Genomic DNA, 72,089 nt, shown 5'->3' with positions numbered 1-72,089 from the left:
TTGTTATGTGATGCCATGCGATGTAATGCATAGAATGTACAAATGCAACACCTTTTTGAACAAAATAGCAGTCTCATTCCCATCACATGCTTTGCAAAAATATGTAGTTTTGAGAAAAAGTAAAACCTGCTTGAGGCAGTGCAATGTGCTTAGACTACTAGTAAAAAGGAAAGTAAAGCAAAAAGAGAGTGGGGCAGCAAAGTATCAGAGTTGATACCGGTAACCCATCCCTTGAGGTCAATACATCTCTCGCGCCTTTGTTGGGATCCATTGTTCGGTGTGGCACCTCAAGTTTCTCAAGGCAGTGCAAGGAAGTACACCTTTTGAAACGTCCGTAGACCTCCGAGTTGACCTCAAATTGTGTCTGCTATGAGCAATAATTTGTGCGTGCGAGGAGCATCCTCTCCCATATCCTTTGTGTATCTTGTGAAATCCACAAATCACTTCAATTATAATATATTGCAGTACTTTATATTTCGACATCTTGGATACCTTTACCATATTTCAAGTTTCTATACACATTGCGTGCATACGTGCATTGCTTTACTTACATGTGTTCAAGTTCCTTTTTATACTCCTTGCGTGAATACGTGCATTGCTTTACTTACATGTGTTCAAGTTCATTTTTATACACATTGCTTGCGTAGACCGCATGCTTTACTTACATGTGTTCAAGTTGCTTTCTATACACATTGCGTGCATACGTGCATTGCTTTACTTACATGTGTTCAATTTCAAGTTTCTATACACATTGCGTGCATGCGTGCATTGCTTTACTTACATGTGTTCAATTTCAAGTTCCTTTTTATACACATTGCGTGCATACGTGCATTGCTTTAATTACATGTGTTCAAGTTCCTTTTTGTACACATTGCGTGCATACGTGCATTGCTTTACTTACATGTGTTCAAGTTCCTTTTTATACACATTGCTTGCGTAGACCGCATGCTTTACTTACATGTGTTCAAGTTCCTTTTTATACACATTGCTTACGTAGACCGCATGCTTTACTTACATGTGTTCAAGTCCCTTTTTATACACATTCCTTGCGTAGACCGCATGCTTTACTTACATGTGTTCAATTTCAAGTTCCTTTTTATACACATTGCTTGTGTAGACTGCATGCTTTACTTACATGTGTTCAAGTCCCCTTTTATAGACATTGCTTGCGTAGACCACAAGCTTTACTTACATGTGTTCAATTTCAAGTTCCTTTTTATACACATTGCTTGCGTAGACCGCATGCTTTACTTACATGTGTTCAAGTTTCTTCATACACATTGTGCACATTGTCACGTGTTCTTTACTTACATGTGTTTGTGCCTTCACAGCATTGTTATACGCCCCACTCGACTTGCGTTGTCACGCACTTTCGATTGCATTATTAGGCATGTTGCTAACAATATTGTACCTGTTAAGTTTGCTTTCTTTGCAGGCACGATATTGTATGTACGGTTCATTTGAGGCTGGTGCAACCAGACGAACCAGACAGGTACTGTATTCTCCGAGTGAGACGTATCAAGAATTGCATAATTCTCTTACATCCTTTCTGCATTGTAGTGTAGTTTGGTGTATGCTTGCTTAAAACTGTCGTATGTCATGCTTCGTTACAGCTTTCTTTGCATGATCATAAGTTATGTTCGGCTTCTTGCGTTGTCAGTTGCATTTTGCCCCTGCCTTCGGGCGCATATCTTATCTGTAGCTTGTATGCTTGTCTAAGTCTTCGGCCTTGTCAAAAATGGGGTTTTGACATTCACTCCCGTCATTGTTATGACTTTCGAGTTCTGTCAAAGAGGGGCAACTATAGACACCCCATTTTTTACCGTCCTCAAGACTTGGATGTCACCGCTCGAACACTCGGTGATTACTCATGTTTGTGTTTCAATTTGAGTTCCCGGAGGTCTCGGCTACGCGCCTTGCCTCAGGATCTCTCAACTCGACTGTTATGTGTTTGGTTTTTCACCAAACACTTGTGTTTTGGCTTCTGAGGGTAGAAAGTAGCTTGTTAGCTGCCCCTGACACCCACCGGCCTTGGTTTGAGGCCACCGGCCATGGTTTGAGATTACCGGCCATTGGTGAATTATACCATTGGCCGGTCGGCACTCAGTATGGCCGGCCGGCCATCGTTTTGGCCGGTGACCTCCTTTTCTGGCCGGTAGCACTTTTTTACCTTTTTCAGGCATGGTGCATGCCAGCTGTGCCAGCTGGAATGCGCCAAACCTGCCCCGGGGCATACATGTGGCTGTTTTGCCCCTTTTGTACCCTTTTGGTCAAAGCTTCTTGAGGAAGCTTGACCCTTTGTCAAAGCTTGCTCAAGAAGCTTGCCAGCTATTCTAGCTTCCTCAGGAAGCCTTGCACCCTTAGCTTGGCTTCCCTTGTAAGCCTTGACCCTTTTGAGTAGCTTCCCTTAGAAGCTTTGGCCAATTACCTTGACTATATAAGAGCCCCTCCTCCTCCTTTGTTTGGTTCAGCAAAAAAACAGAGCTATACACATATATATCTGATATATATCACCCTCTCTGTCTATATCTCCCTCTCTCTCTTCATTTTGTGTGTGTTTGAGGGCCTAAAGTATGTGTTTGTTCTTAGTTTTGCACACAAACACACACTACTACACCATACTTCGAATTTGAGAGGCTTTGAGGGTTTGTTCTTGAGGTTTTGGACTGGTTTTGATCAAAAGAAGAAAGCTGCACGTGCTGTTCATCAAGGGTTCTTCAAGGGTAACTCTTTTACTTTAGATTCCCTAATCTTGGACTAGACTTTTGCCTATCTTGCTCATTGTTTTAGACTTTGTGTATAACTGAAAAACGTCTTGTATTGGCATGCTTAAGATATCTCATTAAGGTTGTTTTGGTATTGGGGGTCGTCCTCCCCCTCTTAGGCCATGTTTAGCCCCTTTTTGTGCTTCCTTTATTAAGTCTTGATTTCTTTGGTGTATTAGCCTTCTCACCACTGAAATCTAGTGGATTTTCAGTGGTGAAGAAGGAGGTTTGAGGTCTTGCATAGGGGAGGGACACCCCTCTCCTTTGGTCTCTCATTTTGTTCATGTTTTGGCTCATAAGGGGTAACATGCATGTTTGGTTTGTTTTGGTTCCATATCAGATGTTTTGGGTGTTGTTTATGTCATATATTGCCTCTATTTTTGGTCGGATTTGTGGTCCCTTACATGCATATTATACTTGCTTTACATTCCTTCATGTTGTCTAAAAGTGCATCATACCATTAGACCACCATGCTCTCATATTTTGGCCTTGCTTTGTGAAGTCCTTGGTCATATTTTGCCACGTTTAAGGCCTGTTGGGTGCTGTTTTGATCATATTTGCCATGCTTGGTATAGCCTCTTTACATTTTGGCTTGTAAGCCTTGAGGGTGTGAGTCATGAGCATGCTTGAGTTGGGTTATTTCAGTGATTTGGAGTCGTTTCCCATGCTATTTCAGTCCATAACCCATGCTCGTATGATTGCATTTATCATCCCTTTCATGCCTTGAAGAGTTGTTTTGTTGTGCCTTGAAATGAGCATTGTGCATGCTTAAGTGTTTAAATCTTTGGGGCTGCCATACTAGTGGATTTTGGGGGCTCATTTTACATATTGAAACTTTGATTTGTATTGAAAAGTGCATGCCATGAGTGGTTGGGGTGGTTGTAGTAGGATACTGTCTTTAGTGGCTTTGAATGCTTCCTCTTTTGTATCCATTTCCTAGCATGTTTTGGTGCCATCTTTTGCATGCATTTTAGAGTCTAACATGAGTGTTAGGTATCCATGTACCTCACCTTTGGGGTGCTCTTGAGAATAGCCCTCCATGCCTTAGCCTTAGGCCCCTTTGATTTACTTGTTTGGTATGCTTGTTGTCCATCATTTTGGCATCTTTGGCCACTATTTTGGGGTGTGGCTGGGGCCTCCCATTTCAGCCTAAGTCCACTCTTGTATATGGTTGTATGCTTGACTTGTTACCTTTAGTCACATGCTTGCATTGTGCCATGTTTACATTACATTTCAGGTTACATTGCATTGCATCTCACATGCTTAAATGCATTACATTTGCATGTTTAGGTTACCTTGCATTTGGCATACCTTGTAACTTAGCCTCATGTTGCATAGTTGAGCCACATTTGCATACATACATTGCATTGTTTGGTTTGGGGTGTCAAACCAAACATGAGAATTGAGATGCGTTCGTACTCAAAGTGACGTAATGCACCTCGATCCTTGGTCGCCGACCCCCTTGACCTTAACATGATAGGGTGTTGGCATTCATGTGTTTTGTTTACACGCATTTACATTAAGTTGCTAACTTGGTTTCTTAGGCCATCATGCATCAAAATGCATAATTGATGGCCTGGGGGTCGAGAGTCATGCTCCCTTGAGTCCCTTGCATGATAGGGAGTGTGTCCATGCTCACATTTGTTTGAAAATTCCATGCCAGACACTGTTTGCCCTCTGCTGCTGCCAGCTGCAGGTTTCAGCAGGAAGAATTGGCCGGCCGGCAGTGTTGGGTGCCGACCGACAAAACATGTTTGGCCGATAGCTTATTCAGTGGCCGGTGATCATCCCCTCTGGCCGGTGGCGTTTTTACTTGGTCGGTGGTATCCCCCAGCATCCAAAGAGCATACCCTTGGAGTTTGGTAGTCCTCGGAGGAGCAAGGCAGTGTTAACAGAGGCAACAGTGCTATGGTAGCGAGTTTCCGGGCGAGACGAGTCAAGCATGCATCATTCACGCATCCCGAGGCGGGACTGCGGCCACCTTTCTTCTGCATTTAATTTGTTAATTAATTAGAATTTTTTGTAATTAATTATTTAGCTTGAGAGTTAATTAATTAGGTGGTTTGTAATATTTATTCGGACCCTCCGAGTGAGGGCAATTGTGTAATAAGTGTGCGTGAGTGTGTGTATGTCTCCCAATCCCACGTCTTTCTTCTCTTTTATTTACTAGCTTTTGATGGTCAGTCTAGGGCATGTTTCAATTAGCATACAATATGATAGCATGCGTGCATCCATACATTTGTCTTACATGCACCGGGCTCGACGCATCATACTAACTGCATTTGTATTTCAATTCCGAAGTTGAATACATGTTAGTTGTAGCATCATCACATGCCATCTTAGAATAGCCGAGCCTATTGTAGTTGCATCTTGTATGTTTTACATTAGCCATCTTAACATGAGCTAGGATCATGCATTGATTACTAACTGGCTTTTGTTTTGGCTCGGAGTACTAGGTAAGCATTTACCCTTTAGCATACCGCATGCGTGTGAGTGTTGCCATAATAACATGATTACCATGAGGCTAGCTGCTTATGTGATATAAACTGCTTGAGTGCCTGTGGGTGGAGGTCGAATTACCTAAATTGGAATAATGCATTAAAATTGTGAGTTTTAAGCCCACTAGATAGTGGCAAAACCATCTTTTCTAAAGCCCACTTGAGGGTGGCAAAACCTGCATTTTAGCCTACTTACGAGTAGCAAACCATTTTCGAAACAAACATGAAATGTTTTGTTCCAATTTAGGCGATTTGGTCTATACTTGTTTGTTGTGCGCATAACATAGTAATTCTAGGCTAATAACTGGAATAAGAACACATAACGTTTTCAAAAACGGATATCACGGTTAGTTGAGGCCGATCTTCGGATTGGGCGAGAGGTGGTGCTCATAGCTGACCTTCCCCAATCGTACCCAAGCTCTCGAGCCGAGGCAACTTTGGTGATGACGGACATGTGGACTTTGGCACCGAGTCAGGGTTTCCTAAATTCCCCATAAAAAATATTTAGGTGGCGACTCTGTATCTGGCAAAGCAGTCCATGTTTGGCACTTCTTTCAAAAAAAAAATCTGTTTTCAAAAATGATTTGCCAGATCTGGACTCTTTGATGATTCATCGGTCTTGCATTGCACTCTGCGAGATTAGATACAGGACCGTGACACCAATTGAGTCTGAACTGTAGCGTAAGGCCCGAGGCCGCGTCTACAGCGTCTATTCGGTATGAGAATAATTTGCACCGTAGACCGTCGATCCAACGGTCAGATCTGATTGGATGCGATCAACGGACATGGCCATTCAATCAGGTGCATCAAGGTCTATAAATAGGCTGCGAAATCAGCCATTTCAATCCATCCAAAATTCAGGATTCATTCCTGCAATTCTCTCTCTCTCTCTCTCTCTCTCTCTCTCTCTCTCCCTCTTGATTTAGATTTTTCGATCAAAAGTTCTTAAGCAAATTTCTACTTTTCTTACTGGTAATCAAGTTCTGCAGATTTGATTATCAGTGTCTTGGTTTTCTTGATTATATCATGAGTATTCTGATCTATTGTCATCAGTGCAGATACCGGTAGATTTGATCTTTAAGATCAGGTTTCATTGTATCCTGGAGGCAAATTTGCTATAACCCCCTGCACACCTTTTAGTGGGTGCAAATATTGTCTTTAGGAAAACAACTTAGTAACGCAGCTTGAAGCACCAAATTTCTGTCCTACATAGACAAGATTATCGCCAAATTTTGAAGACTCGAAGACCACTAACTGAAGAATTCAAGACGATTTGTTTCAACAATCTAAAGACAATATTTTATATGGCGATGTCTATTCAGAAAATGACTCAAGATTTCATCAAGCTTGACCGGTTTGATGGCAGCAAGAGTTACATCAAATGGACGTTAAAACAACTTTTTTGAATGGTGACTTGCATGGAGTGGTCTACATGGACCAACCTAAAGGTTTTCAGGATGAAAACAAGGAAAATATGGTTTGTAGACTTAAGAGGTCCATATATGATCTAAAGCAAGCATCTCGACAATGGTATCTTAAATTTCATGAAGTTTTCACCAAATTTAATTTTAAGGATAATGTGGTTGATCAATGTGTCTACCTTAAAATCAGTGGGAGCAATATCTGCATTATAGTTTTGTATGTTGATGATATATTGCTTGCTAGCAATAATTTGGGAATGATTCATGAGACAAAGAAATTCCTTACGAGAAATTTTGAAATGAAAGATCTTGGTAAAGCCTCTTTTATCATTGGGATAGAAATTCACCGAGATAGGTCTCGTGGTATTTTAGAATTGTCCTAAAGAGCCTATATAAAAAAGGTTCTTAAAAGGTTTAACATGCAGAACTGTTCAAGTAGTGTTGCTCCTATAGTTAAGGGTGATAAATTTAGTGAATTTCAGTGCCCCAAAAATAATTTAGAAAGGGAACAAATGAAAGAAATTCCTTATGCCTCTACAATTGAGAGCATTATGTATGCTCAAGTTTGTACACGTCCTGATATAGCATTTGTAGTTGGTATGCTTAGTTGATACCAAAGCAATCCCGGACTTGATCATTGGAAAGCAGTTAATGAAGTATTGCGATATTTACAAGGCACTAAGGATTACATGCTCACTTATCAAAGAACAGATAGCCTTGAAGTAATTGGTTATTCAGATGTTGATTATGCTGGATGTAAAGACACTCGAAAGTCCAATTCTGGGTGCATTTTTATGCTTGCTAATGGACCCATTTCATGGAAGAGTCATAAGCAGTCTCTGACAGTCTCTTCTACTATGGAGGCAGAGTTCATAGCATGTTATGAAGCCACATGTCATGCAGTATGGCTAAAGAATTTCATATCTGGATTACAACTTGTCGATTTAATATCGAGGCCCTTACAGATTTACTGTGATAATGATACTACTATGCGGTTCTCCAATAATAACAAAACTTCAGGAGGATCAAAGCATATTGATATCAAGTATCTAGTTGTTAAAGAAATGGTTCTGAATCAGATTGTTTCCATCTCTCATATTGAACGATCATGCGGTCTACGCAAGCAAAACATGCGATCTACGCAAGTAATGAAATTTGAATAATCATGCGGTCTACGCAAGCAAAACATGCGGTCTACGCAAGTAATGAAATTGAACGATCATGCGGTCTACGCAAGCAAATCATGCGGTCTACGCAAGTAAAAACATGCGGTCTACGCAAGCAAAACATGCGGTCTACGCAAGTAATGAAATTGAACAAACATGCGGTCTACGCAATCAGAACATGCGGTCTACGCAAGTAAAACATGCGGTCTACGCAAGTAATGAAATTTGAACAATCATGCGGTGTACGCAAGCAAAACATGCGGTCTACGCAGGTAATGAAATTGAACAAACATGCGGTCTACGCAATCAGAACATGCGGTCTACGCAAGCAAAACATGCGGTCTACGCAAGTAATGAAATTTGAACAATCATGCGGTCTACGCAAGCAAAACATGCGGTCTACGCAGGTAATGAAATTGAACAAACATGCGGTCTACGCAAGTAAAACATGCGGTCTACGCAGGCAATGAAATTTGATTACAATTATGCAGTCTACGCAGGTAATGTATTTGAACAAGCATGCGGTCTATGCAAGCAAAACATGCGGTCTACGCAAGTAATGAAATTGAACAATCATGCGGTCTACGCAATCATCGTTCAATTTCATCACTTGCGTAGACCGCATGTTTTGATTGTGTAGACCGCATGATTATTCAAATTTCATTACTTGCATAGACCGCATGTTTTGCTTGCGTAGACCGCATGATTGTTCAAATTTCATTACTTGCGTAGACCGCATATTTCTCTTGCGTAGACCTCATATTTGTTCAAATTCATTACTTGTGTAGACCGCATGTTTTGCCTGCGTAGACCGCATATTTATTCAATTCATTACTTGCGTAGACCGCATGACTGTTCAATTCCATTACTTGCATAGGCCGCATGTTTTGCTTGCGTAGACCACATGTTTGTTCAATTCATTACTTGCGTAGACCGCATGTTTTGCCTACATAGACCGCATATTTGTTCAATTCATTACTTGCGTAGACCGCATATTTCGCTTGCGTAGACCGCATATTTGTAATTAATTTCACCACTTGCGTAGACCGCATGTTCTACTTGCGTAGACCGCATTCTTATGTTCAATTTCATTGCTTGCGTAGACCGCTTGCTTATGATCAATTTCGCTGCCTGCGTAGACCGCGTGCTCCACTTACATGTCTGTGCTTTCACAGCATTGTTATGCTTCCCACTTGCTTTGCGTTGTCACGCATTTTCAAATACATTAATATGCATTGTACCTGTTAAGTTTGTTTTCTTTTCAGGCTTGATATTGTATGTACGGTTCATTTAAGGCTGGTGCAACCAGACGAGCCGCACAGGTATTGTACGGTCTAGGAGACCCTAAATCCTCTGAAAGTGCAAGTCCTTCGATGTTTATCGTGCCCGAACGACTTATGATAAGTTGCATTATACATGCATATCTTAAGTCGCACGTTGTTGCTCACTTCAAGTTCACTTGCATTGTTATGCATTTCGTGTGCAATATATACGGTCTAGGAGACCTTAAATCCTTGAAAGGTGCAAGACCTTTGGCGCATTGATGTGCACAGTTCATTTGCATTGTCATGCATGTTTTAAGCCGCACATTGTTGTGCATTTCGAGTTCACTTGCATTGTTATGCATTTCTTGTACATTGTACGGTCTAGGAGACGCTAAATCCTTTGAAGGTGCAAGTCCTTCGGTGTTTGTCGTGCCCGAACGACTTTCGATGAGTTGCATTATACATGTATTTCAAGCGACTCATGTTGTCGCATATTCAAGTTCACGCGCATCTCAAAAGCCGCGCGTTGTCGCGCACTTCAAAATCATGCATCATCATGCATTTGCATTCCAAAAAAAAACAACAAACAAAAACATGCATTGTCATGCATACATTTTGCATCCCGGTCTAGGAGACCTTAAATCCTTTAAAGGTGCAATTTCTTTGGTGTTTGTCGTGCCCGAACGACTTTCGGTGGTCTGGTAAAGCCACCTGCCTATGTTTGCGGTGAGTTCCTAGAAGACCAACTGGGACGGTGGAAACTAGAGTTCGAACGGCTTATGCCTAGAACGTAAAGGTTCGGGAGTTCCGAGACTAAAGTCTGGTTTAAATACCCAGGGGTGTATCCTCGGCTTGAAATCTGCATGGAAGCCCCATAGATTGAGGCAGCATGTCTGCGCCTCAGTTATGGATACTGAACCAACCTAGTATATCGCCCTGTTGGTGAGATAGGGAAAGCTGCAATCATAGCCGTTGCATCATAGTGCATTGTCATGCATTTCCATTGTAGCTTGCATGCATCCATTGCATTTTTCCCAGTAGGTCGCATCATACAGCATTGTCATGCATTTTTGTGAATATCCATTCCATTGCATATTTGTAGATATTGCATTGTAGATTGCATGCATTCACTGCATCACCTCCTCCGCCTATGGCTTGCGCCTTTCCAGGTTGAGCTTGGTCTGGTATGTGCCCTTACTTTTCACGTTAAAGCACAGTTCTGCATGTGTACGCGCCTATTCCACGCTGGTATGTTGGTTTGAGGGTTGCGGCACCTTTTCTGTATTAGACATGGCTCGTATGCGTACATGCCTTTCCTAGGCAAGATTTGGTTTGGCCCGCGTGCCATTTCCATTGCATTATAGTTTGCATGCATTCATTGCATCACCTTCCATTTATGGCTGGCGCCTTTCCATGTTAAGCTTGGTCTGGTATGTGCCCATACTTCTCGTGTCGAAGCATAGTTCAGTAGACCGTTCTATGTTAAACATGGCTTGTATGCGTACATGCCTTGCCTAGGCAAGATTTGGTTTGGCCCGCGTGCCATATCCATTGCCATTTCCCCAGCATATCCATATATATTACATTGTAGTGTAATTGTTGCATCCAGCATTAGGATCGTAGTCCTATCTCCAGCGGGTCGTTTCCCCACTTGTGTCAATCCCCCCCAATACTCGTTCTTGTGTCCGTCTACATTACTCATAGTTCAGTTGACCGTTCTATGGTAGACGGACTCGTTACCTCCATCAATCTATTTGACATTTGTGTGGTTTCGAACCGCTTATGATTGGATCATGATTCAATTGCTTTGCATATAGTTTGCATTGTTTCAATTGCATTGCATTTTCGTTTGCATTGTTTATACATAGTTTTGTATATATTGCATATCATTTTTGCATTCATTTTTGCATTGTCATGCATGTTGCTAATCACATTGTACCTGTTAAGTTGTTTTCTTTGCAGGCACGATATTGTATGTACGGTTCATTTGAGGTTGGTGCAACCAGACGAGCCGAACAGGTATTGTATCCTCCGAGTGAGACGTATTGAGAATTGCATAATTCTCTTACATCCTTTCTGCATTGTAGTGTAGTTTGGTGTATGCTAGGTTAAAACTGTCGCACGTTATGCTTCGTTGCAGCTTTCTTTGCATGATCATAAGTTATGTCCGGCTCTGTGCATTGTTTTGCATTTTGCCCCTGCTTTCGGGCGCATACCTTGTTTGTCTTGCATGTTTGTCTAAGTCTTCGGCCTTGTCAAAAATGGGTCGTCTCTGGGCTTCGACATTCACTCCCGTAATTGTTATGACTTTCGAGTTCAGTCAAAGAGGGGCAACTGTAGACACCCCATTTTTGACCGTCCTCAAGACTTGGACGTCACCGTTTGAACACTCGGTGATCATCCATGTTTGTGTTCGTTTGGAGTTCCCGGAGGTCTCGGCTACGCACCTTGCCTCAGGATCTCTGAACTCGACTGTTTAGTGTCTGGTTTTGAACCAAACACTTGTGTTTTGCCTTAGAGGGGCAGGGAATGCCTTGTAAGGCATCCCCACACATCACCGGCCATGGCTAGAGGCCACCGACTGGTGTTTTGTTGCCATCGGCAATGTATATTACCGGTCAGCATTCTTTGTTGCCGGTCGGCACTCCATTTTGTCAAAATGGCAATTTTGAGCGGCCGACTACTGTGTATCTGCTTTTTGTAAATCTTTTGTGCCAGCTGTGATAGCTGGCACCCACTCTGTTCCCCTCCATACACGTGTATGGAGGGATTTCCCTCTAAGCAAGCTTGTTTAGTAAGCTTTGCAAGAGGGACTTCTATAAGAGGAGGGCTCTTCTCCTTGTTCTAGGGTTAGACATTTTAGAGAGAAAAGTTGTGTGAGAGCTCTGGTTTTAGGTTTAGGGTTCCATACATATTCTATCTCTATACCTCTCTCTCATTTGGCCTTTGTGTGTGTTTAAGTATGTTTGTGTCTTACTATTGCACACAAACACATAGTGTTACACCTTCCATTGGCTACTGAGGTTCTAAGAGGTTGTTCTTGGTGTTCTTGGGTGGTTTTGAGCTTGAAGAACCAGCTGGTCCACCATTTGTGAAGAAAGTCTTCAAGGGTAAGAAACTAGCCCTTTTATTTCCCCTTTTTGCATTGTATTTTAGCCTATCTTAGAACAGTTTTTGTGCTTAGTGTATAATACAAAAAAGTTCTGTTTTTGGGCCCTCTAAATAGTTTGTTTAGAGTGTTTTGTGGTTTGGAGGTGTTTGACCCCTCTTAGGCCTTGAGAGGCCCCATTTTGTGCCATTTTGAGTGAGCTCCGAGACCTTGGTGTTTGGGCCTCCTCACCACTGAAATCTTGAGGGATTTTAGAGGTGAGGATGGTGCCTTGAGGTCCTAGAGAGGAGAGGGCCACCCCCTCTCCTTGTTGTCCTTGAAAAGGACCATTTTTGGCCTCTTGAGGGAGCACCTAGCTAAGCTTCATGTTGACCATGCCTTAGTTGTTTTTTGTGCTTATTATGTCATAATATGCCTCTATTTTTTGTTGGTTTTGGTACACCATGCATGCTTAGCATACCTACCTTGTAATGCCATGTTTAGGCCTTAATATGCCTTAGGTTGTAAACCGTTGTTCGAGCATGTTTTAGGTCTAGCTTTGTGAAGCTTTTGTGCTTATTTTGCCATGCTTGAGGTTTTTCCATAGTTGTTTGGGTCGGCCATGGCATGCATTGTATAGCCCCTTTGCATTTTTGGCTTGTTGGCCTTAAGTGTGTGAATGTGTAGCATGCATCCTTGCCTTAATTTAGTAATTTGGGACCATTTGCCATGTTATTTCAGTCCCTTTAACATGCTTGTATGTTTGCCTTGGATGCCTCTTTGAAGCTTTGGAAGCTTGTCTTGCATGCTCTATGTTTTGGCCATGGTGTATGCTTTTGAATTCAGGTCATTTGGACGCCATCTAAGTGATCTTTAGGCCTTATCTTAACATGCTAAAATTCTGTTTTTAGTCATTTAATTCATGCCATGTTTGGTCTTGCTAAGTGTAGTTCAATACTTCATTAGTTTGCTTTGAATGCTTGGGCCATTTGTTGCATTTTTAGCCTATCTTGTTTGCTTGGTTTTGCACCATGTCCTCGCATGATTTTCAGAGCTTAATGCATGTTATTTGTCCATGTTTGTACCCTCTTGAGTGTGCTCGAGAATTGCTCTTTAATGCTTAAGTGTTGGTCCTTGTGTGCATGCATGTTTGCATGTCATTTAGCCTTCATTTCATAGCACTATGGCCACTGTTTTGGGCCTAATTAGAGCTGCCCAAATCATGTTTAAGTTCGTCTCTTTGCTTGTTGCATGTACTCGTTGTATGTTGTAGCATATTGGTGAGTCGTTGCATATTTGAACTTGCATGATTGAATGAAGTCACATGTTTGTTTACATGCTTAAACACCCACATTGTGCCTTGCATACTTGTTGGTTGCATTATCTCATGCCTTGCATGCTTGTTTGCTTGTTTGCATTACCATGTTGCATGCCTAGTCAACATGCTTAGGTTGCATTGCTTTCATGCTTTGCCTCTTGATCATCCATGATTGAGGTTGGGTTCCTCATTTGTTTGTTGGTTTGCATTGCACTTTGAAATCAACATGCATAAATTGGTCTCTTGGGCCATCACGCATTGAAATGCGCGATTGTTGGTCCGAGAACCAAGAAGCATGTCCCCTTGAGTCACTAACATGATAAGGGACATGATTGGTGCATAAATTGCTTGAATTGTATTGCCATGCTCTGCCTTGCCCTCTGTTGCTGTCAATTGCAGATTCTACAGGAGCTCTCTGCTGACCGGCAGTTCTAAGTGCCGACCAGCAATCCTCCCCCTGCCGATAGCTTCATCAATGGCCGATGACCACATACCACTGCCGGTGGCAATCCTATTCAGCCGGTGGTGTCTCCCAATGTCCAGAGAGGCAACTCTGAGACTTTGACAGTCTTCAGAGGAGCAGAGCAGGGAAAACAGAGGCAGCTTGCGCATGGCAGTGTACTTCCGAGCAAGACCGAGCACGCATTGCAACGAGCTCTCTTCCCGAGGCGGTTTACTGTTTTTCCTAGCTTAGTTAGTTTGTTAACTAATTAGGTAATTTGTAATAATTAATTAGCTAGGATAGTTAATTCATTATTCAATTTGTATTATTCTTTCGGTCCTCCGAGCGAGGGCGAATCTGTAATAAGTGTGGGTGCGTGTGTGTGCATGTCTTCCAATCCCCACTTCTTTCTTCCCTTTTACTTACCTGCTTTGATGGTTAGTAATAGGACATGTTTAATTTAGCATACCTTATGCTACGCATGTGTGCATCCATACATTTGTCTTGCATGCACCGGGCTCGGCGCATCATTCTAACGGAATCTGTATTTCAATTCCAAATTGAATACGTGTTAGTTGCAGCATCCCGCATGCCATGTGGCTAAATGCTTTCCATGTGGCTAAATGCTTATGTGATAAATTGTTTGAATGCCTGTGGGTGAAGGTTGGGTTGTCTGAGTTGGAAAAACTCGTTGAAATCCATATTTTAGCCTACTTGCGAGTAGCAAATTCCAAAGTGTTTTTCAAGACAAACGGATATGCAATGCTTATTTCCAAATTAAGCAATCTAGTCTATACTTGTTTGCTGTGCGCATAACGTAGTAATTCTAGGCTAATAATTGGGATAAGAACACATAACGTTTTCAAAACTGGATATCACGGTTAGTAGAGGCCGATCTTCGAATCGGGCGAGAGGGGGTGCTCATAGCTGACCTTCCCCAATCGTAACCAAGCTCCCGAGCCGAGGCAACTTTGGCAATGACGGACACGTGGCCTTTGGCACCGAGTCAGGGTTTCCTAAATTTCCAAAAATAAAATATTTAGGTGACGATTCTGTACCTGGCAAAGCAGTCCATGTTTGGCACTTCTTTTCAAAAAAAATCTATTTCTCAAAATGATTTGCCGGATTTGGACTCTTTGGTTAAGATTAAGAACCGTGACACAAATCAAGTCCGAACTGTTGCGAGGGCCCCACGCGGGCGCGTCTACAACGGGGCCAAAGGCCGTTTGGCACGAATGATTGGGCCAAAGGCCGTTGGACATCGTTTGATATGAATGATTGGGCCAAAGGCCGTTTGACATAGACAATTGGGCCAAAGGCTATTGGACATCAATGATTTAGGCTTGAGGCCATTTGATATGTTCGGGTTTGAATCGCCTAATGTACTAAATAATGCACGAAATAGAATACTAAATGGGCCCAAGGCCGCTTGATATATGTGAATCTCATTCGTGTACCTTCTTTATGTGATATTATTCACTGGGCTTTCGCTCACGTTCGTTCATGTGTATGGAGGTGAGCCAAGTGATGTCCAAACCCAGCCTTGGTGAAATATGTGAGAAGCAGTCAAGGTTTTGAAGAGTCAGCCCAAACGTCTCACGCACGAGACTTGTCTTCGCCTTTTTTGTTCTTTTGATATAGTTTTGTTACATCAGCCAAAACATTGGATCACTTTTGTATATAAACTTTGGGTTTGACTGACTTAGACTTGAATGATCCTGTATGTACAGAACTTTGTGTTATTATCCCTTTGATGTGAGTTATTAACAGATATATATATATATATATATATATGGACTGTTATGATGTGCCATGTAAGCACAGCACTATGGACAAAAGTTTTAAATTTGCTTCCATTTGGCCCCTTTACTCTGATGAGATATGTCTTGTTTGGTTTGAGGCCGTAGATAATCCCTTAATTACTGGCCAGTTATGTCCTTAAGTCATAGGGGCAGGTTCGGGTCATGACAAAAAATCATGTTATGAAATTGACCAGTTTTTCAGTATTACTGATATATAAATCATATATGCCACATTGTTCCAATGCAGGTTGGCCAAAGTGCTTTAACCCCAACTGAACAAGAAATACAATTATTGCATATTAATCATAGCACATCAAAAAACTCTTCAGCAAAGAAAGATAACCACAAAAAGGACAATAACAGGAAAAAACAAAAACAAAAGCAAAAACAAACAAGCAAACAAACAAATAAAAGCAACAAAAAAGAAACTTCTAGACAGTGATGAGAAAGACTTTGTTGATCAAAAATTAGGCATTGTAGAAGAAAAATACCAATCAAAATTAGAACAAAGACAAAGAAAGAAAAGAAAGTAAGAACAACAAAAGCAACAAATTGAAGAAAAAGAGAGTGGTGAAGAAAAAGATGAGACTAATGAAGAAGAAGAAGAAGAAGAAGAAGAAGAAGAAAGTGATAAAGAACAAGACTCTGATGAAGAAAAGGGCCAACAAAAAGAAGAAGAACAAATAGACCAACAAGAACAGTAACTCGAAGAAAAAGAACAAGTAGACCAACAAGAACAAGAAGGGACAAACCAACAAGAACAAGAAGTCCAAGAGAAATTTGACATATTTCATGAAGAATGTAAACTCTTGTCTAATTCTGAACCAAACTGCAAAATTTAATGAAACTAACCAAAACAAAATGCAACATTTTTATAGGTGATGAGCAAGCACAGACATTAACCCAAGAGGACAACAAGGACAAACTCATAGCATCTATGAGAGCACAAATGCAGGAAATGGAACAAAAATTCAAGGCTAAATTAAGTAGAAAAAAAGGGAGAGTTAAAGACAATGTCTGCCAAAAAAACTATTAGCACAGTTTCAAAGCAAAAAGAACATCCTCAAGAACAAGCAGAAAAAAGTCCAAAAAAAGATCAACAGTCAAGATAATCAAACAAAGGTCAAGAAAAGGAACACATAAGCTACAGTTCGAATACTAACTAATGACAAAAGCCAAAGAAAATCTACAGAAACAAAAAGACAAAGAAGATACAGGCAACAACAAAGAGCCTACTGATGTACCCAAGCCAAAAGAGGGTGCTGATAAAGAAAAATAGTAGAGGAACGAAAAGACAAGAGAAAAAATAGGCAACGAGGAAGAACCTCTTGGTCAAGCTACGCCAAAAAAGGATGCCAATGAAGGGAATGTACAAGTTGAAGTGGCTGCTGATTTGGAAAGTGATGATGACTCCAAAGAAGAGCCCATCGAAAATAAGCCACTTGGCCTTATATTCCGCAAAACAAACAAGGTTTGGCATAGCCTATCCCAAAAAGACCAAGACCAAATTCAACTCATCAACAACACACAATCAACTACTTGTGTTTGGTCAGGCAGTGAAGATAAAAATTGCATATACTTTTTAGATATATGTAGATTGTGCAATAGGGAAGCCCTATATGGAAATGTAGGTCTTAAACTGCACAATTTTGCAGTTCCTATTCATGTTTAATAAACTCTTCAACAAACCTAACACATTCTCATACATAAACATGTTTCAGGTCATTGATGCCTTTACAGAAATGAAATTCGCACTCCAACCATCAGTTGAAGACTTTAAGAAACATGATCTGGATTGTGCAAGAAATCCATACACAGGAAGACCTTATGTCTTCTCAACACTCATCAATGTAAGCAAAACTATTAACATACATTTCAATATTGTTCAAACTACAAAATTTTCTGCTTTCTTAATATGTCTTACTACATACTTTTATAACATATTTCAAACATATATAAATTAACAGACTCCACTACAAAACCAAGATCAGGCACTAAGAGTAAAAATGATAGACAACCATATTTCAGAAGCAATGAAAAACAGATATATCCATTTCCTAATCAACCACAACAACCATTGAACCATTGTGGTCTTTGACAATGATGATGGGATATGGAGGCACTATGACTCTTTGAGGCCAACAAAAGGATGTCACAATAAGCACTTTGAAATTGCAAAGGAAATTGTAAGTTAAACAAAATTTCCTACCTAGTTCCATTGCTTTCAAAATATCTAAGCATCTCACTACAACTAACATAAACATCCACTAACTCTTTTGTAGCAACAACATCAACTGAAATGAAATAGAGAATTATTTAGCAATCAAGGAAACATGTTATCATCTCAAGAGTGTGAGACAGTAATTGCATCATTTAAGGAATGCTCGTAACAAACCCCTCACTCGTAAGATACAAGTTCAATAACTAATGTTTCAATATGCTAAATTTTCCAGTTTCACGTAACTAATAAACTTTATCTAAAACTTTGCAGGAATGACTGTGCAATCGCCATCAGAATGTTATCAACCAATATGTCAACTGACAACCTATGCAAAAATCACTTCTACCAACTGAGTGGGTCAAAAATCATCAATCAATTCCTCAATGATAAGAACCGATCTTGGAACCTCGGGCATTATCAAATGTTGACAAAACATATCAAATTATATAAACAACTAACAAACTTTTTGACAATAGAAACACTCATCTGAACATATTTTTGTACAGTTTTTTACGTATGACAAGTACTTTTGTTCTTTTGGTGATTGATCTTGTTGTGCTTATCGTGGTAGTACTGATTGTTGTCATTGATCTTGTTGTTATTGTTCTTGTTGTTATCATTTTGGTTGTTATTGTTGTTGTTTTTCATGTGGTTATTCTTCTTGTTTGTGTTCTTGTGGTTATTATTGTCGTCACGTTTGTGATTGCCTATGAATTTATACAAGACATGTTGTTTCTAATAATTCTTAAAACTGCAAAATTATTTTTAAAATTCATCATGAATTGCCTTCCACCTATTATAATATATACCTTGATTATCTGTTAAAATAGTGATATCTAACCAATTATTTATTCCAATATTGCATTAATATTGCAATGTACACATACAATGAATGAGATACTAATATCATTTAATCATTGTAGAACAATGTTCTAGACATATACAATGAATGAGATATTGAGAGCATTTAACTATTGGAGACTTTTAAAATTGTCTATGCATCTATTGAGTTATAAATAAACATTTCCTCCAATTAAAAAATATACAGTTAGAACTCAACAACATTGATTCAAAAAATGACCGATTGGGAGAAATTAATTGATTTGATTTTCAAAAGGCTCGATCAATTCAATGAGTGTTTATCTAAGATCAAAACTCAAGTGAGTGTGATGAAAACCAATATCGATTCGTTAATCGATGCCAATTTGAAAAAGGACGATAATGACATGGAGGAAGGTACTCCATTATCTTCGAAGAGTGAGGGCGACAATCACTCTTCTGAAGATAATAGTGATAATGTTTTAGATATGTTAAAAAAAATTCAATTTACTATGTAATGAACCAAAAAAATAAGAATTTCTGGATGATTTCGTACCTTTTTGTGTTTTTACGTCTTGATTGTTTTGAAGTTATGGAAAAACCCTAATTTTGCAGTTTCATCACTCAAACAAATACATGAACTACATTTGAAAATTATAAACGAACTGCAAAATTATACAGTTTTGTCACTAATAACATTATATAAATATCTTTTTATGAAACTCTATAATTTTGCAGTTTACTGAATAATCCTTAAAATTGAAAACTTATGCAGTTTCATTACTCAAACAAATAGATGAACTACATTTCAAAATTATAAATGAAACTGAAAAATTATACAGTTTTGTCACTAAAAAACATTATATAGTTTTTTATGAAACTGTAAGCATTTATAGTTTTAAAAAAAGAATACATTATGTAGTAAAATTGCAAGATTATACAGTTTCAATAAGAAATTTTCGAAAACCTTCTCAGCATTCTAAAAAAAAAAACCAACCAACTATACCCAAATAAATAAATAAATAATTGTTACAAAAAATCTTCAATAACTAAAAACCACATTAAAAAAGAAAAAGAATGCAACTGACTTTATTCATTACTTCCATAATACCAAGTATTACATTTTATTATCATAATTCCTCAACTTCAAATACAAATCCAAACAATAGACTATGACCTCAAATAGCAGCCTTACACGTCTTCTCATTGTGATTTCCATCTTTCAAGCACCTCCCACACTTGATTTGCTTCACATTCTCACCCCTACAAGGTATCATTTTCTTCTTGTTCTACCCAGGTTGCTTCTTCTTTATAGGAGGCTTGATAATCTAACTATCGGCACCATCAAAGTCAAATCTCTTACTTGAAGGCACTAGATAAACAGATTCTTTGTACGACTCTTTAAAACAAACCATTCAGTTGTCATTCATGGCAAGAACAAGTCTATCTACCGACATCAACATAAAAAGAAATAGAAGAATGAACCTTAAGCACAATATCACTAGCAACAATCACATCTTAAGACTTAGCTAGCTTCAAAAAGTCCACCAACTTTTTTTCCATAACTGGACACAATTTGGTAGTCCATCTTTTAGATTTAGCTCTTCTATTGGACAATTAAGTCGTGATTTGAACCCTAATCATGTCAACTATACAAGTAATAGGCAACTCACGTGCCTCACCAATCCAATTATTATAAGACTCAGTAGCATTAGATCACATCTCATTATATCATTTCCCTCTAAAAAAAATGTATTCACCCACTTATCATTTTGCAAACCATCCAACATACTATCAACTCTACCATTCCCAGCAATACACCTCAATTTCTCAATATAATGTTGGAAATAAGCAGCAGTTGGCGCATAAGCACATTTAACCAATATTTTCATCAAAGTCAGCTTATAATTAGTACGAAGTCCCACCAATTTGTCAATCAAATTTCCTCTCAAATGGTTCAAGCAATATGGATGACGTGCATTGGGAAAAATCACCGCAAGAGCATCTAGCAATCTATGTTGATGGTTGGACACAAAGGTCAATCTCTGACCTAAACCAACAGCCTTCAACAACTAACTTAAAAACCACATCTAATTATCTTGATTTTCAGCATCAACAATCGCAAAAGCCAAAGGAAATAGGCCTGAAAATAATAAAAAAAAAAAACATGAAACTGCAAAAATTAGCAGTCTCACAATACAATAACAAAAACAAAAATCCACAAACTATCAAAGCACACTAAGAAACCAAAACTATACTAACTACAAATATGTACCTTGATTACCATTCTTTGATATTGTTGCAAGCAAATGCCCTTTGTAACGCCCCTTCAAGAATGTCCCTCCGCACATAACACAAAAAGATATGGAGAAAGAGGATCTCCTTGGCGTACACCCCGAGTAGCATGAAAAGGCCGCGATGGAGACACATTAATCAAAATAGAATATGACACCGATGAAAGGCAATGCTTAACAATAGATGCAAAACATGGATGAAACCCTATTGTGGACATCTTACCTTCCACAAAACCCCATTCAATGTGATCGTACACCTTGCTTATATCAATTTCAAAGCAAAAGTCCCCTCTTTCCTAATTCATTTAGGCTTCCTAAAGTTAAAAGCCTCAAAAGCAATAAGAATATTATCCTAATCATGTGGCCCACAATAAATGCACTTTGATTTGCAAACGCTACACTTGGCAAAACAAGCTTAAGGTGGTTGGAAAGCACCTTGCTAATGATCATATACGTGACGTTGCAAATACCAATGGGTCGAAAATCCGCCATTTTCTGAGGGTTTGAAACCTTAGGAACTAACACAATGAATGTATCCTTAATCATAGAGAATCCCAAGAACTATTGCAGTTATTTTAGCCCCTACTACCGGCCAAAACCGCTGGGGGAAAAACGCAAGTTTGCCGTTTGGCCCTAGCGCCTTAGTAGGATACATTTGACGCAAGGCCTGATGAAACTCTTCTACAGTAAAATCTCTCCCCAACATATTATTCAACTCATCCAAAACACATGAAGCAACCATATGAAAAACAACAGCCATACCTTGTGGCCGTCAAGTAGCAAACAACTCTTCAAAATATCGTATTGCGATGTCCTCAATAACCAGATTACTAGAGCACCAGGTTTCGCCCTCATTTTCCAATCCCAAAATCATCTTCTTCCGGTGATGTTCCGATTGAAGAAGGACTTATTGTTGTTTCCATTTGTTCTGACCTTTTGAGACTAGAAAACCTCTTCACGTTCAAGAAACTCATTAACTTTATGGTGGAGCTTGATATGAGCCTCACGGTTACTACAAAACAAGTCATCTTCTGCTCCCAACCGCTGGAGGTGTGTCATTTTATGCCAAATATTTTTTGTCAATTCCCCAAATTTTTGCTTCCTCCACGCCTTTAACCGTGATCCCAATTCACCCAAATTTTTATGAACACCATTCATCGACATAGAACTATTCTGGGCCCAAAATTCAGTAATGATAGACTCACACTCCTCATCTCGCAACCACATAGCTTTAAAACGATAAGGATTACTAATATTTGAACAACCTAATGAGCATGCATAATTTTAAGGCCAAACTACACTAACCGCTCTCCTAAGATTTCGAAAAATATATAATAAATTTTATAGTTTTTACATATTTTTTTAAAATTTTAATTTACGTAGTACTTAGTTCTATTTTCATTTATAATTTATTAGTCATATGGATGAAAAAATGATGTTATAATCTTTTTTACAATGAAATGTGTATATACATATATATATATATATATATATTTATGAATAATGTTATACAAATAAAAATTCATGCATAATGATGTGGCTCATGGAAAATTTTATTTTCAAACACTAATTCCCCTCAGTACACACATTTAATGAGCACATTCTCAGTACGCGCATCAAAAAATAAAAATTCTAAGTACACATATTTATTCCAATAATTCCCTCATCTTTAATTTTAAAACCCTAAAGCTATGTTAGGTTTCAACTTTTGAATCAATTTTTTTGAAATTTCTTTGAAAAAAAATGTGAATTAGTTAATTACCAAAAAAATATTTTTTAATTTCTAATTTTTTTTGCCACCTAAAAAGATAAAACCATATGAAAATAATTATCTATTTATTTTTTTATTATTATTAAATTAGTTTTTAATTTTTTTTTTAAGACATTCTAAAACCAAACGAAACAATGCCTAGCTTTTTTCCATTCATCCACCCTTCATTTGTTGTCGTTGCTGCCACTTTCAACCCTCCATCACCACTACCACCGCCACTCCCAGCTCTTCAACCTCCATCGTAGAGCTCCACAATCAATCTTGAGATTGAGTGATTCGCAACAAAGGGCTTGTGGAATGTATGGTTCATGACAGAAAGTGGTTGCAGGAGGAAAGGGAAAGAGGCGACGAGAGGGGATGACAGAGGAGAGAAGTGGCGCTAGTGATGGAGGATAGTTGTGTTTTAGAATTAGAGTTTGGGTGGAAGAAGATAAGGGTATTATAGCTTCTTCTGTTTTTCTAGGATAAAATTGTATTAAAGAAAATTTTCATCAAGTATATAAACTAAAGGGAGTTGGTATGTAGAAATAGAATTACTTGTGGCTCATTGTGAACCTTTCACTTAAAAAAATAAAAAAAATAAATAAATAAAAAAAAATCAATCATTGAAGATAGATTTATTTACAATAATGGCATTGTCACATCATTCTTGTCAAGTTTTTTTTTATATAAATTTTATGTATGAATAAATACAATTTTCCTTTTTTTTAATTACATATCTTTATATTTCACACCATCTACATTAGTTTAATTTTACTAATAAAGAGGTTTGTGTAATTATTTCAAAATCTCAATTGAGGTCAAGATGTGAGGATAAATATAATATATATAAATATATATTAGTATAAAATATATGACAATATTATTTTTTTAATCTATATGACTAATATGTTACTGATGATAAAAGGGCTTAAGTGTTGTGTGCCAAATGTAATTATTTGAAAATTGTGGAGCTTGTATTTTATTTTATTTTCTTAAAATTTCACAAGAAGGTCGGTGTAATATATCCAAAAAATTAAAACGATTGTGTAAAATATAATATCAATTTTTATCAATATAAAATGTGACAAATATCACAAAAATATATCATTAGATGCTTTCTCTTCTTTCTTTTTTTTTTTTTTTTTTTTTGATCGAGAAGGCCAATCCATTAAGAAACTCTAAGCCTATGTACAAGGTTAGAAGGCGGATTGGAAACCCAATCTACAAGTAAAGCATCATCTAAAGAAGCCCGGGCTACCCAGTGGGCAAGCCCATTAGCTACTCTAGGGCACCAACAAAAAGACAACTCTCTTTGCCTAGCTAGAGCTTGATATCCTCAACAATTGCACTACATTCCCATGGAGGCATTAACTCAGATGTACATAAATGGATGATGGATTGATTATCACCAAAAATTTCCATCGAAGCCAAGTTGAGGGAACTTGCAAGACAACAGGCAGCTCTAATGGCCAAAGTTTCACATTGCAAAACAGAGGAAATCCTGACTTTCTTTGCAATCCCATCTACCATTCTGCCATTAACATCATGTAGCACAACAACAACAGCCCTATTTCCATACCCAGAACTGCTAGCCACATCGCAAAAAATTCGCCACTAACCCATCGAAGATAACACGTCTTCCCTTTCACTCACCGAACCAGTAATTCGAAACCCTTCTCCAACTGTAATAAACTTAGACTCCTCTCTTCTATCTTTCTCAATGGTAGCAAATGGGTTGACAAGTACATGTGTAAAACAAGTTGAGAGAGAGTTGAGAGAGTGATATTGAAAGAGAACTCTGTAATTGAAACTGTATTCAGAAACCAAATAGAGGCTCCATAATGTAGGAGCTGGATACAAAACATCATTATGATATAATTCAGTATAATAAGGAAAAGGAGGCCGAAAGAAGGCGGGCGACCGAAAGCAGGGACAAAGAATCCTATCTATCATTATATACATACTATAATATATTAACATATTATATTAACAATTATAGTAATATGTTAACAGCCCCCCTCAAACTCAAGGAGGACAAACATCAACCAACTGGAGTTTGGAGACAAGTTCAACGAAGCGGCCATGAGAATGAGCTTTGGTGAAGATATCAGCAGGTTGATCAGCAGAGGAGATTGGATGGAGATGGACAGTACCACGAGTGACGTGTTGACGAATAAAATGACAGCCAATCTCAATGTGCTTGGTGCGATCATGAAAAACATCATTGTGAGCAATTTGAAGAGCACTTTGATTGTCACAAAAGAGGGTAGTAGCGCCAGAGGGGGAAACACCCATGTCAACAAGAAGCCAACGAAGCCAGAGAAGCTCCTGAGTAGTATCAGCAAGAGCACGATATTCAGCCTCGATACTGGAGCGAGCAGTAAGAGATTGTTCCTTGCTGCGCCAAGAAATAAGAGAATCACCCAAGAAAAAGCAGAACTCGGTAGTAGAGCGCCGGTCAGTAGGATCCCCAACCCAATCAGCATCGGAAAAAGCACGAAGCTGGAGAGAGGAGCGGGCGGAATAATGAAGTCCATGAAACAAGGTACCTTTGAGATAACGAAGGATACGAACTAATGCAGCATATTAAGAGGTACGAGGAGCTGACATAAACTGGCTGACAATATGAACGGCATAGGCAATATCATGACGAGTAACAGTGAGATAGACAAGGCTGCCAACCAGCTGACGATATAGGGTAGCATCAGAGAGAAGAGTGCCATCAAGAGGTGTAAGACGATTCTGAGACTCCAGGGGAGTGGAGGCAGTCTTGCAATCTGTAAGACCAGGGCGGGTGAGAAGATCAGAGGTATACTTAGCCTGAGAGAGAAAAGACCCCGTGGAATCATGGAAGATTTCAAGACCCAAGAAATAGTTGAGAGGACCAAGGTCTTTCATCTCGAAATGATGGCTAAGAAACTGTTTAAGGCAGAGAATACCATCAAGATCGTCACCGGTGATAATCATATCATCTACATAAAGGAGAAGCAAGGTGGTCCCTTGAGCAGTGTTCCGGATAAAAAGAGCAGTATCATAAGAACTGGAGGTGAAACCACAGTCATGAATAGTAGAGCTGAACTTTGCAAACCAAGCGCGCGGAGCTTGTTTGAGACCATATAAAGCACGCTGAAGTTTGCAGACTTTATGAGGTGGATCAGTAGACCCAGGGGGAGGTTGCATGTAGACCTCCTCAAGAAGAACACCATTAAGGAAAGCATTTTTCACGTCTATTTGATAAAGATCCCAGTGTCGGGTGGTAGCAACCGCAATCAAGCTGCGAACAGAGGTGAGACGAGCAACAGGAGCAAAGGTCTCCTCATAGTCAATACCATATTCTTGGTTGAAGCCTTTTGCAACAAGGCGGGCTTTGTAGCGCTCAATAGATCCATCAGAACAAGTTTTGATTTTGTAGACCCATTTGCAACCAATGGCAGTTTTGCCAGGAGGAAGATCAACAATGTCCCAAGTGTGAGTTTTGTCTAAAGCCTGCAATTCATCAGTCATAGCTTGCTGCTAAAGAGGATTAGAGCGAGCCTCATGATAGGAGGTCGGTTCATAAGTAGAAAAAGCAGTAGAACCAACAATAAAGTCACGAAGACAAGTAGAAGGTTGGGTTACCCGGTGTGGCCGAGTAGAGGCAGGAGGAGCCAGAGGAAGAGACTCACCAGGAGGGGAGGAACCCGAGGGAGCAAGAGCAGGACCATCAGAGTTAGCAGGTGCATGGGACAAACCAGTAGGCAAGGCAGTCTCGAGAGAGGCTGGCAGGGGCGGTGGAGTAAGCTCATCAGAGAACTCAAGAGAGGCTGGCAAGGGCTGTGGAGTAAGCTCATCAGAGAACAGATCCGTGGAGGGGTCAGTAAAAAACAGAGAGGGTGAGGGAACGGACAAATGAAAGAGAGAGAGAAAGAGGAAAACATTTTATGTTCCCAAAAGACTACATGACGAGAGATACGGAGTCGCTGGGAGAGAGGATCCTGTAGACACCCCATTTTTGACCGACCTTAAGACTCAGACGTCACCAATTGAGCGCTTGGTGATGTTGCATATCGTGCTCGTTCAGAAGTCTCAGAGTCGCGGCCGTGAGCCCCGTCTCCGGATTTCCGAAACCTCTTCTGTGCCTTGCCTCGGTTTGCGAACCAGACTCGGTTTTCTCTATTTCTTTTCCTGGGGGGAGGGAGAGGTCTCGTAGACCATCTCTCAGTGGCCGTGGGCTACATTTTGTGGCTATAGGCCATTTTGCCCATTTCGGAGCCCGGTTTCCGGTTTTTCGGGACCGTTGGCCGTATGCCTCGGTTCGGGACCGCTTAACCATCTCTATTTGCTCTGATTTTTGGCATACATCCTATTTTCTCCCTTTTGAGGGACACTGGGGCCTGAGAGACCCACTTCGTGGTCGAATGCCACTTTCGGTGCTTAACAGGCAGTTTTCGGGGCCCCGAACTGCGCATTTTGGCCCCCGAACTTTCGGTTTGCATTGGTTTTCGTTCATTTTTGGCAGGTGCCTCTGTTTCATCACTAGGAAGGTCACTGGAGGGTGGAAGGCCAGCAATTATCTTGGCAACCAGTTATATTCCATTTTCGCCCTCCGACGCCTGTTTTTCGCGCTTCCGAGCCAATGTTGAACACCTTGGGGCCACTTTCTTCAACCCCAAACCACATATTTGTGTTGTACACACATGGGAGGACCCTAAAAGTCCATGGCCGGCCACTAATGTTGTTTGACCCTTTTGAACCCCTCCTTCCGAGCCAATGTTGAACAATCTGGGCCCTTTTTCTTGAACTTTGAACCACATATTTGTGTTGTACACACATGGGAGGACCCTAAAAGTTTATGGCCGGCCACTAATTCCATTTAACCCTTTTGAACCCCTCTTGAAAGTGGCTTGTTCTCTCTCCTGTTTTAGAGTTTCCAAATTCGAACCACAGGGCTGTGAAAAGGAGACCTGGGAGGCCACCTTTTTGTGGTGGCCGGCCACTAAAGCTTGTTGACCCTTTTGACCCCTAGCCGGCCGGCTAGGGGGGGTGGCCGGCCGGCCACCTCAAGTCCCAAAAGGTGGCCGGCCATGTTCCTTGAAACTTGAACTTTACAGCTGTATAGCTTTATCCCCCAGAAAATATCTCAATCCGGGGGATATTTCTTGAGGGAAAAACCTTGGTCTTTTGGTCCCCCACCTTTCCTTCCATACTCCCCCTTTTTGATCCATATAACCAGCAGGCAACATCACATTTAGGGGCTAGAAGAATTCATCTTCAAGTTGGCATGCAAGAATCCTCCTTCATCTCTCTCATTTCCTTGAAAAACCTCCAAGTCCAACACCACCATTTCTTCTACACCACCAACCCACACCCTTCCATCCTCCATTCCAAAAGTTTGAAGGTGCTCTCCAAGGCCTAAGGAGCCACAAACTCAAGCCAAGAGGCAACCAAAGTCAAGCCTTCAAGGGTAAGTCCACTTTCCCCCTTTTGTAGCTAAATTTTGCACCAATTTCTTAGCCAACATGCTTGTTATTTTGAGCTCCGACCAAAACTGAAAAGGTCATTTTTTTGAGCTCATTTTCTTGTTTCATTAAGGGCTCAACCCTGTTTGAGCCCCCCCTATTGCACTTGCTTCAATACCCTTCTTAAATACCGTTTTCTTGCATGATTTTTTTAGCTTGTGTGTGATCTGTTTTGGAGTTTTTACAGTTCTGTAAATAGGCTTATTTTGAGCCCCTCTTCAACATTGAAGAAGGGATCAACACTGTTTGGGACCTCCATGCTATACTTGCCTTTATACTCCCTTTTTGGTCCCATTTTTGCATGCTTTGGCAGCCTATTTTGCTTTGGTTTTTGGCCATTTTACAGCACTGAAAATAGTCTCATTTTGGTCCATTCTTCATGTTTCATTTAGGGTCTTTCATGGTTTGGGACCTCCATATGCCACTTCATGTTATATCTCTCTTTTGGTCCCCATTCTTGCATGTTTTGTTAGCCTATCATGCTTTTGTTTTTGGCCATTTTACAGTTCTGAAAATAGTCTTATTTTGGCCCATTATTCATGTTTCATTAAGGGTCTTTGGCCGTTTGTGGAATATTTTGTATACTTTGTGTTATAGCCTCTTTTGAGCCTCATTTTGCATTGCATTTCTAGCATGTTTGTATACTGTTTTGGGGATTTTACAGTTCTGTAAATATGCTTATTTTTGGTCCCTCTTCAATGTTGTAGAAGGGAATTTTTCAGTTTGGGCTGTGCATATACCACTTTCCTCTTTGGCCACCTTTTGGCCCTTTTTCTTGCATAAGAGCTTAGCCATATCTATGTTCGTTTTTATGGTTTTTACAGTTCTGTAAAGTTGCTTATTTTTGGCCCCTCTTCAAAGTTGTTGAAGGGCCCCAACCTATTTGGAATTAGAAGCCGTGAGTTGCTTCATAATCTCATGTTTAGGGCCATTTTTGCATGTCATTGGTGCCCTATCCTTGTTTGCTGTTTGGCCATGATTTGTACTGGAAAAATGCTTATTTTGAGGCTGCCTTGCTTCTGTATTTTCATTCCATGTACCAATTATGCATGCTTTGTATAGCTGTAGTTCATTTTATGCGCCTAATTTTGCATTTCGGGAGAGATTCCATGCATCGGGTGTGTTTTCGCCTCATTTCGGGGCTGTTTTCTCCCACATTTCAGTCCTGAAATCCCATTAGCATGTTTGCATATCTTTTTCCATGCTATTGCATTGCATATGCCATTGCCTCGGTTTGCGTGCCCGTGTGCACGCATTTCGAGGCACTTTTTTTTTATCAATCGGCCTCTTATGTGAGTGTGGCTGAGACTCTCTCATGTTAGTATAAGCCCATATCATATTTCCATGTCATTCGCATTGCGTATGACATTGCCTCGGTTTGCGTGCCCGTGTGCACGCATTTCGAGGGACTTTATTTTTATCCATCGGCCTCTTATGTGAGTGTGGCTGAGGCTCTCTCATGTTAGTATAAGCCCATATCATATTTCCATGTCATTCGCATTGCGTATGCCATTGCCTCGGTTTGCGTACCCGTGTGCACGCATTTCGAGGCACTTTATTTTTATCCATCGGCCTCTTATGTGAGTGTGGCTGAGGCTCTCTCATGTTAGTATAAGCCCATATCATATTTCCATGTCATTTGCATTGCGTATGCCATTGCCTCGATTTGCGTGCCCGTGTGCACGCATTTCGAGGCACCTCATTTTCATAGCATTGTGCATACTAGGCTGTATCTTAGTTGCATTTCATGCATATCATGCATATCGCATCGTGTTCGGAATAGGAGTTAGCCCAGGCACGAGAAACGAGGTGCGTTTCGTACTCCGAGTGACGGAATGTATCTCAATTCCCCAGTCACCGACACTCCGGATCATCCATGATGGAGTTAGGTCTCGTCGTGTTTACATGTGCATTCATTCTATATTAAGTTGCATATTTCGACTCCTCTGCCATCATGCATCGATATGCGTGATTGGTGGCACGAGGATCGAGGCATGCATATATCTGTGAAAATACATTGCTATGCCCCTTTCCTGCTCTCTGTTGCAGCAAATGAAGAATCGGCAAACTTCCGGAGTTTGGCGCGCTTTCCAAGAAAAATCACAAAACAGAGGCTAATCGGGGCATCCCAATGGATTTTCGCGCAAGGCAACCCAGACATGCATCATTCATCAGAAGCAAGGCAGTCCCTGGCTTGCATGCCAGTTTTATTTATTTTCTTAGTTGATTTGATTAATTAATTAGGAATTTGTACATTATTTGGACTGTATTATTTGGACTGTAATATTCTTTTATTCGGGACTGTATATTTATTCGGACCCTCTGTGCGAGGGCACAACTGTAATAAGTGTGCGTGTGTATGTTGTATGTCTTCCAACCCCACGTCTTTCTCCTTTTTATTTATCCGCTTTTGATGGTTAGATTAGGACATGTTTAAATTAGCATACAGTATGACAGTATGTTTGCATCATTCATCTGTTTTGCATGCACCGGGCTCGGCGCATCATACTAACTGCATTGTACTTTCAATTCCAAATTGAATACATGCTAGTTGTAGCATTTCATATGCCATGTTTAGAATAGCCGAGCCTGCTATAGTTTGCATTTTTGCATGTGTTGCATTAGGCAATTCTGTATACTTAGGATCATGCATGATTTCTAATGTAGTTTCTGTTTTTGGCTTGGAGTACTCGGTAAGTTTTATGCTTTAGCATCCTTGCATGCGTGTGAGTGAATGCCATGAATAGCGTGCTTACCATGAGGCTAATTGCTTATTTGATATAACTGCCTGAGTGCCTGTGGGTGAAGGTTGGGTTATTTGGATTGGGACAAATCATCAAATGTTTGTTTTAAGCCCACTAGATAGTGGCAAAACCATCTTTTCCTAAGCCCACCCGAGGGTGGCAAAATCTATATATTAAGCCTACTTGCGAGTAGCAAACCATCTTTCAACAAACAAACATGAAATGTTTTGTTCCAATTCAGGCGACCCAGTCTATACTTGTATGTTGTGCGCATCACATAGTAAAACTAGGCAAATAACCAGAATAAGAACACACAAAGTTTTCCAAACTAGATATCATGGTTAGTAGAAGCCGATCTTTGATCGGGCGAGCGGGGGTGCTCACGAAGTGACCTTCCCCAATCGTACCCAAGTTCCCGAGCCGAGGCAACTTTGGTGATGACGGACACGTGGCCTTAGGCAACGAGTCAGGGTTTCCTAAATTTCCCAAAATAAAATATTTAGGTGGCGACTCTGTATCTGGCAAAGCAGTCCATGTTTGGCATTTCTTTCAAAAATCTGTTTTCTCAAAACGATTTGTCGGATTTGGACTCTTTGGTTCAGACTTAGAACCGTGACAATTTTGAGAGTCCTGAGCTGTAATGACCCCAAATGAACAGAACGGGAGCTCGTTCCTCCCGGGGCGTTCGGGGACGTCTACAGATCCCAACAACGATACCCCTTGTGTTCAATACCATACCCTAAGAAGCAACAAAGGCGAGAACGTGGTTCAAGTTTGGTACGTTCATGAGGTTGGAGAAGAACAAAACAGGCAGATCCAAAGACCCTAAGGTTGGTGTAAGGGGGACGGGTGCCATACAGACGCTCATAAGGAGTGTGATTATGAATGACAGGTGTAGGGATACAATTGATAGTGTAAGTAGCAGTGAGAGCTGCCTCTCCCCAAAAATGTTCCGGACAAGAGGAAGACAGAAGGAGAGCTCGAGTAGTGTCGAGAATATGTCGATGTTTCTGTTCAGCACGTCCATTTTGTTGAGACGTACCGGGACAAGAACGATGAGGTTGAGTACCATGACTCTAAAGAAAGGAAAGAAAGTCAAAATCTTTATATTCCATGGCTTTGTCGGAGCGAAAAAGCTTAATATTTTTAGAAAATTGTGTTTTAACCATTGTAGCAAAATTGTAATAAAGTTGTTTGAGCTCAAAGCGATTTTTCATAAGAAACAACCATGTAAAACAGGAAAAATCATCTATAAAAACAACAAAATAGCGTGCGCCTCCCATAGTAGGAGTAGGAGAGGGTCCCCAAATATCAGAATAAATGAGATCAAATGGTGCAAGAGAAACAGAGTCACTTTTATTAAATGACAAAGCAGGTTGTTTGGCAAGTTGACAGGACACACAATCTAAAACATCAGAACTTACATGACCTAAATGACCACTGGAAATTAAAGATTTTAAACGACCAACAGAAAGATGGCCTAAACGACAGTGCCAAAGCTGAAAAGGAGATAAAGGAGGAGCAGTGGTAGCAGTGGTAGGAGCTGTGATCTGAGAGGAATCTGGAACATGAAGATGGATGAGTTCGTAGAGACGTCCATGCTTACGGCCTATCCCAAGAGTTTGCCCCGTCCGAGGGTCCTGCACCAAACAACCAGTATGGGAAAAGGTAACAGTTAGACCATGCTCACATAATTGACTAATGGAGATAAGATTTAAAGTAAGAGCAGGCATAAGATAGACATGGGATAAAGATAAGTGAGAGGTTGAAACAGAACCAACATGACTTACAGACAGAAGAGACCCATCAGCAGTATGGATAGAAGGAACATGAGGAGTAGAAGAGAGAGAAGTAAAAATAGTAGGGTCAAAGGTCATGTGATTACAACAAGCGGAGTCAAAGTACTAAGAAGTGTTACCTGCGGTGACAGATAAAGCAGTAGATGGAGGAGTACCGGAATTCTGCCAAAATTTTTGAAACATGGCTTCGGCATCTGTTTAAGAGAAGACTGGAGTGGAAGGGTCTATAGGGACAGAGGAAGGTAAATCATCTGAGGCAGCAGCAGCAGTGCGTTGAGCAGGCATTGGTTTAAACGGAGTCCCAGAACGGTGAGAGTGGCTGCGAGAAAAATTCCCGGTGGAAGGACCATTGCGAGAGGCACGGGTGGGATTGCGGAAGCAATCTTGCTGGAGATGACCAGGGCCAGTCTTGTTGCAAAACCGACAAAGGCGAACAGGACAATTAACCAGAAGATGAGTCGACGGAAGATTGCAGTTGTGACAGTAATTGCAGGCAGTTGACTTCTGTGGTGAAGGTGGGGAAGGAGAACTTCGAATCTGGGGAGTGGCAAGAACAGAGTCCACAGGGTGCAGATGGAGAGTACCAAATCTGGTTTCCTCTGACAGGAGTTCAGAAAATTGCTTGCTCAAGAGTAGGTAAAGGAGTGCGATGAAGGAGAGATGCGCGTACTGGCTCAAAACAGGGAGTGAGAGCCATGAGAAACTGAACCAAGCGCTGTTGGTCACGGTAAGTAGTAAACAAGGCAGCATCCTTAGTACAATCCCATGGAGGTTCAGAAAGAGCGAGCTGATCCCAAATATAATACATTTGGGAGAGGAAATCATTAATGTTCTGAGTTGTTTCTTGGCGCATGCGGTGAAGATGACTCAGAAGCTGATATTAGTGAGCAAGGCCAGTAGTCTGATAGCGTTCTTGTAAAAAATCCCAGATGGCTTTGGCAGGAGAGGAAGTAGAGTCAAGTTGGAACCGACCAAACTGAAGGCTGATAGATGTAATAGAAGTATTGCGAAACCAAGTGATGATCTGATAGTTTTTACTATCCCAATCTTCCAGTCAGTCGACATATTTAGCAGCGGAGTCCGTGGCAGCGGAATCCGTGGTCCCTTGAACGGGTTTGCACACATCCCCAGTGATGATGCGCCAAAGTTTCTTTCCTTTGAGGAAGCCAGACATAGCTTGGGCCCATAGGACATAATTAGTCCCGTCAAGAATAATGGAAATAGGGTGGTTAGAGGAGTCCAGGCGATCCATGAGAGAAAAATAGCAGAATTGAGGTAGAATCTGAAAAAACCAAGGTTACTAGTGATTTCAGATGGTCAAAATCAGTCAAAAAAGGAGCGAACGGACCAAAAATATGACCAGAAAGGCAGAAAATGGATTAGTCAACGAATCTAGTCAAACAAGGATGATGCAGGGCTGATGTCACAGGCGCGGCGCACGTTAGCATAGAGTTGCGCGGCGCACGTTAGCAGGCGAGAAACATGTGGCGCGCGGAAGCAGCCAGGGCTGACGTCGACTGACGTCAGAAACACGCGGCTCACGTTAGTAGATGAGGTCGTGGCGCACAATAGCACCGGACAGTGTAGGAGGCGCGTAGAGCGCGTCTGAAACGAGGAAGCGCGTTGCCTAATGTTCTGGCGACGCGTGGAGGCGCGTGAGACTTCAGATGATGATGAATCTGGTGGCGTTGGCTTCGTCGTGAAGAGACGAAGGTGCTGGTGTTGTCCAATCTGTATATTAGGTAAGGACGAGATACGCAGCAATCTGCCAAGAAAAGAAAATGTGATGCAGAGACTTAGGAAAAACACCTGTGCTCTGATACCATGTAAAACAAGTTGAGAGAGAGTTGAGAGAGTGATATTGAAAGAGAACTCTGTAATTGAAACTGTATTCAGAAACCAAATAGAGGCTCCATAATATAGGAGCTGGATACAAAACATCATTATGATATAATTCAGTATAATAAGGAAAAGGAGGCCGAAAGAAGGCGGGCGACCGAAAGCAGGGACAAAGAATCCTATCTACCATTATATACATACTATAATATATTAACATATTATATTAACAATTATAGTAATATGTTAACAACATGATTGAAGATAAAATCATTCCGAGTCTTCCAAATCTGCCACATCACGCAGGCCACTTTACACACCACCAACTTGCATTCATTTTAGTAGCCAAGGCAACTAAAAAGATCACCCAACCACTTGCGCACCGATTCTATGAAAATGTGGTCCACTTTAAGCCCTAACCTGCTACCAAACCAAACTACTTTGGTCCATCCACAGCCAGAAAGCAAATGCTTGATAGACTCAGGTTCATCCAAACAGATTTGACATTGAGCATTAGGGGCACGCCGTCTAGAAAATAGATTCTACCGAGACGCCAATCCATTTGTACAAACCTACCACAAAAAATGTTTAAGCTTCGGAGGGATGTTAAGATTCCACACAAATTTCCATTCCTCCTTCCACTCATCCGAAGATGATGGAACTTCTAAATCGCCCCCTCTATCCACAGATATAGCACTGTGGTAACCAGATTTAACAGTGTACTCCCCATTAGATCCATGGTGCCAGATAACTTGATCCTCATTATCTCCAAGCGACAAAAGAAATAGTAAGGATGGACTCATACTTGGCCTTGGAAACCACCACCTTAAGCTTGGTTACGTCACAAACTTTAAGTGATGGAATGATCACATCCTGCACTTTTTGAATCGACACATCCGACGGGGGAGTAGACCACAATTTGAAACTGTAAAATCCAAATTTTTATGTGTAGAATTATTTTTGGATAAAGTAGCAATTAAATTAATTTATATGGGTCATTTTAGTAATATCAAGGAATTAGTTATGAGGTGGTTTTTTTTTAAATTTTTATTACTTAGATGGTTAAGTTTGTAATTTTGGGAGTTTGGGTTATAGGCCCACTTGGGCTTTAGGTCTTGGAAACATAGAAGCACAAACAAATAGAGGTATTGATGTTGTGGCTACTGCGGCAGATCTAGCAGTAGAGGAAAAAAAAGAAAGAAGATTCATAGATTGGTGACTTTGATCTAATCATCTCTTGGAGGTAAGATTTGTTTTTATGGTACTCCTAACTATTTCTTTAGACATAGTATCTTGCATGTTGATTGGGTGTATGTATTTTGGGGTTTTGGAATTTACTTGTAGATTATAGGATTAGATTATTACATTATAAAGAAAAGAATGATAGATGCATCATGGTGATCGATAATAATTGTTTATGTGGTATAATATTTTATTAGGTTTGTGAGATTGAGGTGGATCTTGGTAATTTGAGATTAGCTTGGGAAATATTATTTTAGCTGTTTGAGGTAAATAACCCTCTATCACTGTTGGTTTATTTTTAATCCTATCGAATCGTTTAAAATCATAAATATTTATTCGTAGCTTTCCTGTTCTCTTAAAATAAAATATGGGTCAAGTATAAAACAACATCGAATATTATTATGAAAATTATTTGAATATTCGGTGAAACTATTCTGAAAATTATACTAAACGTTTATTCTGAAAATATCGAATGTTTTATTTAAAATTTGTGTATTGTGTGAATTTTGAACATCACTCTAGTCTGACTATGATTTGGACCCTAGCCAATGGGGGTTATTTATTAGTACAGAAACTAGTTTCTTTTGGGCCTTTACCACCGGCCTATGTGTGGTTCTGGGCCTTGTCACGGGCTATGTGACCGTAGTCAATAAGACTTGGGTTTTGTGAATCAAATCATTGAACCATCTGAATATCGAATCATCGATTTGAACAATGAATTACTTTGAATTATCTTGTTGGCTTTTCATTTAAAATGTATTGTACATTGTCTATTTTTAGCTATGAAACCATCTTACAAAATAATTGTTCATTTATTGAACTGAATAAAAATTTATATTTATTGATTATCGATTTATTTATTTATTTATTTATACTTGATCCAGCTGGCAGTGATGGTTGATTATTTACTAGGCTGTCTAGCTTACCCTTATTTTATTTTTTTTCAGATTCTGAAGAGTAGAGCTGCGCGGGATTTTTTTTTTTACATATGGGAGTGCCGAGAGTAGGACTATGATTTAAGTACTTGGATTATTTGTTTTGTTAATGGATTTTATTAGTGGACTTGGTGGATAATTTCATATGATAAGAATAATCAATTTTTTTATGGATTTTAGTATTATGATAATTAAGGATTTGATTGGAGTATTTTACATTGTTAGTTATATGTTGAACTCTTAGCCTTGCATGCTCACTTAAATGAGTGTGCGGCGTTGTCACGGAGCTTGGGACGTGACAATTTAGTGGTATCAGAGCCAGGTTATAATTTTAAAGGCTGGTATAAAATAGTGGTGAGATTGGGTAGATATAGGATTGGGAACGCTTATAATTTGATATAATGTCTTTTTTATTTACTTGTTGTAGGGACTTGAGAATAGAATAAGATGAGATTTTATTATTGATGCATTTAGGTTGCAATGGAACATGAGGAGACATTGGCAAATATGGCTAGGAATACACGCCAGGGTCAAACGAATCGACGGACTGGTAATAGCAATCGGCGAGGGAATGTGACTAATAATGGTAGTGGTTCTCAAGCAGTCGGAGGAAATCAGGGGCAAGAGTTGGGACACCAAGAACAAGCTGCAATCCCCAATCCAATTGAAATGGTTCAAGTGCTTCAAACGTTGGCCGGGGTGGTGCAACAACAAACCACCATAGGGAATAACTTGACTAGACTTATGGAGCAACAACAGCGGATGCAGCCAGGTGTTGGGCCATAACCAAGGCCACGTTGTAACATTACCGAGTTTAAGAAGATAGCCTTGGCATTTGACGGAGCCACAGACCCTTTGGAGGCTGAAAAATGGTTGACAGAAATGGAGAAGTTGTTTCCCGTTTTTGAGTGTACGGATGATCAGAAGGTGACCTATGCTACGTTTATGCTACAAGGGATAACTAATGATTGGTGGCAGATGGAGAAGCGCATACACGAGCATGATGCCAACCCCTATACATGGGAAAGGTTTAAGAAGGCATTCAATGAGAAATACTTCCCTAGGAGTGTTCGTCTACAAAAACAGAGGGAATTTTTGAAGTTAGAGCAAGGGAATAAGACGGTTGCAGAATATGAACCTGAGTTTACGAAGTTGTCTAAATTTGCATCAGCATTTGAAGCAGATGAGGATAGCAGAGCACGAAGGTTTGAAGGTGGACTAAGAACGAACATTATGCAACAAGTGGTTCCTTTCGAGTTACCTACTTTTGGAGCAGTGTTGAATAAGGCTTTGCTAGTTGAGAGTGGCCTTACCAGAGCCCAAGAAGAGAAAGAAGAGAATTATAAGAAGAGGCCTAGTTCTTCCAACTTCCAAACTAACAATTCGAAGGGCAATGCTAAGAGACAAAACACTTCTTCGGTTGGGAGTTGGGGAAGTCGAACTATGGGTAGTAGTGTTGATAAGAAGAATGATCGGGTACAATGCACTAGGTGTAATGGATTCCATCGGGATAGTGAGTGTCGTTGGAATACTGGGACTTGTTTCTCTTGCGGGCAACAGGGGCACAGGATAGCTGATTGCCCTAATCGGAAGGAGCATGAGATTGAACAGAAAGCATGGACAAATAAAGGAGCATCAACAGACAAAGTGTCTTCAGGAAGTCAAAAGAAAAATGGAGGTCATAAGCCAAAGACTCAGGGTCGAGTGTACGCACTCACGCAACAAGATGTTCAGACTTCCAACACGGTGGTGTCAGGTACTGTTTTAGTGTCTTCTGTTTATGCACATGTGTTATTTGATTCTGGCGCTACAAATTCATTTGTGTCTATGGGATTTGTTAAGAAACATGGATGGAAATGTGTCTCTAGAGAGATCGACTTATGTGTTGAAACCCCGATAGGAGGGGTTATGGTTGCTGACTTAATTTGCAAATCTCGTGTGGTTAGTATAGATGACAGGAAATTGCTTGTAGACTTAACTGTTTTAGATATGCAGGACTTTGACATAATTCTTGGAATGGATTGGTTGGCAACCAATTATGCTTCTGTTGATTGTCGAGGCAAAAAGGTAGTATTTCAGATTCCTAATCAACCAGAATTTTGCTTTGTGGGTAGTGGAGTTAACACTCCTCTTCTGGTAATCTCAGCTTTGCAAGCTAGACGGTTGTCAAGGAATGGTTGCGAGGGCTATTTAGCTTCTGTAAGAGATACCCGTGAGACTGAATTGAAGTTAGAGGATATTCTAGTTGTGAAGGAATTTCCCGATGTTTTTCCTGAAGAGTTACCAGGGTTGCCACTAGATAGAGAGATTGAGTTTGCCATTGAATTGATACCTGGCACGGGTCCTATCTCCAAGACTCCGTATCGGATGGCCCCAGCAGAGTTGAAAGAGTTGAAGGAACAGTTACAAGAGTTACTAGATAAGGGCTTTATTAGGCCTAGTGTTTCTCCTTGGGGTGCGCCCGTTTTATTTGTGAAAAAGAAGGATGGTAGTTTTCGCCTTTGCATTGATTATCGAGAGTTGAACAAGGTGACAATCCGAAATAAATATCCTTTTCCTAGGATAGATGACCTATTTGATCAGTTGCAAGGAGCACAAGTCTTTTCTAATATTGACCTTCGTTCTGGCTATCACCAGTTGAAGGTCAAGGCAGAAGATATACCTAAGACAGCCTTCCGAACTAGGTATGGGCATTATGAATTTTTAGTGATGCCGTTTGGGTTGACCAATGCGCCTGCAGCTTTTATGGATTTAATGAACAGAGTATTTAAACCCTTCTTAGATCAGTTTGTGGTAGTTTTTATTGATGACATTCTTGTGTACTCAAAGAGTAAAGAGCAGCACGAAGAACATCTGAGAATAGTGTTGCAGATATTAAGGGAGAAGAAATTATTTGCTAAATTAAAGAAGTGTGAATTTTGGCTGGAAAGTGTATCATTTTTAGGTCATGTGATATCTAAAGATGGGGTATCTGTTGACCCTAAGAAAGTGGAGGCGGTAGTGGAATGGAATCGGCCTACTAGTGTCACTGAAATTCGTAGCTTCTTGGGTTTAGCAGGATATTATAGAAGGTTCGTTGAGGGATTTTCCCGAATTTCTATGCCTTTAACTCGTTTAACACAAAAAGGGGTTAAATTTGAGTGGTCTGATGATTGTGAGAAGAGTTTCCAAGATCTAAAGAGTCGATTAGTGTGTGCTCCAGTACTTATAGTTCCGTCCGGAGATGAAGGTTTTACCATCTATAGTGATGCATCGAAGATGGGCTTGGGTTGTGTCCTGATGCAAAATGATAAGGTAGTGGCATACGCGTCTAGGCAGTTGAAGCCATATGAGCAGAATTATCCTACGCATGATTTGGAGTTGGCTGCCGTGGTGTTTGCATTGAAAATCTGGAGGCACTACCTGTATGGGGTGAAATGTGAGATATTCACTGATCATAAAAGTTTGAAGTATATTTTCACTCAAAAAAGAATTGAATATGAGGCAAAGGAGATGGTTGGAGCTATTAAAGGACTATGAGTTGACTATCAATTATCATCCAGGAAAAGCTAATGCAGTAGCGGATGCCTTGAGTAGAAAGACCCCGAGTAATTTGGCTACCTTGATCACTGACCAAAAGAATATCTTGGAGGACTTACAGAGGTTGAATATTGAGATTAGATGGCACAACCATGGAGTGCAGTTGGCAAACCTTAGGGTTCAACCCACATTGATTGATAGAATTAAAGATGCTCAAGGAAGAGACCCTCAGTTGCAAAAACTTAAGGCTGAAATGGAAATAGGGCTACAGATGGAATTTTGTATGCATAAAGATGGAACCTTGAGATTTGGAGAGAGGTTGTGTGTGCCTAATGATTTAGACCTCAAGAGAGAAATCCTAAGAGAAGCTCACAGTTCAGGATATACTGTACATCCAGGAAGCACTAAAATGTATAAAGACTTGAAGAGGAACTTTTGGTGGAATAATATGAAGAGGGAAGTTGCTCAGTATGTTGCTCAATGTTTGGTATGTCAACAAGTGAAAGTTGAACATCAGAGACCTGCAGGTAAGTTACAACCTCTTCCTATTCCCGAATGGAAGTGGAAACATATTACCATGGATTTTGTGACAGGGTTGCCTAGGACCCAAGGTGGTAACAATGCTATTTGGGTTATCGTTGATCGATTGACCAAATCCGCTCACTTTCTAGCTTTTAAGGTAGGGTTCTCCTTAGAGAAGTTTGCAAAATTGTATATCAAGGAGATTGTGAAGTTGCATGGTATTCCGGTGACCATAGTGTCTGATAGAGATAGCAGATTTGTATCTATGTTTTGGAAGAGTTTGCATACAGCTTTGGGCACTAGTTTGAATTTTAGCATTGCCTTTCATCCTCAAACTGATGGACAGTCAGAGAGAACTATTCAAACCTTGGAAGACATGTTGAGGGCTTGTGTTATCGATCTTGGAGGTTCTTGGGATGAGCATTTGGCCTTAGTGGAATTCTCTTATAATAACAGTTATCATGCGAGCATTCAGATGGCACCATATGAGGCTTTATATGGACGAAAGTGTAGATCACCTATTTGTTGGGATGATGTAGGTGAAAGGAAGTTGTTAGGGCCTGAGATTGTGCAACAAACAGTGGACAAGATCAATCTTATTAGAGAGCGACTTCGCACGGCACAGAGTAGACAGAAAAGTTATGCAGATAACAGGAGACGTGATTTGGTGTTTGGGGTTGGAGACCATGTATTCCTTAAGGTGTCTCCTATGAAAGGAGTAATGAGGTTTGGTGTTCGTGGTAAATTGAGTCCTAGATTTGTTGGGTCATTTGAGGTTTTAGATCGAATTGGTGAGGTAGCTTACAGACTTGCCCTACCACCTTCACTAGTTGGAGTTCATAATGTTTTTCATGTCTCAATGTTAAGGAAGTATATACCGGATCCTAGTCATGTGATTGATCATGCACCGTTGCAGTTTAAGGAGGATTTGACATATGAGGAACACCCTATACGAATTGCTGATAGGAAGGAACAGGTTTTGAGGTGTCGAGTCATTCACTATGTTAAGGTTCAATGGAGTAATCACTCGGAAAGAGAAGCTACTTGGGAACTTGAGGATGAAATGAGACAAAAGTATCCACAACTTTTTGAGACTCCAGGTATGTCAAATTTCGAGGACAAAATTTCTTTTAAGTGGGGAAGAATGTAAAATCCAAATTTTTATGTGTAGAATTATTTTTGGATAAAGTAGCAATTAAATTAATTTATATGGGTCATTTTAGTAACATCAAGGAATTAGTTATGAGGTGGTTTTTTTTAAAATTTTTATTACTTAGATGGTTAAGTTTGTAATTTTGGGAGTTTGGGTTATAGGCCCACTTGGGCTTTAGGTCTTGGAAACATAGAAGCACAAACAAATAGAGGTATTGATGTTGTGGCTACTGCGGCAGATCTAGCAGTAGAGGGGAAAAAAAAAAGATTCATAGATTGGTGACTTTGATCTAATCATCTCTTGGAGGTAAGATTTGTTTTTATGGTACTCCTAACTATTTCTTTAGACATAGTATCTTGCATGTTGATTGGGTGTATGTATTTTGGGGTTTTGGAATTTACTTGTAGACTATAGGATTAGATTATTACATTATAAAGAAAAGAATGATAGATGCATCATTGTGATCGATAATAATTGTTTATGTGGTATAATATTTTATTAGGTTTGTGAGATTGAGGTGGATCTTGGTAATTTGAGATTAGCTTGGGAAATATTATTTTAGCTGTTTAAGGTAAGTAACCCTCTATCACTGTTGGTTTATTTTTAATCCTATCGAATCGTTTAAAATCATAAATATTTATTCGTAGCTTTCCTGTTCTCTTAAAATAAAATATGGGTCAAGTATAAAACAACATCGAATATTATTATGAAAATTATTTGAATATTCGGTGAAACTATTCTGAAAATTATACTAAACGTTTATTCTGAAAATATCGAATGTTTTATTTAAAATTTATGTATTGTGTGAATTTTGAACATCACTCTAGTCTGACTATGATTTGGACCCTAGCCAATGGGGGTTATTTATTGGTACAGAAACTAGTTTCTTTTGGGGCTTTACCACCGGCCTATGTGTGGTTCTGGGCCTTGTCACGGGCTATGTGACCGTAGTCAATAAGACTTGGGTTTTGTGAATCAAATCATTAAACCATCTGAATATCGAACCATCGATTTGAACAATGAATTACTTTGAATTATCTTGTTGGCTTTTCATTTAAAATGTATTGTACATTGTCTATTTTTAGCTATGAAACCATCTTACAAAATAATTGTTCATTTATTGAACTGAATAAAAATTTATATTTATTGATTATCGATTTATTTTATTTTTTTTTTATACTTGATCCAGCTGGCAGTGATGGTTGATTATTTACTAGGCTGTCTAGCTTACCCTTATTTTATTTTTTTTCAGATTCTGAAGAGTAGAGCTGCGCGGGTTTTTTTTACATATGAGAGTGCCGAGAGTAGGACTATGATTTAAGTACTTGGATTATTTGTTTTGTTAATGGATTTTATTAGTGGACTTGGTGGATAATTTCATATGATAAGAATAATCAATTTTTTTATGGATTTTAGTATTATGATAATTAAGGATTTGATTGGAGTATTTTACATTGTTAGTTATGTGTTGGACTCTTAGCCTTGCATGCTCACTTAAATGAGTGTGCGGCGTTGTCACGGAGCTTGGGACGTGACAGAAACCTTCAATTGTTGGAACCCATTTGTCCTCCCAGAAGTTGACTGAGGCTCCACTCCGGACCTACCAACGAAGAACCCTTAATAAGAGTTCCCGTCCAGTCAAAAGACTAGACCAAGCCCACGGGGCATGAGCCCCCTGGAAGCATGGAGAAAATTCGAATGTGGGTAATAAATTCCTTTCATCATACGGGCAAAAAAAGAATCAGGATACTTGACGAGCCTCCATTCTTGGTAGGCTAACAGGGCTTTGTTGAAGACTATGAAGTCCCTGAAACCCAACCCCCTCCCCATTACACTTAGCCGTAGTCATCAACCCCCAATTAGACCAATGAATGCCTCTGCCTTCGGGGTCTCCTTTCCACCAGAAATTCCCGATGTACGAACTTAGTTTATCGCAAATTCTATTCAGAAACAAAAAGCAAGCTATCGCATACGAAGGCAAAGCCTGTGCCACTGCTTTAATAAGAATTTCCTTTCTCGCCTACGATAGAAGATATGCCTTCCACCCTTGAAGTTTCCCGAGAACCCTTTCACATAAGAAACTAAAGGCCTCTACTTTAGATCAACCCCAACAAGATGGAAGCCCCAAATATTTAGCCTTAGCCTTGGCCTTGACTTCGATAATGCCTAATAAACCACACAATGTGTTTTTCTGTCCCAACTCAACATTACCCGAGAACTGAACTCCAGATTTGTCAAAATTAATAGACTGTCCCGAAGCCGCCCCATAAAGATTAAGGATATTAAGAACCTCCCGACACTGGCTCTTACTATCCACAAAGAATAGGTGCAACAGGGTTGGGCTAGCTCGGCAAATTCTCATCCCCTGTAGCTGTTTCTCCTGAACACTTCTACTAATCAATTTGGACAGCACAACGATGACATGAACAAATAAATAAGGTGACAAAGGATCACTTTGTCTTAATCCACGACTTGGTTTGAAACTAGTTCGCTTAGCACCATTCACAAAAACTAAAAATGTAACTGTTGTTACACACTCCCATCACCCACGAAATCCATGTCGAATGGAACCCCATCTTAATCATGACTGCCCACAAAAAATTCCCAATGACACTATCATAAGCTTTATTAAAATCCAGTTTCAGAGCCACATCCTTAGCTTTTCCCCTCCGAATCCGAAGTGAATGAAACGCCTCATGAGCTATGATGATATTATCCTGGATAAGGCATCCCGAAACGAAAGCTGACTGGTTAGGAGTTATGACCCATCCAAGAACCTTCTTCAACCTATTGGCCAAAACTTTTGTAATAACCTTCATATGGAAATTGCACAAACTGATAGGCTGAAAATGGAACAGATTTTCCGGGGCTTTCACCTTTGGAATAAGAACCAAACTAGTATGGTTCATCTATTTGAGCACAAATCCACCCCCAAAAAAACTCTAGATAGCCAAGCACAAATCCGTACCCACAATCAACCAGTGTTGTTGATAAAAGAAACCTAGGAATCCATCTGGGCCGAGGGCCTTTAACGAGCCAAGCTGTGACACCGCTTTCTTGATTTCCTCTGCTGAGAATGTCTGGACCAACCTTGAATTCATATCCGCTAAAATTACATTATCAACCACTGCTGAAGTCTCATTTAAGTGGGAAGGAGCAGTGGCCGCATAGAGCTTCAAAAAATAGTCATGAAGGTACGCATCAATATCTTCGTCAGATGAAACCCAAACCCATCCGGTCTTTGTAGTCTCACTAACTGGTTCCTTTGATGTCGCTGATGTAATAGCATGAAAAAGGAAGGAATTTTTATCCCCAAACTGCAACCAATTGACCCGGGACCGCTAATGCAGATGCATCTCCTCCTGGTGAAGTAAACTTTCCAACTCTGCCTGATATTAAACTTGAAGAGTTGTATTATCCATAGAGGGAAGAAGGCCCTAATGGGTAGCTATCCGGCCATACACCTCATCAATTTTACGTTTGCCGTTCCCAAACTCTTTACTACTCCTGACACTAAGGCCTCGTTTACACCATTTTAACCTCTGTACCAATTGAAACATTGGCGACCTCATTTGCCACTGATCCCATGCATTCTGAATCTGCAAAGCCCATTCTCCTTTTGTAGACCACATTGATTCAAACTTAAACAATCTTAGAACCTTTTTGGGTGGTATACAGCAGTTCAAAATCAAAGGACAATGATCAGATCCCACACAGATGTCATGAATTACTTGGGCATATAGAAATACATTCCTCCACTCCATATATTATCTACACCCTCTTGGTTGTTAGACCACGTGTGTGCATTCCTTTTAACTCCAATTCCGATAGGGCGCACTCCGAAATCAATTCTTGAAACTCTTCAAGTTGAGAGCTATTACAATCGCGACCGCCCTGCTTCTCATACATTGATCCGACCTAGTTAAGATCCCCTATACACAGCCAAGGATAATTCATTTATTTAGCCATAGAAACAAGATAATCCCAAAAAAATAGATTTTTCCCTTCTAGAAGGTGGGACATAAATGAAGGAAGATGCCCACATTATACTGCCACTTCGGAATACCACACATCGGATGATATTTTTAGACTGGCAACGGACATCCAACTGAATATCATCTACCGACCACAAGGCCAACCCCCCTGACAAGCCATCCGGGTCAACATAACATTTATTAGCAAAGTGTAAACTTCGCCGGAGTCGTTCTAACTTAGCCACTTTATTTTTTATCTGTATTAAGAACTCTATCAAGGGACGATGGGTTGCACACAACCCTCCCAGGATTTGGACTGTCAGGGATGTCCCAACCCCTGACAGTTCCAGCTTATAATCAGCATGAACCTTGTGGCTGATTGGGGCTAGCCACCACAGCCCATACATCAGGAGCATCAACCTCAAAAGTAGGGCAAGTACATGGAACCTGGAAACAGCAGTCATCTATAACTAGTAACACTTGCACTTGGCCTTCAATCTTAGTGGTAACCTCAACGATTTGATCCAAATCGGAGATTTCAACATTGGATAACCCCTACTTTCTTGGTCTCCCCACCCTACGACTAGCACGTTTAGCCTTGCACTTCCCATTGACCCTACCATCTGTTGCCCTAATAGAAAAGTTGAGGCCTATATCCCCAGGGTTCGGTTCACCCCCTTTCAACAGCTTAACTTTACGCTGAAGGGGAGACTCCTCTACACTGGCTTTCTTTTTAGAGTAATGCTACGTATCATGAAGTAAATATCATGAAAAACTTCATGAAACTAATCCAATGGTGAATGCATAATATACAATAAAACACTACAAACACTATAATCTAATCAATGGTGGAGAATCTTCATGAAGACTTTTCATGACATTATTTTCATGATACCTAGCATTATTGTTCTTTTTAACGTCAAACCATCGAATAATTTTGCCATCGCATTATCAAACATTTGCTCCAACTGCCTCTTCGGATACAGGCCAGGCCCAGATGTAATATCTTTAGTAAAAACCGGTCTAATCGAAAGTGGGCCCTCATTTGGGCTTATTTACTCAAATGTGGAGAAGAATCACCCATTTCCGTAACAAAATACATTTAGTAATGTTAGGTATCATGAAAAGTCTTTCATAAAAATGATCATGAAAGATTTGTGACCTTTGGATTACACTTAAAATAAAGCATCACACACTAATCAAGATCATAAATCTTTCATGATCATTTTCATGAAAAAATTTTCATGATCCCTAACATTTCTCAAATACATTGGACTGGGCATCACCCCACAAACTCCCAACCTAAACTCAGGTCCAAACAAAGGTTGGCCCACCGCACCACTCAATATGCCCTCAAGCCCCTTACCTCCCTGGTCATTTGGTCCACTATACGACTGCATCTTGGATGCGACCATCACTCCCCCATCCCTTGAAGATTCTAGAACCTCATTAGGAATTTGCACCTCTTTCCTTTCAGTTGTCTCAAATCCTGCAGGTCCACCACCCATGACCTCCTTTCGTACCCCTTGTACAAGCATGTCTGAGGCCAGTGCAATACTACTTCTCTCAACCTCCCCACATGCCTTGTCTAAACGCGCTGCCACTACCTCATCCCCCATCGTCTGCACCTGCCGAATTACCTCTTTTACCCTTTGTTCTGCCTTATCCACCATTCGTTGATAATGTTCAACCGGCAAACTAGCGCTTCTTGCAATGTTGATCTTCATGTGTGGCCCATAACCAGACACCTTTCATTCTTCTCTTGTCATAAACTTGCAGGAGGCATTATCATAACTAATTTGTCCACAATCATAACAAAATTCTGATAACTTCTTATATGTATAGAAGACTTTAAGACCATCTATAGTTGGAGAAGGAACGTCCCTACGGTGAAGAACAAAGCCTTGGGGTAATGGCTTAGTGTAGGCACCCTATTTTTGACCGCCCCTAAGACTTGGCCATCAGATTGATCACTCAATGATAAAAAGTTATGTTGTACAATTGTTCAAGTTCTTCAGCAAAAGGCTTTGATTTTTAAGCTTCTGATCCCAATCTTATGTCCCATTTTGACCAAAACTATTTTGACCAAAACTATTTTGACCAAAATTATTTTAGGCCTTAAAACTCTCTTTTTCAAAATATTTTTTCAAATGTTTCTACGATATTTCGAGACTCGCATTTCGTTTAAAATATTGCACTTTTCGGTAAACTGAGCAAGGACAAAGTGGAAAGAAATGGAAGGGAAGTGAACTCTTTGAAAAATATTTGAAAACATCTTATTTATAGGTTTGGAGTTAAAGGAAATAGGAGATGAGGGAAGAAAACTAGTTTAGGAAAAGTTGGGCATCAAACTGTTAAGAAAGAAATGAACAGGTTTCACTAAATTAGGCATATCTCTCTGACCACTTAGAATTTAGATGTGAGGCCACCACCATTGGCAATTAGACTTATGGGGCTTCAATTTAGGCTCAAGAATCACCTAAAATCAAGTCCAAATGAGGAAGATATGCCCGTTTGAAGTTGGGTTTAAAATCAAATTTTTCTTGCAAAGTAGCTAGCTGGCCACTAAAGGTGGTTAGCCGGCAATTTGATGAGAAATTGGCCATTTAGAGTGGATTGGCCGACCAGGTGTCCCCATGGGCCAATTGTAGTGGCCGGTCGTCCCCCACATGGCCGGTCAACCAGGTGTTCCAGTAAAATAAATATTTGTTGCCAGTTGTCCCCCCACGTACATGTACTATACCAGCTAGCTCAATATAAATATTTCTGATTGAAGCACCTATTTTTCTATATATAGATGACCACCCCTCTTGAAATTAAGTTAGAAAAAATTCCTAAATGACCAAAACTTGTAAAACACTCTTCCTCTCTATCTTGCAACCTACGCACTCTCTCTCTACGGTTCCTAAACCAAAAATTTAGCTCTTCTTGTTAAGGTTCTTGAGCTCAAATCTCAGCACTTGAGAGTGAGAACTTGTTGGTTTGTCAACAAAGAAGCTACCTCTCTTCAAGAGGTATAACTTATAGCTTCTTTACACTACTTCTTCCCTATCTTTACTTGCTATTTTTACACTGTTTTTTCACTATTTTTATGGGCTGAAACGTGTGGCTTAAAGCTATCCAAGGTAGAGAGGTTAATCGCCCTTCCTTGAATCTTATTTTCCAAGCTTTTTTCCTTGTGTTTCCCATCCATTTTCCAACTTTTTTCTACTGTTTTTCAAAGTTTTTCAGAGGCTAAAAATGTAGTGTTGAAGTCCCAAAAAGTGGAGGGGTTTGCCACCCCTCCTTAAGCTTGTTTACTAGCTTAATTTCTCCATTGTTTTTTCTTACTTTTTTCTAGCTTTTCCATGATAATTCTAGCACTGTTCTAGCTATTTTTAGGACTGTTTTAGGGTGTTTATTTCATTTATGCTTTGTATAGTATACTTGTAGTGTTGTAGTCCTCATAGATTTAGTGGTTTAAGCCTTAGACACCCACCTATTTGAGTTGATGGCTTTTATTTTATGCTTTACATACATTTTCTCACACTTTTTCTAATCACCTCTGCAACCTCCCTCCTTTCTTGGTTTTCTTTGTTTGAGAGTCGTTTCACACAAGTGTTGTTTAAGCTTGAGAAAATGACCCTTCTATGCTTAATGGTTTAATCTCTTCGGATGTTCATTACCAAGGTATTCTCATGTCAAAAACAACTTCTTGTTTTACAGTTCTCTTCTTTTAGTGGACTTAATTCTCATTTTTAGACTAAAATGACTAAATAATGGAAAGGTAATTAAAAAAGAAATCAATGGGACTAAAATGGTATAAGATAATAAAATGGTTTGGGTTCAATCGAACGTTAATTGAACCCATTGAGTCTTGAATCATTTATCATTTCATACTCTTAAGTGATGGTAAGGGTTCAAGATTCAAGTTCTACAACTTCCCATGATCAATTCCATGATGGAGAGGAGGTTTTGTTGGTCTTTCATTATCATTCATTGAGCTTTTGTCCCATCGATCCATAGATCATCATGCAACAACCTTGCAATCATTGATGATTTGTTGTCCGATTCTACTCCTCCCTTGATCAATTTCATGATAGGGAGAGGCTGAGAGGATAAACATCCCCTGGAAACATTCTATTTTTGCTCTATTTCCATTCTGTTGTAGTAGGGTAGTAGCAAAAAATAGTGGCTGGCCGGCCACCCTATCATCTAGCTGACCACTTTTCTTGGCCAGCCAACTACCTCATTGTGACCAAGCAGTGCCATTTTTATGGCAAAACAAAGCAGAAGCTGGGGCAAAAATAGATTTATTTTTTGACTGCGAACAGAACACTTCAAATAGCAAAACAGAGGCGTTTCCAGGCGGATGTTTTCTTTTCGGTTGCACGTGTGAATTGCTCTTGGATTAAATTAATTAGCATATTGTAATCCTTTGAATTTGTAGTAGCTAATTACTTAGTTTGTGTTGTAATTAAGTAGATTCGTTCAATTTGTAATAATTAGTTAGAATAGCTAGTTAAATTTCGGTGTTGTAATAATTAATTAAGTAGGACATTCATTTGGACCCTCTTGTGCGAGGGCAAATATGTAAAAATGTGTTTATGTCTTCCAACCCCCATTTATTTCTCCTTTTTATTTCCCCGCTTATAATGGTAGCATCATGTATTATATTTTCATGTCATTACCATGACTTGTATCCATTTTTGTATGCATTAGGTTCGATTCATCATTCTAGCCTCGTTATTATTTCCCACTTAATTGAATACATGTGCTATCGTATGCTTTGAGTTGAGACATATGCCATGCTAAGTAAATCGAATCTATTAGTTACATTTTGTATGTGTTGCACTAGTCATGTTACACATTTAGGACCATACATTATTCTAATTATTTTTTCTTCTTTTGGCTCACCTCTGAGTACTAGGTGAGCACTCATTGCTTTAACATGTTACATATTGCATGCGTGCGACTGTTGCCATATCAAGCACAAATACCATGAGGCTAAGTGCTTAAGTGATATACATGTTTTAATGCTTGTAGATGAAGGTTAATTGCTTAAATTGAGATGATTTGATTAATGTATATATGAGCCCACTTTTTCAAATGGTGCATTCACAAACTCTTTCAAACCAAACATAAAATCAAAATGTTCCAAATTCAGCAAACAAGTCTATACCTTGTGCATCACATAGTAAAGATAGCATAATAACTAGAACAAGAGCATATACTGTACATAAAAATCACATGATTAGTAGAAGCCAATCTTTGATCAGGTGAGTGGGGTACTCAATTCATGACCTTTCCCTCTCATACCTAAGTTCCCGAGTCGAGATACTTTGGTGATAACAGACACATGGCCTTTGGTACGAGTCACGGGTTTCTTAAATTTTTCCAAAAATATTTAGGTTGCGACTCTATAATGTAACAAAGCAGTCCATTTTTGACATTTTTTATTCAAAATCGATTTTTCAAAAGATTTGCCAGATTTGGACTCATTTGTGTTTATCTATTTCACATTGCACTTGTGAAAACAGATTCAAAACCACAGGAGTCCGACCTATAGGGCTATCGTATCTGAAATGAGCACAAAAAGCAAGCTACACTTAGTGATATCCACCTCCACCTTAATCCGGAGAAAGTTCTGGTATAACAGAAGTCCCTTCATATGTGCCTCAACTCGCACCAACCTACCAATACGGTTCCCAATAATTTCTCCATGAGCTTTGGTTAACTTATCCATAGGTAACCCATGGACCTGAATCTAGAAAGGGCACCATCGAAACTCCATTTCACCAGTTGCTAAGCCCATCTGAAGAGGTTGAAGAACCAGAAGGTATCCCATTATCAGCCAAGGTGCTTCAGAAAGAACCTTTCGACGATCCTCTTCATCAGAAAATTGGAAAAGAAAAATGTTGTCACTCCAAGGCAAAATGCACACCTCGGCCCTAGTCCGCCAAGCCCCGAGTAGAATATTAGACACTTCGAATCGATTTAAAGCTTTTGGAGCTAGGATTTTCTGTACCAAACAAAGATCAGAGACATCCTTACACTCCCCAGAACCCTCTAATAGGTTAAAACAATCCATACCGTAAACAGAAACCTGAGGAACCCTTACCCTAAAGAAACAGAACAGCAAAACCCAAATCTCCCAGAGCTAGATTAGAAGCACAAGAATCATAAAGGGACCTCTTGCCAAAGAAGGTTACAAGAATAGAGAAAAACCAACGGATAAATAACAAGGATAAACCCTAGAAACCTACCAAGAAGATATCTTCTTGGTAGGTTTCTTGGTAGGTTTCTAGGGTTTATCCATGTTCTTTATATGCAAAAATATAATCAAAATACAATAAGATACGTTGTGGTGCATCCATATGTAGACACCCCATTTTTGACCGACCTTAAGACTCAGACATCACCGATTGAGCGCTCGGTGACGTTGCATAATGTGCTCGTTCAGAAGTCTCAGAGTCACGGCCGTGAGCCCTGCCTCCGGAATTCCGAACCCTCTTCTGTGCCTTGCCTCGGTTTGCGAACCAGACTCGGTTTTCTCTGTTTCTTTTCCCGAGGGGAGGGAGAGGTCCTGTAGACCATCTCTCAGTGGCCGTGGGCTACATTTTGTGGCCACAGGCCATTTTGTCCATTTCGGAGCCCGGTTTCCGGTTTTCGGGACCGTCAGGCCGTGTGCCTCGGTTCGGGACCGCTTAACCATCTCCGTTTGCTCTAAATTTTGGCATACATCTTATTTTCTCCCTTTCAAGGGACACTGAGGTCTGAAAGACCCACTTCGTGGCGGAATGCCACTTTCGGTGCTTAACAGCCCATTTCCGGGACCCCGAACTGCGTGTTTTGGCCCCCGAGCTTTCATTTTGCATCGATTTTCGTTCATTTTTGGCAGGTACCTCTGTTTCATCACTAGGAATGCCGTAGGAGGGTGGGAGGCCAGCAATTGTTGCAGCAACCAAGTTATACGCCCTCCGGCGCCCGTTTTTCTCACTTCCGAGCCAATGTTGAACACCCTTGGGCCATTTTCTTGAACTTTTAACCACATATTTGTGATGTACACACATGGGAGGACCCTAAAAGTTGGTGGTCGGCCACTAATGTTGCTTGACCCTTTTGAACCCCTCCTTCCGAGCCAATGTTGAACACCCTTGGGCCATTTTCTTGAACTTTTGACCACATATTTGTGATGTACACACATGGGAGGACCCTAAAAGTTGGTGGTCGGCCACTAATGTTGCTTGACCCTTTTGAACCCCTCCTAAAATTGGCCTATTCTCTCTCCTGTTTTACAGTTTTCAATTTTGAACCACAGGGTTGTGATGAGGGGACCTGGGAGGCCACCAATATCATATGGTCGGCCACTAATTCAACTTGACCTTTTTGACCCTTGGCCGGCCGGCCATGGGGGGTGGCCGGCCGGCCACCTGAAGCTCCAAAAAGCGGCCGGCCTTGTTCCTCACTGTGCGCACTTTACAGCTATGCACTTTTTTCCCCCAAAATATCTGTATCCGGGGGAAATATCTTTTGGGAAAAGGAACTTGGTCCTTTTTCCCACTCTTTCCCTCCCTTTGCTCCCTCCTTTTTGTCCATATAACCAGCTGCAAACATTGGGGTTAGAGGTTGGAAAAATTGCTTCAAGCATAAGCATCCATATCTCCATCCATCTCTCTTATTTTCCTTGAAAAACTCCTAAGTTCCACCTCATTCCTTCATCACCACCAAGCACCACCACCACCACTCCATTCCAGCAGCAAGGGGAGGAATTCCAGCAGCTTAGAATCATCAAAGTTGGTCCAAGAAGCAACAAAAGCATTGGTCTTCAAGGGTGAGTAGCATTTCCCCCTTTTTGGTCCATTTCTTGCAACATTTCTTAACCATACATGCTTATTGATTTGAGCTCCGACCAAAACTGAAAAGGTCATTTTTTTGAGCTCATTTTCTTGTTTCATTAAGGGCTCAACCCTGTTTGAGCCCCTCATATTGCACTTGCTTCAATATCCTCCTTGAATGCCATTTTCTTGCATGCTTTGGCAGCCTATCATGCTTCTGTTTTTGGTCTTTTTACAGGCCTAGAAATAGTCTTATTTTGACCTTCTTAACATGTTTCATTAAGGGTCTTTGGCTGTTTGATGAATATTTTGCACACTTTGTGTTATAGCCTCTTTTGAGCCTCATTTTTGCATTGCATTTTTAGCATGTTTTTATACTGTTTTAGAGTTTTTACAGTTCTGTAAATAGTCATATTTTTGGTCCCTCTTCAATGTTGTAGAAGGGAATTTTTCAGTTTGGACTTTGCATATACCACTTGCCTCTTTGGCCACCTTTTGGCCCTTTTTCTTGCATGGGAGTGCAGCCATACCTGTGTTTGTTTTTGGGGTTTTTATAGTTCTGGAAAACATCATATTTTGGGCCCCTCTTCAACTTTGTTGAAGGGCCCTAACCTGTTTGAGGACAGCAGATGTGAGTTGCTTCTTAATCTCATGTTTAGGGCCATTTCTTGCATGCTAGTTTTGCCCTGTTTTGGTTTGCTGTTTGGCCATGCTATAAACTGGAAAAGTGCATATTTAGGGGCTGCCTTGCTTCTTTCTATTCATTGCATGTGCCAATTTTGTATGTTTGGTATAGCTATAGGCCATTTCGGGTCCCAAAATTCATGTTTCGGAACTATTCCATGCATCGGGTGTGTTTTCGCCTCTTTTCGGGGCTGTTTTCCCCCACATTTCATTGCTGAAAATCCATTAACATGTTTGCATGTCATTTTTCATGCATTTGCATTGCACATACCATTGCCTCGGTTTGCGTGCCCGTGTGCACGCATTTCGAGGCACTTCATTTTCATTCGCTGGCCTCTTATGTGAGTGTAGCTGAGGCTCTCTCATGTTAGTATAAGTCCATGTTGCATTCTATATGTCATTTTTCATGCATTTGCATTGCACATACCATTGCCTCGGTTTGCGTGCCCGTGTGCACGCATTTCGAGGCACTTCATTTTCATTCGCTGGCCTCTTATGTGAGTGTAGCAGAGGCTCTCTCATGTTAGTATAAGTCCATGTTGCATTCTATATGCCATTTTTATGCCATTTGCACTGCACATACCATTGCCTCGGTTTGCGTTCCCGTGTGCACGCATTTCGAGGCACTTCATTTTCAATCGCTGGCCTCTTATGTGAGTGTAGCTGAGGCTCTCTCATGTTAGTATAAGTCCATGTTGCATTCTATATGTCATTTTTCATGCATTTGCATTGCACATACCATTGCCTCGGTTTGCGTGCCCGTGTGCACGCATTTCGAGGCACTTCATTTTCATTCGCTGGCCTCTTATGTGAGTGTAGCAGAGGCTCTCTCATGTTAGTATAAGTCCATGTTGCATTCTATATGCCATTTGCACTGCACATACCATTGCCTCGGTTTGCGTTCCCGTGTGCACGCATTTCGAGGCACTTCATTTTCATTCATTGGCCTCTTATGTGAGTGTAGCTGAGGCTCTCTCATGTTAGTATAAGTCCATGTTGCATTCTATATGCCATTTTCATGCCATTTGCATTGCACATACCATTGCCTCGGTTTGCGTGCCCGTGTGCACGGATTTCGAGGCACTTCATTTTCATTCGATGGCCTCTTATGTGAGTGTAGCTGAGGCTCTCTCATGTTAGTATAAGTCCATGTTGCATTCTATATGCCATTTTCATGCCATTTGCATTGCACATACCATTGCCTCGGTTTGCGTGCCCGTGTGCACGCATTTCGAGGCACTTCATTTTCATTCATTGGCCTCTTATGTGAGTGTAGCTGAGGCTCTCTCATGTTAGTATAAGTCCATGTTGCATTCTATATGCCATTTTCATGCCATTTGCATTGCATATGCCGTTGCCTCGGTTTGCGTGCCCGTGTGCACGCATTTCGAAGCACTTCATTTTCATTCATTGGCCTCTTATGTGAGTGTAGCTGAGGCTCTCTCATGTTAGTATAAGTCCGTGTTGCATTCTATATGCCATTTCCATGCCATTGCATTGCATATGCCATTGTCTCGGTTTGCGTGCCCATGTGCACGCGTTTCGAGACACTTCATTTTCATCCATCGGCTTCTTATGTGAGTGTAGCTGAGGCTCTCTCATGTTAGTATAAGTCCATGTTGCATTCTATATGCCATTTCCATGCATTTGCATTGCATATGCCATTGCCTCGGTTTGCGTACCCGTGTGCACGTATTTCGAGGCACTTCATTTTCATTCGCCGGCCTCTTATGTGAGTGTGGCTGAGGCTCTCTCATGTTAGTGTAAGCCATATCACATTTCCATGTCATTTAGATCGCATTCTGTCATTTCCTCGGTTTGCGTGCCCGTGTGCACGTATTTCGAGACATCTCATTTTCATAGCATTGAGCATGCTAGACTGCATCTTAGTTGCATTCATGCATGTCATGCATATTGCATTGTGTCCGGTATAGGAGTTAGCCCGGGCACGGGAAACGAGGTACGTTTCGTACTCCGAGTGACGAAATGTGTCTCAATTCCCCAGTCACCGACGCTCCGGATTACCCATGATGGAGTTAGGTTCTTGTTGTGTTTACACGTGCATTCATTCTATATTGAGTTGCACATTTCGATCCCTCTGCCATCATGCCTCGGTATGCGTGATTGGTGGCACGAGGATCGAGGCATGCATATATCTGTGAAAATACATTGCTATGCCCCTTTCCTGCTCTCTGTTGCAGCAAAATGAAGAATCAGCAACTTTTCGAAGCTCGACACGCTTTCCAAGAATAACTGCTAAACAGAGGCTAATTGGGGCATCCCGGTGGATTTCCGCGCAAGGTAGCCCAGACATGCATCATTCATCAGAAGCAAGGCAGTCCCTGCCTTGCATGCCAGTTTTACAGTTTTCTTAGTTAATTTGTTAATTAATTAGGAATTTGTATATTATTCGGACTGTATTATTTGGACTGTAATATTCTTTTATTTGGGACTGTATATTTATTCGGACCCTCTGCGCGAGGGCACAACTGTAATAAGTGTGCGTGTGTGTGTTGTATGTCTTCCAACCCCACGTCTTTCTCCCTTTTATTTACCTGCTTATGATGGTTAGATTAGGGCATGTTTAAACTAGCATACAGTATGACAGCATGTTTGCATCATTCATCTGTATTGCATGCACCGGGCTCGGCGCATCATACTAACTGCATTGTACTTTCAATTCTAAGTTGAATACATGATAATTGTAGCACCTCATATGCCATGTTTAAAATAGCCGAGCCTGCTATAGTTGCATTTTGCATGTGTTGCATTAGGCATTTTTGTATACTTAGGATCATGCATGATTTCTAATGTAGTTTCTATTTTGGCTTGGAGTACTCGGTAAGTTCTATGCTTTAGCATCCTTGCATGCGTGTGAGTGACTGCCATGAATAGCATGCTTACCATGAGGCTAAATGCTTATGTGATATAACTGCCTGAATGCCTGTGGGTGAATGTTGGGTTACTTGAATTGGAATAAATCATCAACTGTTAGTTTTAAGCCCACTAGATAGTGGCAAAACCATCTTTTCTAAGCCCACCCGAGGGTGGCAAAATCTGCATTTTAAGCCTACTTGCGAGTGGCAAACCATCTTTCAAATAAACAAACATGAAATGTTTTGTTCCAATTCAGGCAACTCAGTCTATACTTATATGCTGTGTGCATCACATAGTAACCTAGGCTAATAACCGGAATAAGAACACACAAAGTTTTCAAAAATAGATATCATGGTTAGTAGAGGCCGGTCTTTGACCGGGCGAGCGGGGGTGCTCACGAAGTGACCTTCCCCAATCGTACCCAAGTTCCCGAGCCGAGGCAACTTTGGTGATGACGGACACGTGGCCTTTGGCACCGAGTCAGGGTTTCCTAAATTTCCCAAAATAAAACATTTAGGTGGCGACTCTGTATCTGGCAAAGCAGTCAATGTTTGGCACTTCTTTTCAAAAATCTGTTTCTCAAAACGATTTGCCGGATTTGGACTCTTTGGTTCAGACTTAGAACCGTGACAAATTTGAGAGTCCTGAGCTGTAGTGACCCCAGTATGAACAGAACGGGAGCTCGTTCCTCCCGGGGCGTTCGGGGACGTCTACACCATATCAAAATCTATCTACTAAAGTTAAACATCTAATTAAAATTGTGTTTTATGTTTGTTCATAAAATAAAACACATTTAGGATGGAATCAATATAAAAAATTTTGGCATTGTCATTCTTAACGTACTTGTATAAGTAACTTGTGAAAAAATTGTCTTCCATTTTGATAATATTTGTTGTGGAAAGTGTGTATAGAAATAGGTAAACTTGCAATTTGCTTTGTGAAGCCGTTGGAATAAAATTTATTTATAACTATGCAAATAACTTTAATTTTGAAATATTTATAACCATCACTAGTATCTAAAGCAAAGTTAAGAACAAAAAACACCATCAAATTAAAAATAAAAATAAGAAGATAAAAAATTAAAGTAGAAGAAGATGAAGAAAGAACGACAATTGAGTTGAAGAGAAGACCGAGACAAAAACAAAAGAAGGAAAAAACCAAAACAAAAGAAGAAGTAAAAAAAGGAATTAATAAAAAATAATTTGACATTGATAAAAATGTCTTATATTTTTTCTTATGCCACAAAGACACTTGTTAAGAATACTATTGAATGAAAAGGTCTTTCTAACAAGTGTCCTTTGGACACAAGTAAAAGACAAAAAAAAAAATTGAATAGTACAATATATTTTTTACTCAATTCATTACACTTTCATAGAAATCAATACACTTTTTAACATTTTTACATATTTTCAAGACTTTTTACACACTTTCCAATATTAAACAATGCATATGCATTCAATGGTTACATAATTAAATACATTTGATAACCAATAATCACAATCGCTTAAATTCAAGATGAGATTGAAAATGAGTCTTTGTTTACATCAGAAAGATTTGTCATGACTTCATGCTTAATAGGTCGTTGTTTTTGTTTCATTACTGGTAATTTGCCTTTTTTTATTGGGCACTTAGTCCATAAATTCAATTTTCAATTTTGTTCGGCCAAAGGTCCAAGAGTTCAAATACTTTATCCAAAAGGATAAGCTCAAGCAAAATGACTAAACTATCATTCCTTATATATATATATATATCATATATACGATCTAAACCCTAACAGTCACTCACTCACTCATTTTCTCTCTCTCTCTCTCTCTCTCTCTCTCTCTCTCTCTCACACACACACACACACACACATTCGCCTCCCATGCTGACATCGTCGCATCCTCCTCCGCCACTGGCAACCACCATTGCCGCCGCTGCCGCAGCCGCAACCACCATCGCCCTCCCTCTCTCTTCTCTTTCTTCTCTCATCTCGCAGTAGCCTCATTCTTTTCCTAAAAAAACCCTAACCCTAACATCGTGTCGTCTACCTCCATCCTAAACCCTAATCTCTTTACTCTCTTCTGTCGTCTACGGTTAGGGTTTTGTACCACTAGAGAAGGCTCATCGGTGGTAGTCTCTCACTCGCTCACTCACACACTCTCTCTCTAGCGCACAACTTACAAACTCTCTCTCTCTCTCTAATCTCTCTTCGTTTCAACACTGGTACTTTTCTCACCACCATTACTGCAAACCCCAATCACAGATTAGTTCTATAAACATTGTTATCAGGTCACCATATTTCGATGCTCGCCAATCTTCTCTGTCGCTGCCACCTCCTCCTCCTTCGCTACATCATTTTCGCCATTGTTCTCTCAAACCAAATCTTCTTCGGAGTCATCTTCGACCTCATTTTGCTCATTTCTACAACTGGATTTGTAGCGGTGGAGGTGTGAATCGCATATTTGCAAGGATTTGGAGTCAGATCTGGTTGTTCACTCACGCAAATCGTTCAAACAATCAAAGCCTAGTTAAAACTCTATTTACATGGCTAGGATTTCATCCAAACCTTAGAAAAGCGAGAACTAGCCACTCATAGAGAAATGGTAAGAGGTAGAGGATGAAGCCACCATGGAAGACAACCTTGAAGTTCCATGCTTTCTATTTGAAAACCCTGGCCTCCCTCTTTCTTTAGAAAATATTCGAACCCTTCTCCAACTTTTTCTCCTTTCTTTTATTCTTTAGAGGCACAAGAAACAGGTTCAGAAAGTCACGCACGCAAATCAAGGCAAGTGCACATGTGGAAAATGTTGGCCACACATACAAAAATGTTTACTTTGCTTAAAAACTTTGCTTTCTAGCTCGTTTTGCACTTTTGGAGCAACTAACTTGATTTAGATCAAATATTTGTGAAGTATACCAAGTTATATCAAGAAATAGGTTGAGGCATCTCAATTAACGACCTCAATGGTGTACATTTCGGCTTCAATCACACCCCTCAACTTACAACTTGTTAGTCCTTGAGCAAGGAAACAATGTAAGATAAACAGAACAAAACAAAATCTATCTACATCCTCTTTTGTGGGAAATACGATTGTATTTAGCATGTGCAACAAGTCTTTAAATCACAAAATTACCACCAAATGGACGATTTTAGTCTTGTGAGGGTTTCTAGAAATAATACCCATAAGCATTCAATAAACAGTACACCTCATACCCAACATTTAAATACTTGATCGTGCTACATTCCCTAATATCTCATACAAATCAGTGAAAGACTTTCCACATCATCTCATGGATTATTCAGCAATATGCATAGATCAATTAATATGAGCATGTGAATCATCAAAAGGTATTTAGATTGAAAGTAATATTCGCACCTCGTGTGTAATGTGAAGCTCAATAATCAGTGAATTACCATAAAGTACCCAATTAAGTATTCTCAAAGCCACATAACACAATACCACCTTCAAAGTTATAAAAAGGAATTTTAGTTATTATTAGGCTTCACAATGTCTAGATTTCTTAAGCTTTCTAGTTAACTCATGTAGTAAGTGTTGGGTCAATGACTCCCAAACTAGATGCCTTTAGGGCACTTGGTGTGAAGACACCCCAACGAGCTTAATAACTCGAGTTAACAAGACTACAAACTCAAACTAGTCATCTTCTTCTTTTCATTTTTTGTGTGACCATGCAATGTCCAGGACTGTTAAGTTTTCTTATTAACCCATGTAGTAAGTGTTAGGCCAATGACTCTCAAATTAGATAATTTTAAGGCACTGAATGTGAAGACACTCTAACGGGCTTAATATCTTGAATTAAAAAGATTACGAACCCAAACTATTCACTTTTTGAAAAGAAAAAAAAAAAAAAAAAAGTATCACTACCAATCAAATAGACTCTTGCCCCCCTCCCCCTCCCCAACACACACACACACACACACTCACATTAAGTTCATTATGCACACTAATAGTATATCGAACAATATTCTAAGATGTCAAGAAAAATAGTATTTGTGGTGCAAAATTCCACGTGTGCAGAGTGCTGATAATTCTCATGTCTGAATCAGGTGAACCCCCCCCCCCCCCCCCCCTCCCTCATAAATATGCACTCCCCCCAACTAAAATGACATTGTTCTCAATGGTAAGCAAACAATTAAGTATAGTAAAGAAAAATTGAAATAAATGCAAAAAAAGAACTATCACCAGATTGTGTTATGCACAACATGTCCATATAAGCACCACAAATCCATACTTAACTACAAATAGACAAGATAGAAGGTGTAGGGCTCATGGGCCGGAGGCATCAGGGGGTGGTAAAAGAAAATGACAAAGAAGAGCTTGGAGCAATGTCTGAGTCTTGTAGACATCCTAACGAGATTGTGTCTGGTAGGCAGTGAAATCGATATAGAATGTGTTCATCTGATCCTGGTGAGCGTAAAAATTTGTCTACAAAGTTTGTACATGCTCACAATGTCGGTCGAAATCAGATCGAAATCCTATTAGTAGTTGTTAGTAGGCTTGGAGAGTCTGGTGGACATGCATCTGACTATCCAAAAATTCCTAGTACTGCTCTCTGGTCATGAACATAGGCTCCTTTTGGAGAGGCACTGGAGGGGTAGAAGGTGGAGGGTTATGCATGTGAACATCCTCCGTATCAGCTGGGGTATCGCCCTGTGGTGGAATTCGAGAAAGACTGCACTGCCATTCCCGCTGGCCGAACATCGAAAAGGTGGCGTTAGAATCCTTATTGGGGTCAATCTCAAAGCCCTGAAATTGATGGAGAAAGAGTGTGAGTAGGTTAGCAACAGGGAGAGGCCAACTCGTGTTCTTTAGGGCTTGAAGAGTAACTGCTTCTGGGCAGAATTTGCACACGTGTCCCCAAATGATGTCAGAAAGATCAACCCAGAAGCCATACTGATACTAATCAAATGCTTGGATGAATCCTTTGCGACGTTCGGCCTTGTGCCCAAAGGGAACAACATTCTTGTGAAGAACAAAGTCAATGAACCGTAAGCGGGCAAGAAGCTTACTTCAGCGTAGGCATGTGTAGGAGTTGTCACTATGAGAGCCCGAGAAATGCTCATAAATGAGATGTGGAATAGAAAGAGTATTCGCTATGTCCGAGAACGGGTACTTGGCATGGTACAGATAAGGGCAAGCCAAAACTGCCACTATCATCGTAGAAGTTACCCAAACATCATGGCCATCAATTGGAGAGAACAGAGTAAAAGGGCTTTCTATTGAGTCCTCATGCATGTTCTGGTAGAAGAATCAGATCAAGCCAGGTAAGGTGGGAGCTGTGATATTGCAAAGACCCAAATGTTGGTGGTCTCCTAATTGCTGAACTACCCAGGAAGTGGCTGGGTCATTCCCATAGTTCTAAATCATGGTATTGGGTAACGTAATAGTATCGATCGCAGAGTATCGATATCAGTAGTATTGATTGGTACATATCGGGAATCGGGTATCGCGGCGGTGAAATTTTAAAAATCATTTCACAGGTTTTTCAGATTTTTCTTTCCCGTATTGGTCCGAACAGGTGAGTATCGGCCTGTCGTGGCTTGTATAACGATTACAAACCGATACGTACCGGGACTCAATCGATATGCCTGCGATTTTCAATCTCAACGGTATATCGGCCTGTATCCGTCGCGATGCCTTATTTTTCCGATAGGTATCGGCCAATCCGTAGCGTATCGGCCGATTTTTAGAACTATGGTCATTCCAAAAGTACTTAATATCAAACTTGGTAAGTTTATGGAGTGGCCAATGAGCCCACTTATCTCTAGGTTGCTCAATGGTGGTGGTGGCAATGGTGGTAGTGAGGGTGGCAATGGTTGTGCCGAAGATGAAAGTTTGGCTTTTTTGGAAGCCTGTAATGGTACACGTCGACTCATTTCCTGCACACATCAAAACCGTACACAAATAACACCCGTGAAACATAAGGACCAACCAAAATATAATTCAAAGCCCATGTCCCAACTAAGCCCCACAATTGAGAAGTTGCAATCATGCATTTTAATCCCCCATCATCCCTCTTTTTTGTTTTTTTTGAACAAATATTCACTATACTAATGTACAACAATTGAGTTAACTAAATTAAGTAAGCTACAACGAATGATATACAACTATGACAACTACTAAGCAACCTCTTTTTTATTTTTTAAAGAAAAGAAATAAATAGTGAACTAAAATATAACCTAACTAAGGCCTTGTTTGGGAACAGGCTAATTTAGTAACTTTTTGGCTATTTGGCTAAAAAGATATGTAAAAAAAACTTGTATGTTTGGGATGACTTTTTGGCTAATTACGAAAAGATGTGCAAAAAGTAGAGAGAAAAGAGAATCTTTGACTTTTTGGTATGGATTGTTGGCTTTTTGGCTAATTTAGTAACTTTTTAGCTAATTGGCTAAAATAGCTTATTGCCAAACGAGGCCTAAGTTAAATTAATAATAAACTAAGATTGAAAAAATATACACTACAAAAACTATTAAAAGAGAATAAAGTAAAATCAACTAAATTAAACAACTACTAACCTAAACTAAATTAAATAAACAAATATTAAACTAAAATTATTAATCAACAGATAATAAGCCGCACCCACGCCCGCATCAACAATTAAAGCATAGTGCAATTTGGTTTTGGGGAGTTTTCCGGACATGTGGTTTTTAGTTTTTGGTTTTGGGGGTTTTGGTATGGTTTGTTTCTTTTTAGGGCTTTGCCAAAGTTTGATGGGTTATTTTCACACCTTTGATACGAACCATTGGTTTTCTAATTTTTTCAAAAGATTAGGTGGTGATTCTAAGTCTAGGGATGTAATCCATTTTTGACATTTCTTGTGATTAGTGAATTTTCTATAGATTTGTCAAATTTAAACTCTCATTCTGTTTTACATTACACACTCATGAAATCAAATTTGAGGAATTGGATTGTCAGACCCGCTTGGATACCCTCTAAGAGATCCCACAATAACACACTCGCATCTCTCTCTCGCTATCTCTCTATTTGCACTTCCTTGATTGGGTTTCTATGAATCTATGTATTTCAATATTTTTGTATTTCATGTCCCTCTCTCTCTACCTATATCTGTGCCAAACACTATCACAAATCTTTAAAAAGTCCTTCATTTCTTTGTTTATTTTGGAGCACTTTGGTGGTCGCCGTCGATCGCAATCACATTGTCGAAAAATGGTTTGTAAGACCATGGTTTTTGGCTAACTTTGAGCCTAATTTGAAGCAAGACCCATATGTCGATTGAGGTATGTCCGAGTGGAAATGCGTTCTATGTCATGTGGTGATTCACATCGTGTATTTAGATGTTCAAAACCATTTGCCGAGTTAATGCGAAATTGATGCCCAAGGAGGCTTCAAGGAAGTGACATTTTGATGAAGTTAAATTGAATTTGTTCTCTTCTTTCCAGAATGTTGCATATTTAGAATGAGAATTTGATTTCAATTTGACTTCTCCTCCGTCTTTCTATTTATCTCCACAAGTGTCAATTGGAGTGTGAATTGGTGAATGTCGCAACGACCACCACCGAATTTGAATTGTACGAATTATTCTGGTAGATTCTCAAGTCAAATCTCCGAAATTCGAATAGGTTTGTGCCTGTTCGAACCACCGTCTCAAAGTTTATAAATGCCCCCCTCATCTCATAGTTGTGATCAAGCCGAAAAGAGAATCGAATTACAATAAACTCTTCAGGTTTTGTTGATTGTTGTTTTTGGCATTTTGTTAGGTTGTCACAAAAACAATGAGCATGGCAAGCTTTGCAAAGTTGTTTTGTGTCTTTGTGCTTACAGCATGTTCTATAAAATGCTTCAATTAAAATCGAAAATTTTCTTTTGGTTAAACTAGCTGCTATCAAGTAATTTTATTTTGATTACATATATATTTTTATTGTTCTGTGATTATGGACGTCGGTGTTCAAAATTTCGAGTTTGCATTAATTTGTTGATTTAATATATCATTCTCTATGAAACATGGATACTCCAAAATGGGCCACATATGAATATCGGATGTAGATACACATCCGATACGTCGGGATACGTATTAGACACGGCAGCAAGAGTGTCCGATCTTTTTTTTTTTTAATTTCGGATATGGCTCAGATAGGCATGCATGGATACGTGGGAGATACACAAAGAAGCATACCCAAAACCACAAATCTAAAACCAAAAAAACATCAAACAGTGGGAAAAAGAAAAACCTAACGTCAAATCCACAAATCAAAGAAGTATTGAAGCAGATCAAAGAAGCATTGAAGACGATGGATGATGAATTTGAGAAGAACGAAGCAGAATGAAGAAGCATTGAAGCAAAACTCTAGCTCCTTCTGTCTCGATCGACCACATCGACAACAACATAACAGGTTTCTCTCACTCTCACTCTCATTTTCTCTTTCTCTGTCTCTCGCTCTTCTCTCGTTCCCTCGCTCTCACTCTTCTCTCTCGTTATGTTCTCTCACGTTTCTTCCCTTTGATTTCTTTTTTTGCCATTATCTATTTGGTTGCTTCTTTATTTATTTATTTCCCTTATCTATTAGCTGCTGGTATTAAGCTACTTTATTTTTTTATTTATTTCCCGTATCCGCGCTTCCTAATTCTCCATGATTTCCTTTCTTTTTCACTTTGAATTTGGGCGAGACTTCGTCACAAATTTGAACAGCACTATATTTGACATAGCATGACACAAATCTGATTTCAAGAGCATCAAATGAATTGTTTATTCACTAATTTGAATTTTTATTTATTTGTTTCCTATGCAGATTCAAATCACAGAATCGCCGTATTTGGTTTCAATTTTTTGAATTTAATTTTTTAAAAATTAAATTTTTTTGTTTTTACTAATTTTTTTTTATTTTTTTAGATGCAAGTAATATAAATATAATTAAAAAGTATAATATTTGCGAATTTTTTTTTTAAATTCATTAAATACCAAAAATATAATATATATATATATATATGTATATTTATATTAAAATTCAATACATTTTCATATTTTTGCGTATTTATTGATTTTTTAAAATATTTTACTATTTATATTTAGGTTAGGTGCATTTAAAAAATAAAAAAAAATACTTAAAATATTAAAAAAAATATTAAAAATAAAAAATACGAAAAATAAAAATTTAAATTCTGAAAATTGGAACCAAACAAGTGAATTGTTCTTTTTCCATAATAATGGGAGTTCATTGGTCTACATTTTTTAAAATGTCAGTGATATAAAAATAAAAAGAACGGTTGAGATAACTTTGGTTCAATCCTGTGGTGAAGGATATTTTTTTTTCTTCATCTACTCCTATTTTTTATTTTCTCAGCAATCAAACATTATATTTTTTATTTTTATTATGATGTTTATTAGTTGATTGGAATCATAGGTGGAAAGTTCAACAAAATTAGCAGCTTACTATGGGATGTAATTCTCCAAGGATGCAAGATCTTCGGGATGGATTATGCAAATTTTTATTTTTTATTTTTTGGTGGGTGGGTACTTATGCAAAGTATGTTGGTTGATCTTCATTGAAGTTTTTTGCTTTTGTTATTTGATCAGACTCTTTGAAGGTTTTATTTATTTATTTTTTTTTATTTTTTTTATTATTATTTTTTTTGGGGGGATATAAGGGGTGTTTGTTTGGGCTTTTTATAACCAACTTTTAACTTTTAACTTTCGAAAAGTTATTTTGGACTGTTTGGTTAAAAATTTTTTCAAACAGCTTCTGATTCTAACAATTTATTTTAACTCAAAAAAAGTTGATTCTGAGAAGCTACTCACCCATTGCTTCTGATTATCAACTTTTGCTGTAGATATGTTAATTTACGATTATACTCTTAGATTTTTTTATTTTTTATTTTTTATTTTTTAAAAAATAGAAAAAGACCTAAATGGACTATAGATTATTATTACTATTTTTTATGAGAAATGTAGACAAGTAATGAATAACAAAAAATAAAAGTTAATTGAAAAAGTTACTTCACAGCTTATTTAACAGACATTACTCAGCAACTTTAATTTATAATTCAACAGTTACACCAAACAGATTAACAACTTCTGATTAAAGTTATATTAGCCCCGTTTGGTGTAGCTGTTAAAACAACTTTTTTTTCTTTTTTTTTTTTGATCGGCAAAGAAAATCTTTATTGATGAAGGTATGCAAAAAGTATACAGGACATAGCTGGGGTGAAGAGTCCACGCATTTAGGAACCTGAAGGGCTTTGGCCCCCAATCTCTGGTATCCTCCATCATTAATAAAGGGCAATGGTCTGAGATTAGCTTGGGTAAACCCCACAATTTCATTGAGAAATTAATCATCCATTCAGGACTTAATAGAATCCTATCAATTCTGCTCCATTTCTCTGATTCCTGGGCATTGCACCATGTGTACCTCCTCCCATAAAGTGGTAAATCATGGAGCTCACTATTGCCAATGAATTCATTAAGATGCTTCATGCCCCTGTCTCTCCTAGAGCAACCAATTCTTTCACTAATATGACTAATTTCATTAAAATCACCGCCCATGCACCAAGGAAGAGGGAAAAGGGATTTAAGCTTTAGGACATTAGCCCAAAAAGAAGATCTGGCCCCAACATCATTGGGGGGCATGAATATTAAGTAGGACACAGTCAAAAGAGTTGTATAAGGAACCTGAGAGTAAGATGTACCTCCTATTACAGCAGCAGCCAGAGAGTGTGAAAACTGCAGGATCCCAAATACATAGCAGGCCTCCGGCTGTTCCTTCAGGATCAACAGACATGAACTCCATATTTTTGCTTCCCCATAGCCTTCTAGCATCACCATCTGATATGATTGCCCTTTTGGTTTCTTGAAAAAAAACAATATCAACATTTTTGTCTTTTAGGAGTCTCTTGATTCTACCCTGTTTTTCCACCTTCCCCATACCCCTGATATTCCAAGATATTAACTTCATGATAAAACCATTGATTCACTCACAAGGCCCTAATCTTTCCCTTTACTGCTGGGCCTTCCCATCCTTGGCAATTTTCTCCTTGTCTTTAAGTTCTAGTTCAGCAATTTTGTTGAGCACAATGCCTTCCTTCCCATGGTAGTCTATTCCAAGAGACTTCCCTAATTGAATTGTAGCTGCAGCTTCAAAAAGAATCTGATTTCTCAGAGAAGAGTCACCTGCAAATGAATGAGACTGGGCTAGAGCTTTAGCAGCAGGTCTGTAGATAACAGATTTAGTGAAGTGCTTCTTGGCTGCCTTGTTTGAGTACGCATGAATCCTAGCAAAGCTAGTGAACCCCTCCATTTGTGACTTCATCTTCCCTTTATTCCTGAGGTTTCGTTGGTGATCTTTGCTGGAGACTGAGATTGAATCTTGGACTAACTGTATATGAGCAGAATTATTTCTCATACACGGGTTTAAGTTGGACAAAGGGCCAGAGAGTAACCCATTTACTGGTGCAGGTACATTGGGCCTACTAGAAGAGCCATTGGAGTGAATGGGCCTGCAATTAAGGGGCTGCTTTTCAAAGTGGGCCAAGTCCACTTCTAGGTTGATGCCGGGTCCACTACAAGCACTTACTTCATTCATACAACGTACAAACCCAGGTGTATAAACTTGTTCAATACACTTTTGTCTCTCATCATTGCTATTTGAAAAGTGGCCAGCCTTTTCCATCAAATCTATCAGAAGCCTCTCAGCACACGCTCCTCCTCTGTTTACGCCTCCATCACAGGGTGTCTCCTCAACTATTGTATCCATCGGGCACGCAAGCTCAGCACCAAACATGCCCTTAACAGCTGCCACCTCATCATCATCTTCCCTTTCCTGACCATCTATCACTGGAAAATTCACCTCCTCAACACTGCAACAGGTTGCAAGAGAAGTGGACTCGTACATGCCATCTGGTTGGGGGTCTTCACACACAAAAATCTTATGATCTTCACCATTGCAGTCCAAAGTTAAAGATGTAGCAATAAATTCCATATTTGAAGTAGCTATCCTGATCCTGGCGTGGGAGAATGATTGTGGTTCACACACATCTCCCTCAATGCTGAGTACCGAGCCCCATAAACGACCAATCTTGGTGAGAGTGTTTTTGTTCCAAACATGTAAGGGTATCCCACTGCATTTGATCCATACACAGCGTTCTTGGACTAAATGTTTTCCAGATTTGAGCTCTGCCACAAACTGACTCAGATCCTTAAACCAAGCCTTGAGATTGTCAATGTTTGATGTCAACTCCTCCTGATTGTTAAAAGTTAATATTACATCCCTTCCACCCCCTTTTCGAACCAAAATATGCTCCAGACCTTTCTCCTTCAATGCTTCACGGACGCTGTGAATGGAGTGTTCTGTATTAAAGCGGATAATGGCACTTTCATAGAGCCAACTGTTGCCCTCTTCAGTGACTTTGATGGAGGTGTTTGTATTCACCCCTTGCACAACATCAGCAAAGGATCTTTGGCCAGCAAATGGAGCATGTCCTCTGGATCTGTTTGCTTCGAAAGATCTCCTGATGAACTGCGGTTTCACAACTTCAGGATATCGCCTGTTATGCTCCTCCCTTTTTCTTCTATCCAGAGTTGCAGCTTTGACTTCTAGAACTTTGTCATCCACCAGAAGACCGTTGGCTTTTTGGATGGCTATACCGGCTGCTACATTACAATCAAACCTCACAAATCCGAACCTTGAATGTGACACTACTCGTCTTTTGGAAGGAATGAAAACGTCCTTGACTATGCCGAATTTTGAGAAGAACTTGAACAATGATTTAGCATCCATTTTTGATGGTACATGATCCACAAAAACAGAGAAAAGACCATGTGATGCTTCCATGCCTGTCCGTCGTCCACCTTTCCACTGATTTACTACCGGAATCCATCCTCCTTTTCTTTGTTGCTCCATTAGGTGCTTACTTGAGTTACCACATATGTGACAATCAACATGACCCCATACTTAGAATGAGAGCAAAAAGAAGACGCTACAAATGCTAGAAAAAGAAAACAACTCCAAAACCAAAATTAAGTGCAGCTGTTAAAACAATTTATAGATTATAACTTAACAGATTATAAATTATGACTTTAATCAGAAGTTGTTAATCTGTTTGATATAACTGTTGGATTATAGATTTAAGTTGCTGAGTAGTGTTTGTTAAATAAGCTGTGAAATAGTTTTTTCAATTAATTTTTATTTTTTGTTATTTACTACTTGTCTACATTTCTCATAAAAATAATAATAATAATAATAATAATAATAATAATAATAATAATCTATAGTCCATTTAGGTCTTTTTCTATTTTTTAAAAAAATAAAAAATAAAAAAATCTAAGAGTATAACTATAAATTAATATGTTCACAGCAGAAACTGATAATCAGAAGTAAGGGGTGAGCAGCTTCTCAAAATCAGCTTTTTTGGGCTAAAATAAGTTGTTAGAATCAGAAGCTGTTTGAAATAAGTTTAACCAAACAGTCCAAAATAAATTTTTCAAAGCTAAAAGTTATAAGTTAGCTTTGAAAAGCTGAAACAAACACCCTCATTCTATAATCTGTTAAGTTATAATTTATAATTTGTTAGCTACACCAAATGAGGCCATAATAAATGATCATCTCTAAATCAATTGTCTTCATTATTCTAAATAGGATTTTGCTTAGGCTTGTACAACTTTGAACCCATTGTCTTTATTGTTCTTCTATTTAATTGTTATGGCCATTTACTTTCTCTCATTTTCATCTTACTGTGACAGATTTTTGGGTTGTTTCCTTGCATCCTTACTTTTTTTTTTTTTTTTTGGGGGGGGGGGGGGGGGGGGGGGATTGGGGCTTTGGGATCCTACAAAATCAGCCTTCCATTTTTTAAAAATAACAAATAAATAAATAAAAATTGTTTTCTAGATATTAATTGTTTATCTTTTTGCTTGGCTGAGCAATTCATTAGGAAATGCCAATTTGTGAAGAAAAAAGGTTTATGAGAGATGGTGGGGGGGGGGATGGGGCTAAAGATGATAGGAAGTTAGAAACTATGTTTCATCTAAAGTAGATTATGGTATCCAAAAATTACTGAAAGCTTTAGCAGGCGGAACAACACAACCTGCTAGACATAAATTTGATCAGAAAACTGGTTTGTTGTAACTACTTGCTGTGTAGTATGCTTAATTGGCTGTAAGTTCTTTTCCTGAATGTATGTGATATATATTTATATATATGTGTGTGTGTATAATGTATGAAGATCATTTACCATGACTTGAAGATGATGATTGACATTCATCATATAGGTTTTCAATTTTGTGTAGAACACCATTGAGTGTTATTCTTTGCTACTTTTTATTCTGGAAACTAGCTTAGAGTGTTATTTTAAATTTCTTTTTTCATTATTGAGATGAGTTCAATTTGTTATCAAATTAGAGTAGGGGTGTTAAAGAGAGACTTGGAGGCAGAGGGAAGTTCAGAATAGAAAAAATCTAAGTTCACTGACCTGAAGGAGAGTTTTAAAAAAAAAACAAAACAAAACAAAACAAACAAACAAAACAAAAACAAAAATAGTTCAGAAAAATTGACGAAAAAGTTCACAGAAACAGAGTAAAAATAGAAACAATGATTATTTTTGGTAGCATATTTGTGCCACTTTCTTTTCCTTCCCCATCACGATCCAAGCAACATAATAATATATTGTTGTTTATATACTTGCCCTT

The 72,089-nt window shown here is 39.5% G+C and overlaps 1 protein-coding gene across 1 annotated transcript; it reads left to right on the top strand.

Annotated features, from left to right (window-relative positions):
- The first annotated feature begins 38,139 nt into the window (after positions 1 to 38,139).
- Positions 38,140 to 43,306, top strand: LOC145797847 (uncharacterized). Its single transcript, XM_082885277.1, has 6 exons — positions 38,140 to 39,317; positions 39,468 to 39,590; positions 39,837 to 40,135; positions 40,449 to 40,836; positions 41,815 to 42,047; positions 43,290 to 43,306. The coding sequence occupies exons 1-6, from the start codon at positions 38,140 to 38,142 to the stop codon at positions 43,304 to 43,306; spliced, it is 2,238 nt and encodes a 745-aa protein (XP_082741403.1).
- Positions 43,307 to 72,089: the final 28,783 nt, after the last annotated feature.

Source organism: Camellia sinensis, chromosome 8, assembly GCF_055761805.1.
Source record: "Camellia sinensis isolate YWXY chromosome 8, ASM5576180v1, whole genome shotgun sequence".
Lineage (NCBI taxonomy): Eukaryota > Viridiplantae > Streptophyta > Magnoliopsida > Ericales > Theaceae > Camellia > Camellia sinensis.
Note: the sequence above shows the minus strand (reverse complement) of the source record. Positions and strands in the feature narration are given on the sequence as shown.

What these genes read in the sequence shown, in the direction of transcription:
- LOC145797847 (XM_082885277.1), top strand. Translation starts at nt 38,140, where the DNA reads ATGCAACAAGTGGTTCCTTTCGAGTTACCTACTTTTGGAGCAGTGTTG. An exon ending in TTGAAGGAACAGTTACAAGA is followed by an intron (nt 39,318 to 39,467) that starts GTTACTAGATAA and finishes TCCTTTTCCTAG; the next exon opens with GATAGATGACCTATTTGATC. An exon ending in CATCCAGGAAGCACTAAAAT is followed by an intron (nt 40,837 to 41,814) that starts GTATAAAGACTT and finishes CTCAATGTTAAG; the next exon opens with GAAGTATATACCGGATCCTA.